This window comes from Castanea sativa, chromosome 8 (genome assembly GCF_040712315.1).
Source record: "Castanea sativa cultivar Marrone di Chiusa Pesio chromosome 8, ASM4071231v1".
In the NCBI taxonomy this organism is placed as follows: Eukaryota; Viridiplantae; Streptophyta; class Magnoliopsida; order Fagales; family Fagaceae; genus Castanea; species Castanea sativa.
In genome coordinates, this window is record NC_134020.1 from 21752893 (window position 1) to 21824981 (window position 72089).

The 72089-nt window shown below is 36.7% G+C and overlaps 2 protein-coding genes, 1 long non-coding RNA gene and 1 pseudogene across 4 annotated transcripts; 2 read left to right on the plus strand and 2 right to left on the minus strand.

Moving 5' to 3' along the window:
* Positions 1–5372: 5372 nt before the first annotated feature.
* Positions 5373–7378, plus strand: LOC142607126 (uncharacterized). The gene is made up of 2 exons (XR_012839242.1): positions 5373–5512; positions 7075–7378. It is a non-coding gene; the product is annotated as an uncharacterized LOC142607126 (long non-coding RNA).
* Positions 7379–7505: 127 nt separating this feature from the next.
* On the minus strand, positions 7506–11973 carry LOC142607125 (protein FAR1-RELATED SEQUENCE 5-like). 2 transcript variants are annotated; one of them, XM_075778548.1, is made up of 4 exons: positions 11928–11973; positions 10207–10714; positions 9560–9621; positions 7506–8244 (listed from the first exon to the last, which is right to left on the minus strand). In XM_075778548.1, exons 2-4 carry the CDS (start codon positions 10448–10450, stop codon positions 8182–8184), a joined length of 369 nt encoding a protein of 122 aa, XP_075634663.1. In that variant the 5' UTR covers positions 10451–10714; positions 11928–11973; the 3' UTR covers positions 7506–8181. The 2 variants fall into 2 exon arrangements, 1 of the variants encoding a protein (XP_075634663.1); XR_012839241.1 differs by lacking the exon at positions 9560–9621.
* Positions 11974–34023: 22050 nt separating this feature from the next.
* On the plus strand, positions 34024–37190 carry LOC142605998 (cation/H(+) antiporter 14-like). Its single transcript, XM_075777422.1, has 2 exons — positions 34024–35007; positions 36087–37190. Exons 1-2 carry the CDS (start codon positions 34024–34026, stop codon positions 37188–37190), a joined length of 2088 nt encoding a protein of 695 aa, XP_075633537.1.
* A 13256-nt stretch (positions 37191–50446) lies between these two features.
* Positions 50447–53449, minus strand: LOC142605668 (ATP synthase subunit d, mitochondrial-like; annotated as a pseudogene).
* Positions 53450–72089: the final 18640 nt, after the last annotated feature.

Here is a 72089-nt window from a genome sequence, read left to right on the forward strand (position 1 = left end):
GGTGTGGGGGACCTTGTTCTCAAAGGGTCTCCCTGGCGACTAGGAATCCAGCTCATGGAAAACTGGGACCTAATTGGGAAGGACCCTACAGGGTAATCAATTGCAAGAGGCAAGGGTCTTACTACCTGGAAGCCCTGGACGGGCGGAAGTTAGAGCATCCCTGGAATGTGGAACATCTGAGGAGGTACTATCGCTGATAAGCGAGGGATTTAGGGAAGTCACAAAGTTACAGCTATGATTTGTGTGTTTGCTTATATTTACTGCTGTGTTTTTACTACTATTATGGTGTGTTACGAATAAAAGTGCATTAGTTCTTAAACTTTGGCACTACTTACAGACTAGCTTACAAAAGACGAGGCTATGTACTTAAGTATCTTAATAAGGCACTAGCTTATAGGCATGTGCCACGTTTGTGAGCAATGTTCATGTAATAATATGGTTTGAATTTCTTATGTATTTGATGCATAGATTTAGTTTCCATAAATACCCACAGGAGGGACAAAAGCCTAAGACGAATTGAAAACCTCGGACGCAAAAACACTCGTCCAAAGCTTTCCTTTAAATAGGGATAAAGCAAAGAGAAATAAGCTAAGGAACACTCGTCCAAAGCTTTCCTTTAAATAAGGATAAAGCAAAGAGAAATAAGCTAAGGCACACTCGTCCAAAGCTTTCCTTTAAATAAGGATAAAGCGAAGAGAAATAAGCTAAGGCACACTCGTCCAAAGCTTTCCTTAAAAAAAATGCTCGTCTAAGACTTTCCTTCAAATAAGTATAAAGCAAAAGGAAAAAGGCCAAGTCCCATTCGTCTAAGAAGGAAGAGTAAGCATTAAGGTATAGCATTCCAAAGACGATCACTCGTCAAGACGAGAAAACATAAACACTATGAACTTCTTGCGAGAAGTCGAGTAATAATGGCCTAAAGGACAAGCACAAGTAATGCAGTCATCATCATCGTCTTAAGTGGGTCGTCCATAAAAAGATAGACGATCATCCAACACTTAGAGCGTTGTTTGAAAGACAATTGCATAAATAATAACATATAATCTCGTCCACACAATATATAACAAATAAAGAAGACATTCTTTGGCCTAAAGAGGGTAGACGGCAACCGTCTAAAAACCCTTATAAAATAAAGTATTAAAAGGCATTGTGCATAAATTCGTCCAGAACACTCTAGACGAGGTAATTGTACTTGAATACATTTCAAATTCTTAAATACATCTTAAATAAAAAAAAATAAAAAGAGAAAGGAAAAAGGAAGAAAGCTAAACAACAATAACAATTTCTTCAAGAGGAAGGGGCATCAACGTTGGGGTCGTCCTGAGCTGGTTTGGTGGAAGCGTCGTCCTCGATGTTGACATCGTCTGAGCCTGTGTGTACGAGGGAACTTGTAGCAGCAGCAAGGTTGAGTTTAATGGTGCTAAAGTCAACTTCAGGAAAGTTGTCCATAGCGTCCATTCTAAAGTCCTCAAACCCTGCTGCGTAGTTTGTATCCATCAGGTCAGTGAATTCTTTGGACGCTTTGAATTCCTCCACTGCCTCGTCTTTAGCTTTCTTCAGAAGTAGACTCAACTCGTCGTTCTCCTTTTGAAGAAGTTCAAGACACTCGTCCTTCTTGGCAGTGTCGGACTTCAGCTCCCCTACCAAAGCCTTGAACTCCTCAGCCTCGTCCTTGGCCTTGTTCACCACCTCTGCCCACGTCCTACAGTCGTTTCTGATCTCTTCTATTCTTTTCTCTAGAAGGATCCTCATCCTGTCCATCTCTGTGGCCTGCCTGGACGCAGCTATGAACTTGGACATTGCCTACATAGAAGAATAGGAAGTTCAGATGATAGAAATAATATTAGGCAAACATGGACAAATCAAGACGAGGCAATGATGGTCACCTTGAAGAGATCGTGGACGCCAGAGTGCTCGAACTCTTTCAAGGACATGTTGTAGCACGCGGCTACATCCTCGCCTTTCACAGCCTCTTGGAATCGCTCCCAAGCCCGATCCTCGTTCTCCAATAAGTTAGTAGAAATCCCTTGAGGAGGCTGGGACGAGTCAGGAGCAGGAGACTTGGACGGAGTGGCACTAAGGGGTGTGGACGAGTCAACATCAACGACCAGGACGGGCGGTTGGGAAGGAAGTTCAGGCCTAGCAGTTTCAGGCCTGGACGACCCAGACTTAGCCTTCTTCCCCCGACGACTTGGCAAGCTAGCCAAGTCCACATGCTTGGACAAGCTTTTCCTTTTTTCTCCAGAGGCAGGACGAGGCTGGGGCTGAGGTTCAGATCTCGCTGCCTCGTCGATCACTTCCTTCCCCTTGTTTCCCTTCATGGTTGCCATTCCTGGAAAAAAAAAATGAAAAAATGCGAACACATACATACAAATAAATAATAATAATAAAACAAAAATGGAAAAGACATATCTTAAAGAGGAACACTCACGTCTATGGGTAGTTAGCTCGTGTGCTAAGGCGTCGACGGACGGTTCAGGGCCGAGTCTCCACTTGTGTAGACGCTTAAGGGTCACTAACGAGTGAAAGTCTCGTTCAGAATGTAAACGGGCCCTGTGGACGCGATCACGGTGGAACTTGCTCAGAGAAGGTCGTCCAACGGCTGGAAAGGAAAGAAGGAAGTTAAGGTTAGACCATCGTCCAAAGAAAAAGTACAATAAAAAAGAAACAAAAAAGAAGAGCATAACATACCTTCTGGACGAAGGTTCCCTATGTCTCCAGTATAAGGAGCAAACGAGTCTCTACCAATCTCAACAGGATGCCCCGCCCAAACCGAGAGACGAAGAAAAATTCCGTCTTCCAGCTTTACGTCGACGAGGGCAAAGACTTAATCCGCCCAGTCATTGCTCCCGGGCCGTGAATCGATGGAAGCCTCGAGATTGATTTATCTCGGGGAGGGTTTATAGCGGTACAAGAACTCGTCCACGGTGATAGGACGGTCCCCGTCAAACACCTCCATCCATAAGACTTGCATGGAGACAATTAGTCTCCATGCGCGTTAAGCCGACACACTCCCAAGCCCAGCCTAGTGAGCAATTCCCTAGCAAAGGCATTCAAGGGAAGTCTAAGCCCCCTAACGAGATAAGCTTCATGGACACCTATCCCAAAACGAAATTTGGCAACACCATTCACCTCGAGCCTAACCTAGGGTTTAGATCATCGTAGAATTTGAAACCAACTCCTAAGGGAATCTAACCTTCTCTCGTCCGTCCTAGAAGGAACCTCAGAGCACAACTATATACGGTTTCCCGTTCGTCCAAAGGGGAGGACGGCGGGAGCTCGTCAAGGTGTCACCCCGAGACCGTCCTCGTCCTAATACACTCCCCGAAAGGTTTCTCGCGGGAATCCCAAACACTCGGATGTGTATTCCTCAGTTGTGTGACCACTACTACTACTACTGGCATTACTGGAAGTATGACAACTAGAGTCGTCGTGATACTCGTCTATGGCCTTGACCACACTGTCGCTAGACGAGCAGGAGGCCATTAACAACGTCCTAACACTTAAAACGGAAAGCTAGAATGTGTAGAGAGATTACCTGGCTCTAGACGAGGGACACTAAGGACGCTGAGGATATTCTTAGACGGAGCGACGGACGAGAGTGTCAAAGCAGAAAATTTGAAAAAGTGAAAGGGGCATGAGAGGGAAACCACTATTTATAGGCAGAAAAATCTCGATAACCGCAATGACGGAACCAATTAGAAGGCGACACGTGGCGCATGCCTCGAAGAAGTAAACTAGTTGACTAACCCCCTATGGATGTGCGACACGTAGCGCGTTTTGAAATCTGTCGATGCGTTGCATAACTCCTGGACGAGGGGCAACTGATGTGGGATGAAAACACTCAGACCGTCCCTGGACAGTCATCACCTCGGCAGCCGTCCAGGAGTTATCCTCAGGACGAGGGTAACAGACAAGGCCGTCCAGAGGATGATAGCTAAGCTACATCCTTCGTCTAGGGGATGCGCGCGGCCTGCCCCGAGAGGACTCGTCCACATAAAGCTTCGTGGACGAGTATGCTACACTTGGAGTTATCAGGCACACTCAACGAAGGAATTACAGGACGAGGAGATCATACTTAGAAGAATCTCCGAATATAATGTGACAATCCCTTATCCCACGCATAACCGTCATGTATCCGTTGTGAAGTAGAAGTGTAACTCCTAAACGGTTATGGCAGTTACGTTTAATCCTCCTTGAATCCAGGAGAGGTCTTAATTTCGATAACCGTTCATGAAGGCACTATATAAAGACTAATTCAGACAAGGCAAAGGTATGTGAATTTTACTCCAAAAAAGTTGGAACTCCAAAAATATAGAGAGAAAAACTAACTTTGCCATCGGAGGGTTTTTGGCCAGCACCCCCAGTCACCTTTGATTCGCTTTTCTTTTTTCTTCAGGCCGCAGAGAGAGCAAGTGGTCCTTTCAAGTCCGAAGCATCCAGCCTACTGATCTTCTTTGCATCATCAAATTTCAAACTTGATTTTATTTTTTTCTTTAAGAAACTTTTGGTTTGATGGATTCCATGTATAAGTTTTTTTTGCACATAAAAGTGCTAAAAAAATAAAATATAAAAAATAAAAAATAAAAAAGAAGAAAGAATGAATGAATGAAGAAAAAGACAAAAATTTTAAACATAATGTCTATATGACTCTAAATTGCTTTTACATAGGATAATCTTTTTTGTTGATAAATACATTATGCAGATACTATGTAGTGATGATATATTATATAAATACATAATTTTGAGTAATATTAAAGACTTCTGGTTGACCATAGTAAACAATTAGTGTACTAGCAAAAAGAGTAGATAATGAAAAGTTATTATTATTTTGTACTTATTAAAAATGTATTCCCCTGTCAATTTTATGTATATAGACAAATGGTTGATATATATGTGTGTGTGTGTGTGAATGTTCTTGTCCATACATATGAGCAAAATGAGTGGTAGAGATCATGAAAATTTGACAACTAATTTTTATTGTATCTATTGTCAAAATTTTAGTATGAAAACCAAATTCATTCTTAGTTTTTTTTAAAAAAAATATTGATTACATTAGTTGGTTTACATAATACGCATACTTTAAATTACACAAGAAATAAAAAAAAAAAAAATTTGCATACCAAACACCAGAAAACATTCTCAAGCCAATTTTTAAGATTGTTACCAAACACTGAAAAATGATATAATTTTCTAAAAAATATTTTTTGAAAAATGAACAATTTTTCAGAAAATGTTGATGCTGAAACAAACAGAACGGTTACAAACTGCTCTAATAAATTGATATGTGTAAAAAATGACACGTGCATTGCACATAATTACTTAAATAAACTTAACCCAATTAACTCTAGTTAACTACACCACCTGTTAAAAAAATAAAAAAATAAAAACTAAAACGCAGATATGTATTCTCTCTCTCTCTGGCTTCTCTGTAAACCAGAAACCTAATCCCTCTCTATTTCATCGACTTCTCACCACCAGTGACCCCCTAATCGCCATCTACACTTACCACGTGAGTCCCTCTCTCTCTCTCTCTCTCTCTCTCTTATTCCGTTCTGCATTTATTTTTCAATGCCCACCAACTGTTTTGAAAGAATGTCTAAATCAACATGCTTTCATTTTTCACCGTTGTTATTGATTGAAAACCTTTTCAAAGGTGATTATGACTTTGTTAGTATCATGGTGGGTTAACCACTGAATCTGTCTTATTAATCCTAATTTTATTTATATCTTTTCTTTGGTTTAGTAAATGAATGAATATTGGCATCGGTGGTGTTGTATCAATGCATATTTTTTTATTTTTATAGTGGAAACATATAAAAGGGATATGTTTAAAAATTAGTAATAAGCTAGGTTTTGATAATGTTACTCCAAATTATTCTAGCTCAGGTACAAATAATTGATATTGTGGATTAGGATATCAATTATTTTTCACCATTATTGATTGAACTTTTTTGTAGTTTAGAATACACATTGCAAATGTTTAAATAAGAAAAAAATCTCAAATAATCTATGATTAAGGAGGCATATATGTGATTGAATTTCAAATATTGGATAAGGTTTTGATTGGTTTAATGGATATTGTTGTAGAATGGGTCGTATAGTGGCTTCAAGGGTGCAAAAACTAAATTAATATCTGACTTTGGGAACAAACTAAATTCATGTACACTGAATATACACTGAAAAATGTGAATGAAAGGCTATTGGTGAGAATGGGGAAGACTCAGCCTCTAAGTTAAAGGTGAAAGGTTTTCCTTTCCAGAAATCCTACACTATCTACAGAGGCAATGATATTGTGGCTCAGGTACAAATAATTGATAAATGTTGCTAGCGTTGAAAACTGAAGCCTCAATGATTAAGATTTTCTTCGTGTTCTGTGGAATTTACTGAAAAAAATGCAACAAAGATATATTGCTTTAAGCCTGCTCAGTAACTTTGCGAAACCATATTTTGTTATTTACCAGAGGTTTAAGTACATGTTTGGCATGTGTGTTTTGTGTATAGACTAGAAATTATTGAAGATTTTTAACAACAACATACATTTGATGACTGGACAAAGAAATATGTACTTAGTACAAACTTGATAGCATTACTCAACAATCTTTTTTTTTTTTTTTTTGTTGAGAGCTCAATAAACTGCTTAGTTAGCTACTCTAAGATAAGATACATGACTTTTGCTTTATGTTATGAGCCTTTAAACCATGCTTTTCTTTTGTGGCCTTAATTTATCTTGTTGATCTCTCAACTTGAATGGTTGAACTAAATTACTTTTGCTGGGGAATTAGTTATATGTATAGGTTACAAAATGACATGATTTTCAGGTCTTGTTCGTCTCTCAATAAATTCATCTAATTTCTAATGCATGACTTTTTTATTTTCATATTTATCATGGATTATCTCATGCTTCGTCATCTTGTCATTCCTTAAAATTGTCTCATATATTTCTTAAGAGCCACTAGTTGCTGCAATGTAAATATTGTAGATTGGTTATATTTTTTTTCTCTTAATTTTATAATTACAATTTTATTCATTGCGGTTTTTAACATAAGGCCTCGCTCTAATGTGTTGATGCAGACTAGGCTCATGTACAAGTTGCGGCAGTTTATGCTAAAAGGAATAAATTTCTACTAATCATATATCCTGGATCTGATGATCATGCTTTGGTTGCGGGCATTGGTTGTAATATTTCTAGATTGAAGATAATAGAATGGTTGTAATATTTCTAGATTGAAGATAATAGAACGGTTGTAATATTTCTAGATTGAAGATAACACTTATGATAATGGACCCTCCATAGTGCTATGTTTCAAGAATTAGTCATGGTTGTATTTAAGCTACAACTTCAGTAATAAAAGGCAGCAAATATTTTCCATTTAAACTATTCTCTTCTCGTCTATTAACTTTTTAGAGGGTTGTCGCCTCAAATATGTCTAATTCCTTTCAAACTCACCGATTCACAACACATAGCCTCTGGGGTATAGAACTAGACCAATTCTGATTAATCTACAAACAAAAAATTGATAGATTCTAGAGGATTCATGCAGTTATATGATAAAATAAACAAAATAAATTAAATAAAAATCAAGCTTCCAATAATCTGCACCAAGTCATGTGCGCATAAAGACAGCATTGTAGTTTGTATGAAAATCAATAAACAAAAACAGGGTTTTCTTGGTTTCCTATCAAATGTAAACTAGGAATGCAGAAAAAGTGGTACCATTTTGAACTACAAACTTTATCTCTCAAAATAGCTCAAATAATTCAGCCTAAACTGTAAATATAAATAACTTTTTTCTCTATAAAGTTTATATCAAACAATAACTTAATGCATTTCAAATGGTCCAACAATAAGAAACAGTGATCAATCTGCCAATGGTTTGATAATAAAAAAGCCAACTTTAATCTGTCAATGGTCTAACAATAAAAAATATTAAAAAGTAAACAGCTTGCCAATGGTTCTGCCAATGGTCTAACAATAAAATAAAAAAAACCAGCTTCAATCTGCCAATGGTCTAATGATAAAAAAATACTAAAAAGTAAACAATTTGCCAATGGTCTAACAATAAAAAATTGTCTTCAATTTGCCAATGGTCTAACAAAAATAAATAGTCTTCAATCTCTAACAAATAAATTTGCATAGTCTTCAATCTCCATCCATAATTCTTGCACCCTAACTCCAATCTATTTAGTGGTTTTGCCAATATGATGCTTTTCTTGGATAACATCAGAAGTAGCTATTGAAACCTGTAAATAATAGCAAAGAATAATTGTCACAGACTGTAAACAAATTTATGTGCCTACAAGATTGACATATTATAGTGGAATGTAACATATCTTACTTTATTTAGGCTTCCAAGTGATTCAACTTGTCTCGCCTCACAATCTTTTTTTTGTAAGCCACTACCATGTTTTTTAGCATGTGTTGTTTTGCTTCGAGATTTACCATTTTTCTTCTCTAATGCAGATTTCAACCTTCTCTTTGGATGCTTAATAGTAGGTTTTGTTTTAATCTTGCATATGCTATCACCTTGTAAAACATCCGTAGTAACATCACCATGGACCTCTATGCAACTTTCCATATTATTCGAATGACATTTTTTTCTAATCTCTTGCAATTCCTTCATTAATTTTTCAAAACATTCTTTGGCATGTTCATACATTATCTCATTCTCTGCTGCAAGTGTAGAAATTTCATGAGCATTGTGACTCAAATAAGAGTAGCGTTTTCCTATTGACTCTTGAGCCTTACCTTTACTATCAATGCCATGATAGTCCTTGATAGAACCGGCATTTGCATCTTGTGTCCGTCTTTTCAATACATATTGGACGGGAAGTATCTTAACATTTTTATGTTCAAGAAGTTTCAAAGCATGGGCATACAGAATTCCTACAAAGCTGAACTTCTTGCAATTGCATTCCACTGAAGTAGTTGAGGCTCATATTTAACTAGGTGCTCATGAATTCTTTGATTATATTTGACCTTGTATTCTGTGATAGTATCAGATTTATTAGCCTTGTAAATAGTACAATCAACAATTTTCATATATTCATCTTGAAACATTTGAAACATTTTTGGGGAGTACAGCTCTACAACATGTCTCAACATCTTTACATTAGATTGTAAAATCAGTTTTGTTTGGCTCATTTTGAACTCTGCTTGTAGTTCTTGATGTCTCTTATCAGCCAAAACTCTAGAGTAATGTCCTAAAAAGCACACAAAATCATGTTTTGGTTTCAAGTATTTCTTCAACACATTGTTTATTGACTCACTACGTTGGGTGCTTTTCATATCGGCAGTGAACATATGTCGACCATATACAATAGCCCATTTTTCTTTCACATCAAATATACTACACAACCATTTATCATCCGTAAGACCATATTCCTTAAGCATATAATCCCATGAAACAAGCTATTCATCTTCATCTTCATACTTATATAAACAATCACTAAAATCATTTGCAAATTGCTTAGATGAATGAAATACATGATGCAGATTCTTAGCAGCATTCTGATAAAAATGCCATACACACAAACGATGATTAGATTTAGGAAATACCTCTGCTATTGCTTTAGCCATTACAACAGATTGATCTGTAAGTATAGTTCTTGGTTGCTTTCCTGACATTGCAGTTAAAAAAATTTCAAACAACCACTTAAATGACTCTATAGTCTCATCATAAAGTAAAGTTGCACCAAAGATAATTGATTGTTTGTGGTGATTAACCCCAACGAATGGAGCAAAGGGACGATCATATCTATTTGTTGGATAAGTTGTATCAAAACAAATAACATCTCCAAAGTTCCCGTAATCAACTATTGATCTAGCATCAGCCCAAAAAATGTTCATGATTTGACCATCATCATCAACTTGTATTGAATAAAAATAAGATGGATCTGCCAATTGCATCTTATGAAAGTATTCCATCATAGCAAGTCCATCTCCTTTCCTCAAAGCCATCCTCGTCTCATTATGCACATGATTCTTATAGTCAACATCCATAAACCTAAGATTTTCACGATCCCCAGCTTGCATGTTCAATAATTCAATGGTTTGTTTTATTGATATTCTAGACCTCTCTGCATCATTTGCAATGGCTTTTTGAGCAAGTGAAAATTTTCTCTTCGCTCTTAACATATGTTTCATTGGTGAAGGAGCAAACTTATGATTATGTTGGCTGTGAAAAGAAACAACATGTAACATACCATCCTTTTGAAGATGACAGGTCATCTGTGCTAAACAACCTGTTTGTGAAATTGGGCAACGATAAGATGCATTTTCGCGACGTTTGTCAAAAACTCGTTCACCCTCTTTTGAGCAGCTAAATGTTCTCCTTATAATTTGCCCCACGTTTTCTCGCTTTACAGAATGTTTCCGTACACTAAAGCCGATTCGGTGAGCATATTCTTTGTAAAATTCATATGCACTATCATCACAATCAAATTTCATGCCAATTGCTGGAGTATTTGATTTATTTGGACTTCTAGGAGTAAAAACTACTTTAGCCTCCTCTTGTTGATCAACTATCGAACCAATAAATTCATCTTCCAACACAATTTCTGGTACTTATACAATTTCCTTGCTATATCTACTTGGAGTATTTGATTTGTTTGGGCTTCCATGAGTAGGTTCTACTTGAGCATTCTCTTGTTGATCAGCTATGCAACCATTCAATTCATCTTCCAATAAAATGATTTGACTAGAATCCATCATCTATAGTCAAGATACACATTCAAAATCAAATTAGAAAAAAGGAAAATTTTTATAAACAGTATTAAAAAAATAGTATTCCAATATTTAGAACCCATCAAAGAATACTCTCAATTAATTACTTAAAAACACAACATTTTTAGAATGTCTAAGTCTAGAAGCCTATATAAAGTTTACTTACGCTTAGTTGCTTATATATTTGAAAATCAAGTCAATATGAACAAGACAGCAAATAAAACCACAGTAAAACCACAAATTCAATATGAAAAAGGAATACAATTTCTACAACTCAGCTAAATTTAGTATCACAAAAACTACAATAAAACCACAGTACAAGACAGCAAATAGCAGCACTATTACATACTAGAGAAGAAGAAATACACAAATTCATTTTTTTTTTATACGTAAATTAAGCAAGATTTGGTCACTTATAAACTATAGCTAGCAAATCCTCTTCATTTTTGTAAGGAATCAAGGTTATCAATGAACAATCAAACTAAAAGGCTACTCCATGTATAAAGGATCAAGAAAATTATTGAACTGTGTCAAACACATGATAATAAACAGGTCAGCACCAATTTTTCAAAACCTAATGGATAATTTCAAATTTAGCTTGCAAAGAAAGAGCATTCACTGACCATATACCAGATTTGCAAAATGTTCTAACCTAACATCAAGTTCTTCCTAATAGTTGAATAATTTAATCCTCACAAGTAATAAGATGTCAAATTGCAATTAATACTTCCTCGTTATGTATACAAAATAACAAATCATCATTGAGGTTTCAGTTTTCAATGCTAGCAACGTTTATCAATTAAAAGTTCAGTGAGCCACAATATCAATTATTTGTACCTGAGCCAGAATAATTTGGAGTATATATTATCAAAACCTATCTTATTACTAATTTTTAAACATATCCCTTTTATATGTTTCCACTATAAAAATAAAAAATCTACATTGATACAATGCCCTCGATACCAATATTCATTCATTTACTAAACCAAAGAAAAGGTATAAATAAAATTATGATTAATAAAGACAGATTCAGTGGTTAACCCACCATGATACTAACAAAGTCATAATCACCTTTGAAAAGGTTTTCAATCAATAACAATGGTGAGAAATAGAAGCATGTTGATTTAGACATTCTTTCAAAACAGTTGGTGGGCATTGAAAAATAAATGCAGAACAGAGAGAGAGAGAGAGAGAGACTCACGTGGTAAGTGTAGATGGCGATTAAGGGGTGACCGGTGGTGAGAAGTCGATGAAATAGAGAGGGATTGGGTTTTTGGGTTTACAGAGAAGCCGGAGAGAGAGAGAGAATACGTATCTATATTTTAGTTTTTCAATTTTTATTTTTTATTTTTTTAATAAGTGGTGTAGTTACCTAGGGTTAGTTGGATTAAGTTTACTTAAGTAAGTAATCATGTGTAATGCATATGCCATTTTTTACACATGTCAGTTTATTAGCAAAGTATAGAAAACGCGGCTATAAAGTAACAAAAAAAAAAAAAAAAACTGAATGATAATTATAACCTGCATCTCCAGTTTCCCACCTACCCCTTGCTTTCATCTTCTCTTTCTTTGCTCATTCATTTTTTTGCTCCTTTCTTCTGCAACTCACAGCAGGTTTTTTTTTTCTTTCTTTCTTCCTTCCTCACTCCAACACAACTTTTTTTTTTTCTTTGCAGCTACTTCTTCTTCTTTTTTTCTTCATTCTCAAGCACACTGATTTGTCTATAGATCTGGTTTTTTTTTTTTGTTATTTTATGTTTATTTAGTAAGAAAATGGAGGAAATGCTGAAAATTTTGAATGAAGTGCATATTCTAGCAATATTTGTGTCTGTCTTGATTTGGACTTGAGTTTTGATTTTGAATTTTTTGGATCTGTACTTAAATTTGTGCTATTGTGTTGTTGATATTGTGCTTATGTTTAATTGGGTTGGTGTTCTTGAGTTTGTTCTTTTGTGTTTTTGAACTTGTGTTTTTGTGTTCCTTGAATGGATTTAGTGTTAGATTTGGGTTGGTTTTGTTGAATGAGAGAAGATTTATGGGTTTGTGTTCTTATATTTTGGAGCACGTTGTGCTTGTATTGTGAATATGTTGAGTTTGATTTTGAATTTTTTGGAAAAAAAAAACCCAGAATTTTTTTTTTTTTTTTTTTTTGTTTTAAAGAAAACCTATAGCCACATTTCAAAATTGCAGCTGTAGGAGGCTTTAGCTGCGTTAAAAACGCAGCCCAAACATGGTCTATAGCCGCGGTTAAGAAAACGCGGCTATAGCCCTCGTTTCTTGTAGTGAAAACATACTGAAAATGCCTAAAATACTCTCCCTCTAATTAAGGGGAGAAATCGATTGATGTCATTCAAATAACCCACAAGATGCATTTTATTTATATTTATTACAACTGAAAAAAAAAAACCATCTTCCAAAATTCTCAACACTTTTTTGATGGCTTATATTACTGTTACCTGAATATGATTTTTTTTTTTACATCTACAAAATAAACCATTACGAGCGGAGTCTGCATAACAAATAGTGGTGCATCAGCGGGTTTGGAATTTGGTATCATGGGATCAATGCAATGTAGTACTTGTACATCGCTATTGTTGTTGGTATGCAATGCAGCGGTCTGAAAAGCACTAACACCGTCCAAAATCTAAATGCAAGGGAAAAGAGAATTCGTAAATTTGCATTAGAAAGGGGGACCACGGAGAAAGCCCCAGTGTGGAGCACATCATATGACTCTTCTTTTAGCTTTTGGCATTAGGAAAAGGAGAGTGGTCCTTCTCCTTCAACAATCACATAATCGATGGTAGACATCAGAGTTGGAAGAATCATACCAAACCATTTTCTCCAACTCATCTCAGTAGAGCTTATTATTATTTGGTTTTCTATCCTATGGTTTTTATCCCAGCCTGAGGGAGAGAGTCAGAGTTCCTCTCTCTAATCATCATCAACTTGTATCCAATATTCTTTTTTATTATTCCATTTGTCTAACCTAAAGCTAGAGCTTTTTATTCTCTATGAACTTCTTCTGTTGCATTATTTTCACTTAAATATTCAGTGAGAGAAGGAGAAGCCTTGATCCCATGAAGATTCTCATGCGGCCATAAACGTCTCAATAAGTCAAAAATCAATATTGTGATATATGTAGTTAACATTTTGTCTTTATGCCGGAATTATAGCAGTCGAGCTGAAAGAGGTGGCCAATGGCCCAAAGTTGAGTTTCCTTTTTATTTTATTGGTTTGTGTATTTTGAGATTATATATATATATATATATATATCATTTTCATGCGAACAAAAGGAATTAAGAACATAATTTCATAAATGAATTTAACGTTGGGCTTCAGACTAGTTTGATACATATGGCTCATTCCATAACAGCCATCTGTCTTTTTATGAAGTCGGAAACCAGATCTATGGTACATGTTTAAACGACGTGACAATCCTTACACTATTAGATCTAGAGAATAAAATTTAAACAATAAAATGAATGAAATAAACAAGACTTGAAATGGAGATAATCCTTTCCACACAAGTATATTGATCAAAACTTTCACAATTTCCCAAGAACAAGCTTACAAGTTACAAAAAGAACAATTTGCTTAATTTTATTCTAATGGAATATTACAAATTGGGGATCAAGGCATAGAACTTGAAATGCAAAAGATGCTTAATAACTTAAAAGTGATAAGCAGAGATGACTTCAGTAACACCAATAATCACTTTGGATTTCATCATCAAACTTCTTCTTTAGCTTTGGATGCTTCTCAAATTTGCAGTCATGGTATTGATCTTTTTCTGTTAAGTTGGCACACAAACCAATACAAATCAAAATGGTGAGAGAGACATGGAAAATGGGTGATTTTTTTTTTTAATAACTAAATCAATGTTTACCTTCATCTCTTTAAGTTCTGCAACCTCCTTTCCTAATCTTTCAGACTCCTTTAGAGATTTCTCTTCAGCTTCTTTCAGCTCCACCAACTGCAATTCAAAATATATTGAACTTCATTAGATGTTCCCCAAAATATAAGATTTTTCCCCCTTCCTTTTACAGTAGCTGGATAGTTTCTATGTAGTAAGAACACTAACATCAAGAATTTCCTGCAATCATTGAAGTCCCTAATGGAAAAGTTTACCCTAGTTAGACATGACCAGAAGCAGTGTCATCAGATTCAAAGACATTTAGACCTTTTTTAACCCCTGTTGATGTTGATTTTTCATGCTTCCTAGCAGAAGATAAACAACATCAGAATCTTTCTTACAAGAATTTGTCAATTAAGGTGTTCCAGATAGAAAAGATTTTCTTGATTTCAGTTTCTCACAAGATATGACTGGAAGTCATCTTGTCATATCCATGGACATTTGGATATTCTTCATGCCCTCTTGGATGTTTCATTTTCAATTTTGCAAATCAAAAAAAGTAGGAGCAGTTCCAGACATTTGTCGAAACAAAGCACAGAGAAAGAGAAAAAAAAGGATCCTTTAGCTTTAACAGGAGAATAAGAGGAGTAATGAGAACCAATAAAAAAAAATGATTGCGGCCCTTACCAAGACATCAAACTTGGTTCGTAATGAGGAGTGATGGCATCTACATACTTTGGGATCTGAATGTCTGCAGATTAACATATGTAGTGCCAAAATCAAGCTAATATAGAGTTAACAAACTAAAGGAAATAAATAAGTGCAGAAAGCAGATTGATCAACCCATCTACCACCATAAACCGTTTAATTATACTTGTTTAATTCCAATGAAGCAATTATTGGACAAGGCTGGGCAATTCCCAAAAATCTTTTCTCTACTGCCATTATCTTGGTCTTTTCTTTTTATGTAACTAAATAAAGTTTAATTAAAAAAATGTGAAAAAGATGGGTGCAATCCTAGTACATAGGATGTATACATGAGAAATTACCCAAAAAAATAAAACAAAATGTAACTTTAAATATTCTGATATGAAGCTTTTCCATATGTGCAAGATTCACCCATTGAGCAGAGATGAAGTTAGCCTTATCAACACCTCAAATCAACACAACAGTGAGTTTTATTATTTGGCACCTAAACTATTAAAGGAATGTTTTCAATAGAAATTATTTGTTCTTGCATTACTCCACTGTTTTTCCAAAAATAATCCTGCAGGTACATACAATCTAGAAGAAAAATATGAGTGACTTGACTAGAGCATGTCTTTCTTTTATCAATTGATATGTTTTCAAAAACAACTAAAATTCAATAAAAAAAGCTAACTCTTATAACCACAGGCTCCCCCTTCCCCCCCCCCCCCCCTCCCAAGAAAAAGACCTAGCACAGAAGAGAAGGAATGGAATTATCTCTGAAAAAGAAAATCTTGTTCTCTTTTACAAGTATATTCCGCACTTCTGCAGATAAAATTTTATCGTTAATCTAGAAGTAGTTCTTTTCTTTTTGAGAGGGGAGTTAAAAAATATTTTCAAGAAAAAGAAGTTATTGAGATGCTGAATTTTAAAGAAAACCTTACCAAACTATCAATACTGAATTCAATTTTTGAAGAGCTCTATATGTTCCCTACAGTCACACATAGACATAGTGCATGCAGATAAGTTCTAGAAGGTTCACTATTTTATGATCTATGACCTGAAATTTCTTGTGCTTTAGGAAGATGCAAGAAAAATAAACAAGGATTGGATGCATTCATTCTTCTAGAAGACTACAGCTTGGAAGTAGTTTCCTACTACAGAGAAAAGAACCTAAGTATGAAGACTTTCGCTCAAACAGACTCACCCATCTCATGCTAGACGATAATGAAAAACGTTATATGAAGAATATGTTGGAAATAAAACAAAATATTGATGGACCTTTCCTCAGTTACTCTCACAAATATCCACACACTACTTAGTGTGTAGAAGAGACTCACACTAACAAATTAAATAAAGAGAGAGAGTGGAGAGGGAAGAGTTAGAACTCTTTAAGGTTTTGTATTTCTCTTCAACTCTTGCTCAGAACTTGACGGATGAATGGGTTTATATAGTACACCATCCAACCTTTAACTCTCACTACATTTATTTTCTAACTCTTACATTCATAAATCTCACACATAACTTAAATAAACTTCCCACTACATTAACTTATGAAACTCACTTATTTATGAAGGATTAATTACAAACAAGTTTAACTTCTAACAGAATAAATATAATTGGCACATAGGTAATGTATAATGCAAACTATCATAATTCCCACGAGAGAGAGAGTTTTTTGAGGGCCACACCAAGTGTTGGGATGGGCAGGATGTTGGTTGAAGCACCAGTGTCTACCAAGGGTCTCTTGATCTAAGAAGCTCCCCAAAAGACAATAACATATAGTGGTCTTTTACCATCAACTGTTCGATTGGCTAAGTCTCTTAACGAAAAGGTCACAAAATCTCTAGTCTCTAGATAAGACACCTGCAATAAACTTCCTTTAGAAGTAGCAACTCTCTAGCTTCTTTCCACTACTCGGGTTAAGGCCTGTGCTGCTTCCTTGTAGCCAACGACCTAAGATCTATCCCTTCCAGAAAGGAATGAACTTTATCATCTTGCTGTATTCTCAACACCATTTCTTCATCTTACATGGTGGGGGTGTGGAGCTGCTACTAGCCACACTCCCAGCCTTTTCCCTCATAGGATCTTCACATTCCATAAAGAAAGTCATGGCAACCTCAAGCATGTGCATCCTTTGGTTTGCATGCTTTCCATTCTTGATTACCAAATCTCCCTTGGCCACCATCTTATGGAAGATATTCCCTAAAGCATAGCAATACATGGTGTGATGGCCACTCCTACGGTGATACCTACAGTAAAGCTCACCTTGCTTTTCTTCTTCTATTGACTCACGTTTACAAGCAAGTAGAACCACCACTCAATCCTTCACCCAGGCATTTAGGATGCTATACAACTCTTCAGCTGACACAAAAAGGGGGAAGGAATACAACTTTTCTCCCTATTTCTGCCCTTGGTAGCCTTTTTCGTCTCGTACACCACAACTGCTTCTATTTTTTTGCTCTCCTGCTTCCAAGAATGTCTAGACGCACGGGCGATTTGTGAAGTCGAATTCTTGGAAGGCTTCCTTACTGACATGCTAGTCCTTCTAGCGAATTCCACTAGTTTAGTGAAACTAGGGATCTGCAAATTCTCCAAATAAGGGCGGTATTCATATAACCCACCAGCAATACAAATGTCTACCAGTCTTTCTTCCTCCACAGGGCAAAGAGAGGTATCTGAATCTACGAATGTAGTCCAATAAGCCCTTAGAAACCCTCTGCTTCTCCTGTTGCAGATCTGAAAATGCGAGCTTCTCATCCAAAGCAAAGAATTTTTTCATGAACTGGGTGGCCATGCCATTCTAGATTAAGACTGATCTTAGTGAAAGGCTACTATACCAAGTAAAAGCTTGACCTTTAGGGACTTAGAAAACTCCCTGAGTCTCAACTCATGGTCACGAGAATAGGCAGTTAGAGCATCTACATACCTCTTGATATGCTCTCTAGCGTTCCTATCTGTGCCATCATATTTGCGAAAGATGGGAGGTGTGTAGTTGGCAAGATAGGGATTTCTAGCCATCTCCTCAAGATAAGGAGGTCTTGTGTCAATGTAAACAAAACTCTTCGCCTTTTTGGCCTCAAGCAGAATGACTGCAATATCCTCCCTAGTCAAATAGGGAGATGCTTGAGGCTCATTGGACTGTTGTGGTGCTCTCTGCTCTTGAATTGGAGGTAGACCAGATTTGACCTTTTAGTCTCTCCCTGAGGTGGTTGGCCTTCTTGTGGGGTTTGAGGAGTATATGTCTTCTGACGCAAAGATTGAACTTCTACCCACATGGTGGCTTGAGAACGTTGAGGGTCCTCTATGGCCGCAACAAGCTCTCAGTTTCTGGGCTACCTGACCTATTCAAAGGACTCAGTGCCTTTAGTGTGCATGGAGACATGATCCACGCTTGCTTCGACTTGTTGTTCTTCACTTGAACCTGTTTGAGCTGTTAGGATTAGTGCCCTTAAATCCTATTGTATGAGGCTATGTATGATATTATGTATGACATTATGTAAGCCATGATGTATGACTTAATATTGTGGTTAATAAAGTCATTTTATTATTATCTAAAATAATGGTAACATGAATATGGGACATTATCATATAGTCCATGAGATGCATTGTATGTGATTTATGTGAAAAGTCACAGAAGATGTAAATCACAAGTTCTTTGTAAACTCAGAATTTATAGTTCGTAGTCGGTGATGAAATTGGGCATTTCATCTGCGAAAACTATAACGTGTCAACTAAGATGATTTGTCTTGATCATGGAAGTGGAAACTTCTAGTTGATATGTTGGTATGTTTTAAGAGTTAAAACATATTGAACAGGACCAGATTCTGAGATTTATTATTCTCCTAACAACCTCAAATGAATAATAAATCTCACGACTTCTATTTGCATGAACTCTTAATCCTGAGAGAATAATGGACCTGATCATGAAGTGTAGGTTGCTTTGATATATCAAGGAGTGAGACCTCGAAGTGACGGTCAAAACCTCGCATGTTGACCAGCCACATTTAGTGTTGATGGAACATATATTCTCAAGATGGAATTCATAGTCTCTTGATGGAGATATAAAATATTTCTTGAGATAAGTTTAATGGGTTCGCTTATTCAGAGTTAGGCCTAACCACTTTAGTAAGAAATTACTAAAGTATATATTTATGAAATTCAATTTCATAAATATATAATGAATAACTTTAAAGAATTAAACCAGTAAGTCTTTAAGGATAAGATGTAGTAATTTACAAAGCGATGCTACGTTTATGACTTTGTGTTACTACGAATATTTTATGAAGGGGTTACGTGTTTAATAAAGTCTTGGGATATAATTTATTAATAAGGCCTAGAGTGCAATTATATTTATATAGTGGTATTAAATATAATTAATGGTAACTTTGGACTTGTCAAGAGTTGACGGAAAAGCCCAGGCGTTGGGTAGTGTGCTTATTGGTCCTTTTGGTCCCCACTCCACACACTAAAGCTGGGTGGAAAGGCCCGATAGGCCAGATTAGATAATCCGTTAGTTATAAAGGGAGAAACATACAGAATTTTTTATTAGAAGAAATTAGAAAAGAAAAGAAACGGTGTGTGAGAGATGTGACACACTTTCATTCTCCTTTGAAAAGGCGATTGAGAGGCCGTACATCTTGGGCGTAAAGTGGAATTGGAGTGAAGATTAAAAGTGTTCAAGTGCTTCTAATCTTTGTTTTGAATTTCTCCACAAAGGTACGCTTATCTTGTTCTTAAATTCTGAAATTTATGTAGCGACGTTATCAATCATGAATGAATGAAATCTACTCAATTCTTAGCTGTGGGTTTTGCATGAGATGCAAAACCAGAATTTTTCCTTCAATTGGTATCAGAGCCAGGTTTTCATATCATGATTGTATAGCGTGTGATTGAATTTTGGAATTTAAGAAAACCGTTATCTTTGTGTTTTATAAATTTCTGCATAAAGATATTGTTGCATAAATTTTGTGTGTATTGATAAATATATGTGATATATTGTTATGCTTGTGCACGAATGGGTCATTGATTCTATAACCATTAATGAAAAAATATTCATGGAATGCGTGTATATATATCACCAAGTGAGATTGGTTGTGCGGTCATTGATTAATGCCAAGGAAACAGTTATTGAATTTCAATAACTGTACGTGCGTTTCCTTTTGTTAACGCACGGCAAACAGTTATTGAATTTCAATAACTGTATGTGCGTTTCCTTTTTGTGAAATTCACTGCCTGGGTTCTTAATTCCACGGTTGAATGGTTTTTTGTCTATTGCATGGTTTGACCAATTTCCTTGCATGGTTGATGATGGCCCACGGTTGATGCATCTAGTTTAATGGCTTGACATCATGCATCCACTTTCATTTATAATAAGACAAATGAATTGTTGATGGCCCACCGTTTCTTTCATTTAAAATGGGAATTGTATCTACTTTCATTTAATGAATCAAAGCCTTCTTTCCTGGATTGTTTATATACATATATTAATTTTTATTCATATTATATTATATATATATATATATATAATATAATATAAAAATTAATATGTAATATATAATTATTACATCTTTTATATATATAGTTATATACGTTAATGCTAGTTTAATGAAATTTATTCCTAATTAGATTAGGATTATTTTTTTTTCACGTGTCTAGCATTATTATGGTTCTTGACCTTAAAAACCTTTATTTTAAAATATCTAGTGGGAGAGAGATACAAGGGTTGAATCTCACGGCCTCCATTGTTGATTCATTGTAGTGTGAAATATATACTTTGTCTTTGCCTCGAGCTTAGCATTCCATGCGGAGAGTATTTATTTCATGGTCCTACAAGATTGAATTTCTTGGTTTATAGTGGTTTGATAAACACCTTGTCTTAGCTTCGAGCTTTGCATTCCATGCGGAGGGTGTTTTATCATGGTACTACAAAATAAGCCTGTTAAAGGGATGAGATGTGGTTACACATGATTCTAGACAATGGTATACACTAGACTAAGTATTTTAGTATCCTCTATGCTGAGTTCTTACTATTATTACTTAGATGCTAAATGTAAAACGGCATATTATTAGTGTTTGATAAGAGTTGTCATGATAACACTAATAATGAGAATAATTCTCAATCAATCATAGTATTTTATGTTCACTCTATGCTGAGGGATATTGAATATGAGATTGGATTGTCGTTGCATATATTATTTTATGGTTTTATTAAGGTTCCATATTATATGCTTTTATGCTAAATTGATAATGTCCAATTTACTTATTATATTCATGTTTATTATTTTCAGATTTTGTCATGACATCATTTAGCCCACTTGTTTCCATTCTTAACCAAAACAAACTGACTGGATCCAACTATGTTGATTGGAAAAGAAATTTGGACATTGTTCTTACTGCTGAAGAGCACAAGTATGTGCTTACTCAACCATGTCCTAACTTTCCTTCATTAGATGCTCCTCTTGAGGAAAAACAACGATATGATCGTTGGCAGAAATCTAATGAGATGGCCAAGTGTTACATCCTAGCATCTATCTCAAATGTTCTACAGCATCAAATGCAGGATGTAGAACTTGCTTCGGACATAATGCATAGTCTGAAGGAGATGTTTGGTGAGTAAGGCCGTTCTGCAAGGCAAGAAACCATGAGGCAAATTTATAATACCAAAATGGCTGCAAGAAGTTCAGTGAGAGAGCATTGTCTTAGGATGATTGCTAATCTGAACACATTAGAAGTTTTAGGTGCCGACATTGATGGAGAGTCCCAAGTGGATATGATACTAGATCACTACCAGAATCATTCAAGGAATTCAGACTCAATTATAATATGAACAAAAAGATTTATTCTTTGTCTGAATTGATGAATGAGTTAGTGGCGGCGGAAGGCATCCTTGGTACTTCTAGTGTTGAAGCCAATGTGGGTGAAGCTTCTACTTCTCAACCTAAGTCGAAAGGCAAGGGTAAGAAGAAGAAGAAGAAGGACTTCACTAAGAAAGATGGTAAACAAATTGCCTTAGGGGTTGCCAAAAAGGGAAAGAAAACCAAAGGAAAGTGTTTCCATTGTGGTGAGAAAGGACATTGGAAGAGGAATTGTCCAACATTCAAGGCTGCCAAGAATAAAGGTATGAAAAGTTCATTTCTTCTTGAAATATGTTTGGTACAGAATCATCAGATTCTGGTGTGTGGATTCAGGTTGTACTAATCATATTTGCAATTCTTTGTGGGGTTCCAGGAGACCGAAGTTGAATGAGGGAGAACTATTTCTTACTTTGGGCCGATGGGAGCAAGAGTCCGGTTGAAACTGTTGGAGTGTTTAATTTGTGTTTTAAGTATAGAGTTTTAATATTGGAAGACTGTTTGTATGTACCTAATGTTCGTAGGAACTTAATTTCTGCAACTTATTTAGGTAAACATGGATATTGTATTATCCTGTAAGACCATGTTTTAATAAAGAAGGATAAAGTGTTTATGCAATTCGGCAATATTGTGGATGGTCTTTATATTTTAACTCCTGATAAGCATGAATTATACAATTCTGAATTAGATAGTAACTCTCATGTGAAATCATCAAAGAGAAAGTTTCCTTTTACTAGTGATGCATATCTATGGCACTTGCGTTTAGGTCATATTAATTCAAGTAGGATTCAAAGACTAATCAAAGATGGACTTTTACAGCCCATGGACTTTGATGATTTTCCAGTTTGCGAATCTTGTTTGGAAGGTAAGATGACCAAACGACTTTTTAATGCAAAGGGTAGAAGAGTCCAAGATTTGCTAGAACTAGTACATTCAGATGTATGTGGTCCTATGTCAATCCAAGCAAGAGGTGGCTATGAGTATTTCATTACTTTCATAGATGATTACTCTAGATTTGGTTATGTGTACCTAATGAAACGGAAGTCCGAAGCCTTTGAAAAGTTCAAAGAGTTTAGGGCTGAAGTTGAAAATCAATTGGGTAAACACATAAAGGCCATTCGATCTGATCGAGGTGGCGAATACCTTCTTGGTGATTTTAAGGATTACTTGACTGAAAATGGGATTATATCCCAATTAACTGCACTTGGAACTCCACAACAAAATGGTGTAGCAGAAAGAAGGAATAGGACTCTTTTAGATATGGTTAGGTCCATGTTGAGTTATTCGACTCTACCAATTTCTTTTTGGGGATATGCCTTAAATACTGCAATGTATCTTCTGAATTTAGTACCTTCGAAGTCTATTCCTAAAACACCTATAGAGTTGTGGAATGGGCGTAAGCCTAGCATGAGACATCTCCACATTTGGGGTTGTCCAGCACATGTGTTGAAAGGAAAGTCCGACAAGTTACAGTCTAAAACAGAAGTGGTATTTTTTGTAGGGTATCCAAAAGGAACAGTTGGAGGTTTATTCTATAGTCATAAGGATAATAAAGTGTTTGTTAGCACAAATGCCAAATTCTTGAAAAATGACTATATGAATAATTTTACTCCTAGAAGTAGAGTTGTCTTGGCTGAAATGAATGAACCTGTAGTTGAACAACCAATGGATGAAACTAGGGATGATGTGGCTGTATTAGATACACCACAAGATACTACTTATGAGATGTCTAGTACACAGGTGCCTCGTCGTAGTGGGAGAATTGTTCGGCCTCCTATAAGATTCATAGGTTTGGGAGAAACTTATGAGGCTATCTCAGAAGAGGCTGAATCGGATCCTTACACTTATGATGAAGCAATGAGTGATATAGATGCACATCATTGGGTCCAAGCTATGAAATCTGAATTGGATTCTATGGATTCCAATCATGTATGGGATCTTGTAAAGGCGCCTAACGGCATTAAACCTGTTGGTTGCAAATGGGTTTACAAGAGAAAGAGAGGGATAGATGGAAATGTTGAAACCTTTAAAGCAAGACTAGTGGCGAAAGGGTACACACAAAAAGAAGGTATTGATTATGATGAAACTTTTTCGCCAGTAGGCATGCTTAAATCTATTAGAATTCTCTTATCCATTGCTGCTCATTATGATTATGAGATTTGGCAAATGGATGTCAAGACTGCATTTCTTAATGGCAATCTTGAAGAAGAAATATACATGTTGCAACCAGAAGGTTTCATAGCAAAAAACCAAGAGCATATGGTATGCAAGTTGAATAGGTCCATTTATGGACTTAAACAAGCATCTAGGTCATGGAAAATTAGATTTGATCAAGCAATCAAGTCATTTGGTTTTGAACAAAATCTTGATGAACCATGTGTGTACAAAAGACATCGAGACAAAGTAGTAATGTTCCTAGTGCTTTATGTTGATGATATTCTACTTATTGGGAATGATGTAGGGGTAATGTCATCGGTTAAAGTTTGGTTGTCAAGCCAATTTGATATGAAGGACTTGGGTGAGGCTAACTTTATTCTAGGGATTAAGCTTTGGCGAGATCGCAAGAATAAGATGTTAGGCTTATCACAAGCTGGATATATAGATAAGGTTCTAGAACGGTTTAGCATGCAAAACTCCAAGAAAGGATTGCTTCCTTTTAGACATGGAGTTCCTCTATCTGATGACCAAAGGCCTAAGACTCAAGAGGAAGAAAATATGATGAGACAAGTTCCTTATGCTTCTGCAGCGGAAAGTCTCATGTATGCCATGCTTTGTACTAGACCAGATATTTGTTATTCGATTGGCATGGTCGATATCAATCAAATCCAGGGACCAAAACATTGGCAAGCTGTAAAGCATATTCTCAAGTATCTTAGGAGAACGAGAGATCATATGCTTGTTTACCATAGTGAGGATTTGATTCCCATTGGCTATACAGATTCGAACTTTCGCCGCATCTAGATTTCGAAAATCCACTTCGGGATGTGTTTTTACCTTGGGAGGTGGAGCCATAAGTTGGAGGAGCGTTAAGCAATCTTGTATTGCGGACTCCACCATGGAAGCGAGTATGTTGCTGCTTGTGAAGCGGCAAAGGAGGTCGTTTTGGCTCGAAATTCCTTTCTGATCTTGGTGTTGTAAGAATGGAGCAACTTCCCATCACATTGTTTTGTGACAATAGTGGAGCGGTTGCACAATCCAAAGATCCAAGGAATCACAAGAAAGGAAAGCACATTGAGAGGAAGTACCATATCATTCGAGACATTGTTGCTCGTGGAGATGTTGTGGTAGCAAAGATTGAAAGTGCAAATAATCTAGCAGATCCTTTTACCAAAGCCTTACCTCAAAGGACTTTCGAGTCACATTTGGAGGGAATGAGAGTTAGATTAGTGCACAATAGTGATGTAGGACACAATTTACTGTTTAATTATTGTAATTTATTATTTTTGGTATTTTTATGTAAAAACGTTATTTTAGGTTTAGGTGATTTAATTCCTTGTTTTTAGGTGCATTTAATGCTTTTTAGGTCAAATTTGATTCTAGATATGGTAAGGTATCAATTAGGAGTTATTTTAGAATATATTTTCTTGTCTATCAAGTTTTATGGAGCCCTTAAATAGGCCCTTAAGTCTGTAAACGTTTTTTATAGAAAATTATTGAATAAAATTCCGAAAAGGTGAGGCTTTGCTCTCTTTTGGTTCTTCAAGAACTGTGAACTTATCAAGGATTCTTCTTTGTGGCGTTCAAACTTTATACCTTTAGTTCGTGATTCTTTATAATCATTGGGTCAAGGTCAACTTATACCTTTGGTTCGCGTTTCGATTATAAACGTTGGGTCAGGGTTTCTATCAAAAATCTGAATTTTAGCTTTCTTGGGCAAGTATTCCAATATTTTTGTTGGGTCTCAAAGCATGTCGATTGAGGTTCGCATCATTTGGTATTAAAAATTCCAATATTTTTGTTGGGTCTCAAAGCGTGTCGATTGAGGTTCGCATCAAATAGTATTTAGGGCAAGTGGGAGATTGTTAGGATTAGTGCCCTTAAATCCTATTGTATGATGCTATGTATGATATTATGTATGACATTATGTAAGACATTATGTATGACTTAATATTGTGATTAATAAAGTCATTTTATTATTATCTAAAATAATGGTAACATGAATATGGGACATTATCATATAGTCCATGAGATGCATTGTATGTGATTTATGTGAAAAGTCACAGAAGATGTAAATTACAAGTTCTTTGTAAACTCAGAATTTATAGTTCGTAGTCGGTGATGAAATTGGGCATTTCATCTGCGAAGACTATAACGTGTCAACTAAGATGATTTGTCTTGATCATGGAAGTGGAAACTTCTAGTTGATATGTTGGTATGTTTTAAGAGTTAAAACATATTGAACAGGACCGCTGTGAGATTTATTATTCTCCTAACGACTGTCAAATGAATAATAAATCTCACGACTTCTATTTGCATGAACTCTTAATCCTGAGAGAATAATGAACCTGATCATGAAGTGTAGGTTGCTTTGATATATCAGGAGTGAGACCTGAAGTGACGGTCAAAACCTCAGTATGTTGGGCAGCCACATTTAGTGTTGATGGAACATATATTCTCAAGATGGAATTCATAGTCTCTTGATGGAGATATAAAATATTCCCTTGAGATAAGTTTAATGGGTTCAGTTATTCAGAGAGTTAGGCCTAACCACTTTAGTAAGAAATTACTAAAGTATATATTTATGAAATTGAATTTCATAAATATATAATGAATAACTTTAAAGAATTAAACCAGGTACTCAAGGATAAGATGTAGTAATTTACAAAGCGGCAGTCTACGTTTATGACTTTGTGTTACTACGAATATTTTATGAAGGGGTTACGTGTTCAATAAAGTCTTGGAATATAATTTATTAATAAGGCCTAGAGTGCAATTATATTTATATAGTGGTATTAAATATATTTAATGGTAACTTTGGACTTGTCAAGAGTTGACGGAAAAGCCCAAGGCCCATTGGAGCTAGTGTCTTATTGGTCCCTTTTGGTCCCACTCCAAGCCACACACTAAAGCCCAATTGGAAAGGCCCAATAGGCCAGCCCAATTAGATAATCAGTTAGTTATAAAGGGAGAAACATACAGAATTTTTTATTAGAAGAAATTAGAAAAGAAAAAGAAACGGTGTGTGAGAGAGTGTGAGACACACTTTCATTCTCCCTTTGAAAAACTGATTGAGAGACCACATATCTTGGGCGTAAAGTGGAATTGGAGTGAAGATTAAAAGTGTTCCCAAGTGCTTCTAATCTTTGTTTTGAATTTCTCCACACCAAGGTACGCTATCTTGTTCTTAAATTCTGAAATTTATGTAGTGCACGTTATCAATCATGAATGAAATAGACTCTTGTTCATTGCTTCCGCTGTGGGTTTTGCATGAGATGCAAAACCAGAATTTTTCCTTCATGAGCAGCCACATTCTTCTTTCTTAGAGGCATTGAATAACTAGAGATTCTCTCTAGCGAAGTTGCCAAAAATATACGTGCAAGTTAGATTGTCAAACGTGCAAAGAAGGTGAAGTAGAAATCTAACATTACATTTAAGTGTAAAAGCTCATGAACAATAAAAATGAAAACTTTAACACTTTAACATCTAAAGAAAGTAAAAGACAGAGAAAAGAAAGTAAAGAAGGCGTGTAACATACGTGGAAAACCCTTAGGAAGGGGTAAAAACCACAGTGAGTGAAGGATTGAATATTCTTCACTCTTTAAAGCTCTTTATTATGTGAAAGTTTAAGGTACTACATAAGGTGATGTTCTTCCCCAAAAGCCTCTCTTTTCCTCATTTTCCTACCCAGATTTTTGCCTCTTTATTTGTCTCTTCTATCTCTTGCCCTAATTTCTCAACAACATGTTCCTATTATAGTACGAGCAATGTTGTTAGGTACACAAAAACATGTGTCAAGCCCCCATTCTCCTATTCAAACGCTAATGTAGCTATTGTACTATGCCATGGCTGGAGGAGAGAGAAAATTCGCCGATGTCAGAATAGTGGGATGAAGGACGACTTTGCTACACCGTGAGGGACAAGCATTAGACAAGGAAAGGGAATCCAAGGGGGCTAGAAGTGATACTTATGTTCTCAGTAGTGGCCTAATTGAGCTTCAACCAATGAGAGGTGTTCTAATACTTCTAACCACAAGGGGTTGCTATCTCCCTTTTACGCTGGTGCTGGGTGTCTATGCCAGGGCACACATTTCACTCCCTCTAAGGGTGATCATGTCCTTGGCATGAGCCAAGGACACTCTTCCCTTTGCCAACATCCCATTTCCTTTCCTCACAGCTTGTCCACGTGTAGGGTTTAGATTCAGCCAATTTAGCACTCTTGTTTGCCTTGGCTAGTGAATAGAAATTATTAACCTTTAGAAAAAAAGAGACTTTCAGAGACTAGTAATTATCTAAACATTTTTACAAAAAATTATATAAGATTTACCATGGATTCTCTTTAATTTTTTAATTAATCCAAAGCAGGAAACCAAACTAGCTCCCAATCCGATCCAATTACAACATGACTCGACCAGATTTGCTCACTTTCTTTTTCGCACATTATTATTATTATTATTATTATTATTATTAGATAGATAGATAGATAGATAATGACAAAGGTTAGTAGTAGTAGTAGTCATACATATAGAGATTGATAGATAATGGCAAAGGTGATGTTTGAATTACATATATATAGGACATAGACATTATTACCAAGGGCAGAAATATGCATAACAAAGGGCGCTGCGCGGCCGGGGGGGGGGGGGGGGGGGATTTTATTTTTTATTTTTTTAAATTTAAGGCGAAAATGCACTTTTGGTCCCTATATTTTGGGCATATTCTCGTTTTGGTTCCTAACTTTTATTCGTGCCTACCTCAGTCCCTAAAAACGAAATATCACGTCCATTTTGGTTCGTGCCATCAACACACTAACAGAAAATTCATACGTAGTAGATGAAGTGCACTCTTTGCATAGTAAATACTGACGTGGCTAATAAAAAAAAAATAAAAAATTTTATTTGATTTAAAAAAAATGCCATGTTAGCTCCGCATATTTTTCTAAATTAAAACAAATATAATTTATCAATTTTAACCATATAAAAAAGAGAAAAACAAAACTAAAAACCAAAAAACACATTAATTGAGATTTGTGTTCATCTTGATCATGAGTACGCAAGAAAAAAAAACCTAGAATATTCAATCACAAGAACAAAAGAATAGAAACCCAAAATATTCCAAAATTTGTACAAAAATTCTTCCACGAAAATCAATTATACATTCAACCAAAAATTATTTTCCTAATACAATATTTCTCATAACATAGATTTTCAACCAAATACACTAAATGTCAATCAAACAAATTCTTTTATCAATTTCCCAGCAACTAGAAAATCCTTAACATCAAATCCATAACAATCCTGAGCTAAAAAATTCCAATCAATCTTAGACCCACCAATAGCATCATCGACACACAGCCTACAACCTAAATCTGACTAAAATATCAGAATAAGACAACATGATCTAAACAAAACTAGATCAAAGTGAGTGAGAGTAGATCCAAAACCATCTCTTTCTTTTCTTTCCAAGTCTTTTTACTATTGTCTCGCCTCTCTTCCATCTACGACTATTGCCCCTCTTTATAGTGGGCTAATTCCATGGGATTTCTCCCTTTTACCTCCCAGGGATTCACCAACTATTTTTGGTTTCTTTTGGGCATCCCTTCAGGACTGCCCATCAACCCATTGGTTGCCAAACCATTACCCCCGCTGGGTGAATCCAGTGCATTCTCTTTCTTCCATTACCCATGCAATGACAAAATCTTTCTTTGTTTGATCTTCCTCCCGCCTTTCCTCTCTTGCCTCAATGGATAAGGGTTTGGGTCTCTCACTACTATCTCTGTGGCATGCATCGGGTGGTCTCAGTCGTCTACTACCTCTTTTGAGCAAAATGCCATCCCAGCAAGGCATATTTCCCAAAAGAAGTTATGGTTGGAAACCCAAACTAGACTTTTTCTCCCCACTACCAAATCACACCCTTTGAATCCCTTGACCACATGCCCACCTCTCCTATATTGGCTGGGTACAAGTGGGGTGGTGCTTTGGCCCTTGTGTGCTCGTTCCATTATCCTCTACGTTTGTTTTCTTTCATTCCCATGTTGTTTCTGTCATGTCTCGTTTTGCCGTCTGTCTCTTCTGCTTATGCTTATCTTCCACGAAAAGGTGCATGGGCTTCTTGGTTTGCCTTATTTTTTCTCATTCCCTTATGCGCTTGTTTGCTTGCTTGGCATAAGTTCTTGCCAAACCAATTCGTTGGTCTTTTGTTCTTCTTTCTTATTTCCTCAGGTCCACTAGTCTCCCACTAGTCTCATTTTCTCTTCTTGCTGTGGTCATGGGCCTGTCGTCCCATTGGTTTTTTACTTCTTCCTTTGGGCTCTCATAACCCATTTACTTTACTTTTACCTTTATTGTGTCCATGGGCTTGCTAGCTGTTATTTCCTACCATGTTGGTTCATTAGGCGTTTACCTTTTTTATTGGACTTTCATAGCCCATTTACTTTACTTTTACCTCTTGTTATGTCCATGGGCCTGCTGGCTGTTATTTCCTGCCACGTTGGCCCATTGGGCATTTACCTCTTTTCTTGGACTTTTATAGTCCATTTACTTTACTTTTACCTCTCGTTGCGCCCATGAACCTACTGACTGTTATTTCTTGCCATGTTGGCCCATTAGGCATTTACCTCTGTCCTTGGGCTCCAATGTCCCTTTTGCTTCTATCATGTTTCTTTTAGTCTTTTCCTCCTTCATCTTTCATCACTATTGGGGTTTTTCTTCTATTGGGCTATTTGTCAAAAATGGGTATCAACACTTGTAAAATGACTTTGTTATCCTTAATTTGAAGGAACTCCATTTTAACTAAAAAAGAGGGGTTAGTGAGTTTTCATCTCTCTGCAATAATGATAAAAGTGATATAGATGTGGCAAAGACCTAGTATTTGAATTCAAATGGATTGTGAGGTGAATGTTTTTTTTTTTTTTTTTAATGTGTATTTGAAAGTGGTGTAGTGAGTTTTATTTTACGTATTTGTTCCTATGTTTTGTCCTTACTTAAACATTGTAGGGGTATATTTGAACCACATAAAATTCTAATTGAAGAGAGGGAATTTTATGAGGAATCCTATGATGTTATTGATCTTATTCCTAAAACTAGGAAAAGTTGTTAGTTATTAGATGAGGTAGTTTTGACATTGAGAAAAGTCCATTTTAAATGGGAGAATCTTGTTATAGATAGTATAGATTATCTTAGTCACAACTGTCAACAAAGGTAAAAATAACCCATTTTTATTTCTTTGCCAGAATAAATGTGATGCACATGCAAGCAACTAACCCCAACATTCAAACCAACAAGCATGACTTATGGCATGTACAAGTGCTCGTTTATTCCAACATATCAACATTATATTAATATTGAATATAATGAGTTAGAATTGGAAGATGGTGGAATTAATGGTTAATTGAATATAATGAGTTAGAAAATGTGTAAAGTTGCACCATTTATATATTAATATTGTTTTTAAAAAATGAGAAAAAATTAGTGACGTGATTGATGATGTGACTTAAAAAAATGATAGACTTCAAATTTTAGATATATATAAATATAGATTATAGATGCTTCTTTTTTTCCAAGTTAGGTTAGTTTGACCCCCTTGCCTTCAAAGTGGAGCTGCTTGTGTGTATACGGTTAAAAACAACATTCTTAAGAAATAAACATTCTCAACATCCCTTTCCTTACAGTGATCTTATAAATAAACAGCCTCAACAACCCTATCCTTTTCAAAGGCCAACTTCAACGGACAACATTTAAGTTTTGACTTGTTGGTCCTTTGAAACCCTCTTGGAACTTGCTTAGTTAGAAAAACCTTGAAACGTGCAAATATCCATTCACACTTCCAAATTTCTTGTCTATCTATCCTATTGACACTGGTCTCTCTATCTCTTCCTCGATTTCTACTCTTTTTCCATCATTCAATAAGTTTTTGATCTTCGTGTTGTTTTGTCGTGTAAGCTAATCATTATCCTTCTTGAATTTTTACAATTAACAAATTAAAACTGTTTCACAATTGTCGACAAAGGTAAAAAATAACCCTGTTTTTATCTCTTTGCCAAAATAAATGTGACGCACATGCAAGCAACTTACCCCCAAAATTCAAACTAATAAGCATGACTTATGGCATGTACAAGTGCTCATTTATTCTAACATATCAACATTATATTAATATTGAACATAGTGAGTTAGAATTGGAAGATGGTGGAATTAATGGTAAATTGAATATAATGAGTTAGAAAATGTGTAAAAGTTGCACCATTTATATATTAATATTGTTTTAAAAAATGGGAAAAAAATAGTGGCGTGATTGATGATGTGACTTAAAAGAAATGATAGACTTCAGTTTTTAGATATATATATAAATATAGATTATAGATACTTTTTTTTTTCCAAGTTAGGTTAGTTTGACTCCCTTGCGTTCAAAGTGGAGCTGCCTGTGTGTATGCACTAACAAGCAGTGCTCTTAAGAAATAAACATTCTCAACATCCCTTTCCTTACAGTGATTTTATAAAAAAACAACCTCAACAACCCTATCCTTTTCAAAGGTCAACTTCAATGGACAACATTTAAGTTTTGACTTGTTGGTCCTTTGAAACCCTCTTGGAACTTGGTTAGTTAGAAAAACCTTGAAACTTGCAAATGTCCATTCACACATCCAAATTTCTCGTCGATATATCCTATCAACACTAGTCTCTTTATCTCTTCCCCGATTTCTACTCTTTTTAAGGGCTTACCTTCTATTTTGTTTTCCATCATTCAATAAGTTTTTGATCTTGTTGTTGTCTTGTCGTGTAAGCTAATCATTATCCTTCTTGAATTTTTACAATTAACAAATTAAGACAATTTCAGCTTGTCATGAACAATTCAAAGGGGTTGACAAGGGCTAGAGGGACTGCCCTAGGTGAATTAATGGTGTGTCAATACACCCACATAAATAACTCCAGGGGTTTCTGGCATGGGGATCGTCTTTTGGACAACAACACTTCGATTCTATTGGCCGAGATCATTGTGATTTTTATCGTCTCTGGTTTCACTTTTGTTTTGTTGAGACCTCTTCACCAACTTGAGATCATCATACAAATTGTTGTAAGTCTGTTTCTTTACATAACTCATGTTCATATCAAGTCCTTTCCCATGTTTTAATTTGGAAGCTCCTATAGCTACCCCCTACCTCTTTTTTTATATAAAAAAAAAAATCACTATTATCTAATAGAAAATGTTTGGCTCAGTCATGTTTGGAGTTATCTTACTCAAATCTACATGATAATTGAAAAAACCATTCATGTGTAATTTTAGTAGCATGACATTTTCAAGAAGTCATGTGATTTGTTTAAATAATACACAAAAGTAGTCTATAATTTGTCACACAATGAGTTAGGAAAGATAGTTTCAAATTTGTTGAACCAAAACTTTGTCCATATTTTAAGTTTTGGAACAGTTGATAATTTATCATGATATCAGAGAAGAAGATCCTAAATTCAACTCATGTCTCAATTCTACCTTTCATCTAAAATATTAAAAATCCGATCGGTTGGGACCCTACTAATTAAGAGGGAATTTAGACTCACACACGAGGGAGTATTAGAATTATTGTTAAATAATTAAACATTTATCATTGGAATTTTTTAAAATTGATTTTGTAGCCTTTGGCCCTTCCAACTTATTGTCCACATTCAAAATGCATATAGCTGGATCAAAAATCAATTTTCTTATAGTATACATGTTGATACCTAAAAAAATCTGCTTTCCCAGGCCGGCATAATAATGGGTCCAACATTACTTGGTCAAAGCAAGGCGTATGTGGCAAAATTATTTCCTCCAGGAGGCAGATTGGTACTTCTAACATTTGCAGAGTTTGGCTTCATGTTTCACCTCTTTCTATTAGGATTACAGATTGATACATGCATAGTAAAGAGCATTGGAAGAAAAACGGTGGTAATCGCTCCAACGGGGACTATTATTCCCATGGTATTTGGAGTGGCAGCATACAAGATTCTAGAACATGCTCCCCCTTCAGAGCATGTAGTTGCACTTTTAGTCTTAATTATTGCAAATGCTTTGACTCCTTTTATTGACATCTCCGGCCTCCTTTATGAAATCAACATTCTTAATTCAGAAATTGGCCGATTTGCTTCCTCCATTTCCGTGGTAAGTGATGCATGTGCTTGGTTTCTTGCATTTGTTGTGAGAAATATTGGTGCAGCCCTGAAATACTCCTCAACCGAACCTTTATCAATGATAGCAATGGTGGTCGGTTATTACTGCTTCTTACTCTTCCTAATGAGACCACTAGTGATATGGATTGACAGTTTCACGCCAAAAGATAGACCTTTTGAGGAAAGTCATCTTATAGCCATCCTCTGTATAGTTTTGGTGAATGGATTTTTTGCAGAGTATATTGGCGAACATGCTCGCTTTGGTGCTTTTGTGCTTGGTTTGTCTTTGCCAAATGGGCCAACATTAGGCGCAATCATAATACAAAAGCTTGAGGTTCTTTGTACTATGTTGCTACTTCCAATCTACTGCACTACTAGTGGGTTCAGGACGCAACTCTCTTCCATAGCAAACGCGTCTGCAGCAAAAACAGAGCTCATCATTTTTGCTGGTTACTTTGGCAAGTTCATTGGCACCATTTTGCCATCAATCTACTTTAAGATCCCCTTTAAGGAATCTTTGACACTGACTCTCATCATGTGTTGCAAAGGTGTTATGGCAATCACTATATATAGTGTGTTGCGTGGCGGTCAGGTAATACAAGAAACAACTTAGTGTGAAGAATTTGTAGGATCAATATCAATTTTACTTAAATGCTCGCTTCAGTCTTCGCATTCAATACTTTCCAAAAACTATACTATAGTACTTTTCTTAAAGCTTTGTTTACTTAGGCTGCGTTTGGTTGGGTGTAAAATATTTTTCGGGTGTAAAATATTTTTCAGGTGTAAAATAATTTCAGGTGAAAATATTTTCAGGAAAGGAAAATATTTTTAGGTGTTTGGTGGCATTTTAAAAAATACATTGGAAAATATTTTCAGGTGTTTGGTTGTGATCTTGAAAATATTATAGAAAATACATTTTCTACTTGTTGTTCACATTTTCTCAGTTTCCAAACAAATATATAATATCATCTCTCTGTACACAAACACAAAAGAAACAAAACCCAAAAAAAAAAAACATCAAATCCGGTCAAAAAATTCATCAAATTTGGTGCGATCGGCGCGGTGCTGCGATCGATGAGACCGATGCCATGGGGTTAGTGGGTCATGGCACGATGCGTAGGTGCAAGATCGTGGTGCTGGGGTGCGACGGTGCGATCTGGGTCATTGCGCGATGCGATGCGATCTCATGGCGATGCGCAGGCGCAAGCTCGACGACGCAAGATTGCGGTGCTGGGGTGCGATGGCGCGATCTGGGTCATGACGCGATCTCGTGGTGGGCCATGGCGCGATCTCGCGCCATCGGTGGGCTGGTCTCTGGAGCATGGTGCGATCTGGGCTGGTCTCTCTCTCTCTCTCTCTCTTTGCGCGTTTGAGTCCGAAAATGGTTTGAAGTGAAAATTTTCACTTCAAACCATTTCCGGGTCAACCCCATTATTTTTACGGTCAAAGGAAATGATTTTCCGAAAAACTCTATTTTCCATGCGCAACCAAACACAAGGAAATGTGTAAAAGGATTTCCTGAAACCATTTGAAGCCAAAACAAAAGCAGTCTTAGTTACAAATCCTACGATTATCTTAGGACAAAACAAGAAGTAACGATTGAAGTTTTGCTTGCTATGTAAGATAATGTTGTTGGTGCATTAACTTTTTTTTTTGTTGGTTCATTGACAGATCATAACAACCCAAACATATACGCTTTTAATTCTCAGCATGATAATGGCAACAGGGTTGGCCACAATTTTTATCCGTCACCTTTATGACCCTTCCATAAGATACATGGCTGACACAAGGAGGACAATCAAAAACTCAGCACAAAACTCCTGTCTCCGAATGCTGGTCTGCATCCATTCAGAAGAGAATGTATCTTCATTTACTAACCTCATTGAAGTCTCCAACCCCACAAAAGAAAACCCTATTTTTGTATGTGTCCTTCAGCTCGTGGAGATCACAGGACGGGCAACATCTATCCTTGTAAAACTTGATAAGCAAAACAACTTATTAGCTTCTAATCTAGATTTTTCTAGACAAATTAGCAATGCCTTTGATCATTATGAGAATTATAGCCAAGGGAGTGTTAAAATACAAAACTTCAAAGCAATTGCACCATGTGCAAGCATGCATGATGATATATGTACTCTTGCAATGGATCAGGAAACAAGCATCATAATTGTTCCCTTTCACAAAATATGGGCAATTGATGGAATAGCCGAAGCGAACATTCCTTTCCTTAGGATCGTAAACAAAAATGTGCTTAAGAAGGCCCCTTGCTCTATAGGAGTTCTTGTTGACCGAGGTGAAATTGGTGGCAACTTGAGCATTTTGACAGGTAATTCATCATATTTGGTTGCTATGCTTTTCATAGGTGGTGTTGATGATCGAGAGGCACTTGTGTATAGCATTCGCATGGCTGGGCATCCTAATGTCAACCTAACAGTGGTTCAGCTTATAGCGTCGGGTTACAACACAAGCAATTATCAGAATAATCTAGACAAGGAGGCGATGGATGAATTATGGGCTAGTATAAATAGCAACCAGAAAATAAAGCATGAAGAGGAGACTATGAGACATGGGGCAGATACAACTCATGTTATACAGAAGATGGCGAACAATTTTGATCTAGTTATAGTGGGTAGATACCGTGAGCCACACTCTCCAGTTACATTAGGCCTTATAGAATGGAGCGAATGCCCTGAGCTTGGAATACTTGGGGACATGCTAGCCAATTCAAGTTTTCGGTTTTCAGTTTTGGTGGTGCAACATAAAAGCCCAGAGTAAGAGGGTGGGTAGACTACAAAAGGTAAACTTTGAATCTTAGCCAAGACATGATTAAGGTATATGATGATCATTTCAAGAACTAGTGCTAGGTTGCATAATATTTCATTTGTAATAGTTTCCATAGAAGAGGCAAAGTTAAATGCAAAGAACTGACCAATGGTCTTCCTCTTCTAGACGTTGTGGTTATGTTTGATAACTATTTTTGTTTTCTATTTTCAAAAGTTGGTTTGAAGAAAGAAAAGAAAAAATTCTTATGTTTTCAAAGTCAATTTGGTTATCTGCAAAAGCTAGCTCGATATATTTTGTGGCCTAAGGTAACGATAGTGTTTAATGGGCCATTTTTTATATCATTATAAAGTCAATTGGAGTAATTTTCATCTATTGTAATAATTTTTTTAAAAAAACTTGTTTTATCAATAAACCTAAACCATTAAACGATTAATATCATGTGTATTTTTTATATAATATTTTTAGCAAAAAGTGTCTGTACGTTTGACAAAAGCTCTGTCTTTTAATTTAGTTGTTTATGTAAAATTTTGTAATACCTAACTTATATATATATATATATATATATATATATATATATATCTCTCTCTCTCTCTCTCTCTCTCTCTCTCTCTGTATTTTAACCACTATCAATGACCCTGTAACAATAGAGTCTTGATTGGTGATGAAAGCTGTCTTCTCCTGGTCCTCTTTTGACATTTGGATTCGGTTGTAGCTTGAGAAAGCGTCCATGAAGGTGAGGAGTTTGTGCCCCACAGTTGAATCAACTAGCTGGTTGATTCTTGGTAGGGGAAAGCTAGCTTTGGGGCAAGCGCTGTTCAGGTTTGTAAAATCCACACACATTCTCCATTTCCCATTCGCATTCTTTACCATGACAATGTTGGTCAACCACTCTGGATAGTAGACTTCCCAGATGAAATTGGCAGCGAGCCACTTATTCACTTCATCCATTATTGCTTCCACTTAAGTATCCCACAACCCAAAACTTGTCATTGACACCAACAACATTTGCTAAGAGTAACATGTCTATAGTTGATGACTCAAGATTTCTTTTAGGATGGGGATCACTCTCACCAAAAGCTGGAAGATCATACGTTATCAAGCGAATGCCAAACTCTTCCAGCAGTGAAGCCTTAAGCTCAGGTATTCCTAATAAAAAAGACAATACAAAATCCAAAAAAAAAATATCAAAACATGTGGTTGATTATACACTAACACCAAATGTTACTCAAATCAACTGTCAAACTGTATTCTTTCATTGCTGCCATTGTACAACCTGCAAGCCTGGAGGAAAGGAAAGTATATGGAGCAATCATAGACTATCTAGCTCTTTCAGTTGAAACACCTTGCTCCTTGTATGCCAAGTATCTACCATCCGGAAGCACTATGAGGTTAGCACTAGTAGGATGTAGGTACACTTTCTTCATCAATGGGACGGGGGAGGTATCCTGTTCGGTATTAATTTTCAAGGCTGCAAATTAACTAACCATGTCAGAAATTACTAGAGTCTGGAAGACATATACAAAAACATACAAGCATCTCAGGAACATGCATAACAAAAGCTATACTCTAAATGAACTCACGATTACAAAGACTAATCATTAGGTTTTGTATCTTAATTAGGTTCCTCAATTAAATTCAATTCTGTGGCCTTGGAAGCTGTAACTAATTGACTATAAACAAGGAAGTGCATTGACCAATAAACCACATGGTTCAATTTCATTGGAGAACTTAAGGTGTAGCACCTAAGTAATTGTACCTAAGTTTGTCATATGTATAACATTTTTTCTATAAATTTGAGACAAAGAAGGAAAGGATTTGAGTTGCAATTAAAATCCCATACAACATACTAGGAAAGTATTATAACAAAACATCATGAAACTACAAATTACAAAATATGATAGGATTTGAAGCCAATCAAAATCAATCAATCATCAAACAAAAAATATATCCAAACATTCACTAAATCCCAATCAAAGATTAAACCCAAGTTCTTTTGTCCCAAAAAAAATTCCACTTTATAAGATCCAAAATTAAAACAAAAACAAAAGTATTAGAACCTGAAATACCTGAAAAAGCAATGAGAGAGACAAAGAAGATGACTAGCCAAGAGTGCAAGGGGTTCTTATCTTTAGGTAGGTACTGATTGAAGAACCTAAGATTGTGACCAAGTCTCTCACAAAAAGGCTCACCAACATTCCTCCACAAGTAAGAAACCTTTCCCAACTTTCTAGCAATGTAGGAGTCTTCTCTAACTACACTCTGTCTCACTATAATCTTGCACCCTTTTCCTAACACCACCGTAATCTTTGCCGCCGCCTTCATAAACTCTGTCACCTGATCCGTCAACCGCAAGTCCTTCGGCACCCTCACATTACTATAAGTGCCTGACATTTCTCTATTTTTTTTACATTATTAGTTTTTGTATGGGTGCTCAAAATGAATAGTAGTAAGAAAAAGAAGAAGAAGAAATGGAGTTTGGGAGTATTGATATTGGTTCATTTGGTGGAAATGTGGAGGAGAGTGGGTGTGGGTGTGGGGGCAAATTATAAAAAGGCTTCACTGGTACGCAAAGGTGGAAGAGAGTAGAGACGAGAGAGAGAGGGGGGGACCAAAAAAGTTTGACAATGAGAGAGAGAGAAAGAGAGGGCTAAATTTTGGTGAGAAAAATACATGTAGTGGTGGCTTTCTTTTGTGTTTGTGGGTTGGAAAATGTGGAAGGATTTAGCTGTTTCTTTTGGGGTATTTGCCCTTTCTATTTTCTTTTTGCTTACTTTGGTTTTTTTAGCTTTACAACATGTGAAAAGTTGAGGTATTCATTTCATTCCCAATCCTAAGTGGATAATCCCCTCAAAAAAAAAAAAAAAAAATCCTAAGTGGATATGATAAGATAAATAAATAAATAAATGTTAGAAGTTATTATCACTTTATTATTAAAAGTTTACAAAATTTTGATTAACTTTTTTGCCAATAACTTATTTGAAGTTGATTCTCAAAAAAAAAAAAAAAAAAAAACTTATTTGAAGTTATTATATTATCATTTATTTTTTAATTTCATAAAGTACTTAGGTAGTAGGTTCATTAGTTTGTGACATAAAATAAATTCGAAGGACAAAAGACTAAGACACCACTTTCTTATATTAATAAATAAGGTTATTATCATTTAAAAAAAAAAAACTGATATGATAAATGTAAGCGCACAATTGCACCTGGCCCCAAGAACAGTTATGGGCTCAGGCCCAATGAGCCTTAAACAATATGAATTTGTAGAGTGTGGGCTTGAAATCCAGGTTAGAAGTGTTTGAGGATTAAATGACAAGTCAAAGATTGCAAACACTTGGAGACAACAAGGAATATTGTAAAATCCACCTCCTCGGACGTAAGCCGAGGGTTGTTCTTATATTATTACTTTCTCTTTTTTTTTTCTTTTTTTCTTTTTAGATTACAAAAGTCCCCCTTAATTTCTGTTCTAGGTTGCTCCTTAAATACTCTTCTTTTTGATACTTTGTACACGTGTTGCCCCAATTCCCCCTTAACCTAGATATTTATTTTCTCAGTGCCTTTGAATAGTAACCAGAAGTTTCCCTTCCACTGTTCAGGTGTCACTTCCCCATTAATGCGGCCAGGGTGGCAGGTGCAGGGTCTTTAATGTGGAGGTGGCAGCCTTTATCTTTGGTATTTCTCTGACACCGGTGCTTCTAGGACATTCAAGAGTTCACCCCTTTTAATCATTGGTCGTGACCGTGTCATTCCCTAACCTTTACCATGAAGTCCCTAGTTCTCCAGTGTCCGTCCGAGGGGAAAATCACCCTCGGCTGGATCCTCGGATCCTCGGCGTATGGGCCGACCCGTAGTACTAACAAATTCTGAATCCAAAAGCAGGTCGGCCTTCTTTAGCACGGCCCAAAGGCCCACATCCCCATCAGGGTCTTTTTACCCCCCACAATAAATATGTGTAAGGACATTGAAAATAAGAGCTCAAGCCCACCTAGAACAGTGGTATCTTGTCCTTCAAATCAAGTCTAAACAATAAAATTTTTAAGAAAGTGGGTCTTTAATTCAAGTGCAATGCAAAAGTAAGTCCAAGTCTAAAATTGTGGAGTCCAAAATAACAAGCACTCGGAACAATAATTGAGGATAATACCCTCCTCGGGCAGGTCTGAGGATGAATTTGGTATATATAAGTTCAGTTTTGGTTCCTTACAAGGTAAGCCTTTGCTCTTCTTATTTAATTCTTTTTACTTTAAAATAGTTTTTTTTTTTCTAGAGGGTTCTCTTCCTTTTATAGTCCATTCCCTAGCATCCCAACCCTCCATTTGTACGCTTCAGGTGATTCCTTAGGATACTTGTCCAATCAGGACCATTCTAGCGGTAGTAGAGAGAGTTGTTAGCTGTGATTTTGTTGTTCAGGGGTCATTTTCGCACGATTCCTTAGGATACTTGTCCCATCAGGACCCTTCTAGTAGTAGTAGAGAGAGTTGTTAGCTGTGATATTACTGTTCATGGGTTATTTCCTCATTAATGCAGTTGATTAGATTGGTGTAGAGTATTAAATACAGAGGTGGGAGGTATCTTCCACAGGAAGCTTCCTCTTACCACCCTCACAAGTCTCATTCCATCCCTTGGTTGTCTTTTCCCTTATCCCCAAGCCTCATAAGGGGTACCAATCATCTTTTGGTTTTCTCGTTCTCCTCGGGTAGGTGCATTCCTTTGAGTTTGCCTATCTTTCTTTGCTTAGATCTGACAAATTCATCCCCGAATTGGGCTCCTTAGTCCTCGGTTCCCCCACAATATGTATATGAATTAACTCTTTGACTATATTCTTTTATTTTGTATAATAATTTTTAAAGCATTAAATTTTATGGATATATTTATACTTTTAGATGATTTTTAACAGATTAATAAAGGCCAATTTAAAGGCATGGATTTGGATTAAGTGATTAACCTTTTCTCTTAAATTATTTGATTCTTATTTTTTTCCTATATAACAATTAAATCTTTGTCAACTTTTAATGAGTAAGCTTTTCACTCATCCAAACACTTGCGAAATGTGATTTGTGCTACATTTAAAAATTAACCTATCAATTTGTAAGCTTATATAGCAATTTAAAAAAAAAATAATTATGACTATTTATTTTTATTTAAAAAAGTTCATATTGATCTTATTTTTGGGTATGGTACAAACTATACAGGCATAAGTGAAGAGTGAAGAGTGAAGAGTGAAGAGTGAGGAGTGAGGTATGAGGAAGGAGTGATTGACAGTGATTGTGTGAGAGGACGTGGGTGAAAATTAACGGTGTGGGTACATTCCACGTGGAGGAGAAGTAGTTACGTCGAAATCTATATATACATACATACATACTCACACACACACACACACACACACACACACACACACACACACACACATATATATATATATATATATATATCTAAAAGATAAAGCGTAACATTTATTGTTACTACGCTCCAGTTGAGGAGAAATTATTAGGTCTATCAATAGGATTGCTGACGTGGTACTCCCTGACTTCTCAACCAATAAAATGCTCTTATTTATGCAAATGATGGTAATTTTTATTTTTTATTCCTTATGTTGATTAGGAAGCTCACACATACATTTACATAGATGTCATCATCTCATTGGTTAGAGAGGACCACATCAGCAGTCCTCTTGGTGTAAATAATAATATCTCCCAGTTGAGCTACATCAACGTTCACGTCATTATTTTTTTTTTCTTTCCAATTTTCATATAATTGTTTTTAACATTTATGTTTTTAATATTTACACTTCTCCAAACTTTCTCTCTCCCTTACCTTTTCATCTCTCCACTACTTCTTTAACCTTTCTCACCCCCTTACCTTTTCATCTCCCCACTACCCTCTACATTAATACCACTCTTTCTATTCTCCTTTATCTTCCTTTATTTTTGTCTCTTTTTATTCACACCCTCTTACTATAAATTTGTCACTATCTCTTCCATCCTATGCATAGATTTTTCCCTCACAAAAAAGGTTCTCTCTCTCTCTCTCTCTCTCTCTCTCTCTCAATATTTTGGTGGATTTTTAAAATTCTTCTTGCATCTTTATTTTATGTTGATAATTTTTTATATCCTTTAAAACTCTACTTTGGGTTAATGCAATTTAGTTTTGTTTTTTTAAATTGTTTTTTTTTTTTTTGGTTGGTTCTCTTTGATTGTTAAATGTTATCCTATTGTGTTCTAAGGAATTAAATATAGCACATAAAAATATAATATTATTCTATTACATAGCATGATTTGGATAATTTGGTATTTATTCAATTACATAGCATGATTTTTTGTAGTGCTCAATTTAGATGTTAAACTATGAGACTTTACTAATTTTTATTTATTTATTGATCATTTGTGGTGGATAAAATATTCTTAATAGTTGTATTAGAAGTACTCTATAATGCCATTTATTTAGAAAAAAAAGTAAAGGTTAGCCAAACAAAAATAATCGGATGGGTGACAAATTTTAACTTTTGCAATTTTATTTTAATTATCATTATTATTTTATAACAATGCATATATAGAAATTTAATTCTTAGATTTTGCTAATAATTTTTTATTTGATAATATGTTTTGGGTGGAGAGAATTAAAGTTTTGTAAAGAAAATAACTTTAATAGATTATTAACAACAAATTTTTATCCTAATTGGTCCAATTAATTATTGTTAAGTTTTATTAATTTTTTTATTTACGTTTTTTGGTGTTTTGGATTGTAGGCAGAAAAAATAAAGTTTGAGAAAATTTGTTTAAAACCAAAGAATAATTTCCAAATTTTATATTGTTTTTAATGATTCAAAAAATGTTATAAATAACTTTTATTAAAAAATGAATATTTTCGTTGTAAGAGCTAGAAAATTGGCGGCCCAAGCCCACTGAGAATAGTGAAGCCCTGGCCCTCGAATCAAGCCTAAAACAATAAAATTTGTTAGAAAGTGGGAAGAAGTTTCAAAGGTAAGTTTAATTAAGTTTAGGTCTAAGGTCAAATATCCAAGCAAGAATGGAAAAGAATGATGTAAAGAGTAGTTTATATTAATGTTACCCTCGGGTCAGTCCGAGGATGAGTTCTTATCCAAGAGTTCTACACAAGTCCTAAGCTATCTGCTTTATTGCTATTCCAGTCCTTATCTTTTAATAATGCTTTCTTAGAAAAATCCAAGGAAAAAAAAAAAGCCCCTTAACTGGGGAGTTCCCCTCTTTCATAGACTCTCTTTTCTTGGCATCCTAAACCTCCATTTGTATACTCTAAGGCTTTCCTTACGACACTTGTCCTTTCAAAGTTTTGTTGAAGGTGGTAGAAGGGGCTGCTTAGCTGTGAATTTACTGTTCAGGTGTCATTTCCTCATTAATGAAGCTGATAAGGTTGTTGCTATGCATTCAATGCAGAGGTAGTAGGTAAGCTTTTACAGGAAACTTCTCCTAGCTGCCTTGGCCTTCTCCGATAAGGTCACTTCTTCCACTCGGGCACTCATTAAATATTGTACACCTTCCTATCCTCTTCTCGGGTAAACCAATTTCTAGGGTTTAAGATGCTTCACAGATGAACTGATGAAGGTCATATCAAACCTAGTCTTCTTCGGTCCTCGGACCCCCACATTCGTTAACTTGCCTTTTGAATTTCTGAGAAAAATTGTATTATTTTCATTTTGGTTTGACAAAATTTATATTTATATTTATGATTATTCCTATATTACATTTATGATTGTTCTTATAATAAATAAAAATATGATTGTGAAATACATTACTCATTATTAAATTAGTTTAAATTGAAAATTTGTTTTTCAGAAACCACTACATAAATAATTATCATGCGTAACATGCGGTTCCGAGGCTAGTTATAGTAATAGTAGTGGGAGGGATGTGGCGATTGCTTATGCTAGCAGGAAAAAAGTTGGAAATAACAGCCGTGTTCGATTTTTTGTCCTATCCTATTTCCTTTTTTCTACTCTTGTTGATTTGCGCGTGCTTTGCCCACCTCATAGAGAAATTATTAGGTCCACTAGAAGGACTGCTGATGTGGTCTTCCCAACCAATTAGATAATGTTATTTATGCAAATGTGTGAGTTAAATTCCTAATCAGTATAAGGAATAAAAAATAAAAATTACCAGATAATGTCACATTTGCATAAATGAAAACATTTTATTGGTTTGGAGGTCAAGGAGAACCACGTCAGCAGTCCTCCTAGTGGACCTAATAATTTCTCCACCTCACACGTTACAAACACAATGCCATTAATCCATACATTATCAATACATAAAAATATTAGCTTCTATAATAAGAGTATGTTGAAATTTGGAAGGACTGTTTTTATTGAGCTGCTTACCTTTCTTTTTTCTTTCTGATGAGACCTTTCTTTTTTCTTTAATCAATTAATTTGTTTTTTATGCATTGGTTAATTCAATAGCATACGGCTACAATTATTATCAAGGCCATACACCTGTACCTGTAAAGGTTACATCAACAACATAGGAAATGCCCTTCTCAAAAAAAAAAAAAAAAAAAAAAACAACAACAACAACAACAAAAATGTGTGGAAGACCTTGTTTGTTAGCTCGCTCCTGCAATTGTTTATTGATTTTTTTTTTTTTTGTTGCTAAAGCAATTGTTTATTGCATTTAGAAAATTGGACTGCGTTGACTATTATTAAGTACATGGTTATGGTTTTTTTTTTTTTTTTTTTGGGGCTAAAAGTACATGGTTATGTTAAATAAATTTGAGGAGATGATATGTATACTCATAACCTCACTTAGGCTAAGGAATGAGATTAAATATTCTTTAACTATTTTGAGATTATTTATCTGCGACTATGTCCATCAAGAATGTTGTAATTCAATAGTATTACATTTTTTTTTCCTTTTTTATGAAGAGACAAATTATGAATGGGCAATTTGAGAAGCCTCGAAAACAATTCGCATACGAATCTCCTAAGAGTTTTACTATGATTGCTTTGTGGTTCCCATAGAGAAGCCTCTCGAAAAGATGGATTGGAAATTGAGGCAATGATATAAGCGGTAGAAGAGCAGACCAATACGGGAGGAAACTAGGATTTAAGGATTTTGCCAACATCTGTAGCTCTGCTGAAAGGATTCAAGATATCGAAGTTTATTAAATAGAATAGGGATGGTGATCCATATCATCACTTGTTGTCCTTCTATGGGGATCTTCGAGGCCTTGATTCCCAGTCTGGGTTATTGATCCACCTTTACCATAAGCCATTAGAAGGGGAGGCACTCAAGTGGAACTCATCTCTCCCCCTTGATGCTCTACATAGTTTTGATGCTGTGATTGACGAATTCACCGGCCAGTAGTTGCACTAGGTGGAGCATCCCCCACATAATTAGATGATAAAAATGACTTTTACTCCACTGGTGAATTATGGAAAATCTAGTTACAATATATATTTTTTCAAAAGAAAAATAAAAATTATTCAAAAACAGTTATTTTGTATCTTTTCTTTTATTGATTATCCAAAGAAATTTATTTAGAACAAATTGATGTATCAATCTTTAAAACACAATAAAAAATAATTAAAAATTTATTTATTATATTGTTGAAATTGTGCCAATCATATTTATTGTTACGTTAATTTGTAAATATATATATTTTTTTTAGTAAAATTGGTAATAGTTTTGGTGTTTTTTTATTTAGGTTGATTATAGCTTTCCATCCTTAACTATTGGGTCATTCACAATTTTTCCCCTAGACTATAAAATTGAACAATGTACCTTCTTTCATCAAACTAAGATATCAATTGATTTTTGGTGGAAGTGGGATTTGAATTTCAAAATCTTTTATTTAAAGACAAGAGATTTTATCAGTTAAGCTCACTAAACCCATCCCTCTTCAACTATTGAAAACAAGCAAATAGCCTCATGTCATCCACTTTGCTATTAACACCTTACGAAATATTTTAATTCCCTTTATAAAACATACTGAAATGCCTAAAATACTCTCCCTCTAATTAAGGGGGGGATTGTAAATGAACAATAGTTAAGGGGAGAAAACGATTGATGTCATTCAAATAACGCACAAGATGCATTTTATTTATATTTACTACAACTGAAACAAACCTTCTTCCAAAATTCTCAACACTTTTTTGATGGCTTATAGTCGTGGTTGTCAAAATCTAGATTTGGATCTTACGATCCTACGATTTTACGATCTCACCTGCCCAAAACGATCTGGATCTTTCAAAGATTTTTACAATCGTTTAGAATTGGTAGGATCGTACGATTCTGATGATCCCAAACGACCTTGGTTTCTTGTAATCTTCTTTAACTTGACAAAAAGCTCAGTTGGACCTAAATGAAAGATAAAATCTCAATAGATCAAGTTTTTCCACTTTAATATAGAGAGAGTGTCAGTTGGATCCAAATAAAAAAAATCCCAATAGTATCACATTTTGAGATTTTTGGTCTCTTTAAATTATGCTTATAAATGGATATAGTGATATATGATAATTATATCAATGAATGTATAATTTATGTGATTATTTAACATACCAATTGTTGAAAAAATGCATGGAAAATACGTATTTGTATCTCATGCAAACGTGTGCAGCGGAAAAATTAACAGATCTACTTCACTCGCAATTGATAACATGTACTATGTAAGTTACAAAATTAAAGAACAAGAAAGCATACCTTAAAGATGTGAAATTCAAAACCGAAGATCAGAAACACTTGGGAACACTTTTAATCTTCACTCCAATTCTACTTAATGCTCAAGATGTGTGGTCTCTCAATCAGTTTCCAAGGAGAGAATAGGAAAGTGTCCAACACTCACATACTCACCATTTCAGAATGATGTCTCACATCACTTGAAAATTTAAAATTGAAATTCTGTATGTTTCTCTCCTTATATATATATAACTGATTATCTAATTGGGCTTGCCTTTTGGGCCATTCCAATTGGGCTCTTGTGTGTGGCTTGGAGTAAGACCAAAAGGGACCAATAAGATACTAGCTCCAATGGGCCTTAAGCTTTTTTGTCAACTCTTGACAAGTTCAAAGTTACCATTAACTATATTTAATACCACTATATAAATATAGCACTCTAGGCCTTATCTATAAATTATATCCCAAGACTTTATTGTACATGCAACCCCTTCATTAAAATATTCGTAGTAATACAAAGTCATGGATGTAGACTGCCACTTTGTAAATCACTACATCTTAATCCTTGAGTACCCGGTTTAATCCTTTATGTTATTCATTATATATTTATGAAATCCAATTTTGTAAATATATACTTTAGTAACTTCTTACTAAAGTGGTTGGGCCCAACACTCTGAATAACCAAATCCATTAAACTTATCTCAAGGGAATATTTTATATCTCCGTTAAGAGATTATGAATTCTATCTTGAAAATATATGTTCCATCAACACTAAATGTGGCTACCCAACATACAGAGGTTTTGACCGTAACTAATAGATTTCACTCCTGATATATCAAAGCAACCTACTTCTCATGATCAGGTCCATTATTCTCTCAGGATTTAGAGTTGATGTAAATAGAAGTCGTGAGATTTATTATTCATTTGACAGTCGTTAAGAGAATAATAAATCTCACAGCGGTCCAGTTCAATATGTCTTAACTCTTAAAACATATCAACATACCAACTAGAAATTTCAATTTCCATGATCAAGACAAATCGCCTTAGTTGATATGTTATAGTTTTCGCAGATGAAACACCCAATTTCATCACCAACTACGAACTAAACTTCTGAATTTACAAAGAACTTGTGATTTATATCTTCTGTGACTTTTCACATAAATCACATACTATGCATCTCCTGGACTAAGATAATGTTCCATTAGTTCATTTATAGATAGTCTCATATAATTAAACAATTTAATTATTTATGACATCAATAAATTGGATTTTGGGGCATAAACCCCAACACCAATGTGTATTTTTTGTTTTTTTCTCAAATAATGTAAGATCTTACGATCCACAATCCGATCCTACAATCTACGATCCCACCTACCTCTCATGATCCTGCGTAGATCCCAATTTTGATAATCTTGCTTATAGTTATATTACTGTTAACTTGAATATGATTTTTTTTTTACATCTACAAAATAAACCATTACGAGTGGAGTCCACATAGCAAATAGTGGTGCATCAGCGGCTTTGGAATTTGGTATCATGGGATCCATGCAATGCATTACTTGTACGTCGCCATTGTTGTTGGTATGCAATGCAGCAGTCTGAAAACCACTAACACCGTCCAAAATCTATATGCAAGGGAAACGAGAATTTATAAATTTGCATTAGAAAGGGGGACCACAGAGAAATCCCCAGTGTGGAGCACATCACATGACTCTTCTTTTAGCTTTTGGCATTAGGAGAAGGAGAGTGGTCCTTCTCCTTCAACAATCACATAATTGATGGTAGACATCAGAGTTGGAAGAATCATACCAAACCATTTTCTCCAACTCATCTTAGTAGAGATTATTAGTTGGTTTTCTATCCTATGGTTTTTATCCCAGCCTGAGGGAGAGTCAGAGTTCCTCTCTCTAATCATCATCAACTTGTATCCAATATTCTTTTATTATTCCATTTGTCTAACCTAAAGCTAGAGCTTTTTATTCTCTATGAACTTCTTCTATTGCATTATTCTGTGAGAGAAGGAGAAGCCTTGGTCCCAAGAAGATTCGGTCCCAAGAAGATTCTCTTGCGGCCATAAATGCCTCAATAAGTCAATTATCAATATTGTGATATATGTAGTAGTTTACATTTTGACTTTATGCTGGATTGTAGCAATCGAGCTCAAAGAGGTGGCCAATGGCCCAGAGTTGAGTTTGGATGGAGTTTCCTTTTTATTTTATTGTTTTGTGTACTTTGGGATTATATATCTCATTGTCATGCAAACAAAAGGAATTAAGAACAGAATTTCATAAATGAATTTAACTTTGGACTTCAGACTAGTTTGATACATAAGGCTCATTCCATAACAGTCATCTATCTTTTTTATGAAGTCGGAACCCAGATCTATGGTACATGTTTAAATGACATGACAATTCTTACACTATTAGATCCAGTGAATAAAATTTGAACAATAAAATGAACGAAATAAACAGGACTTGAAATGGTGATAATCCTTTCCACGCAAGTATAATGATCAAAACTTTCAAAATTTCCCAAGAACAAGCTTACAAGTTACAAAGAGAACAATTAGCTTAATTTTATTCTAATGGAATATGACAAATTGGGGATCAAGGCATAGAACTTGAATGCAATAGATGCTTAAAAACTGAAAAGTGATAAGTAGAGATGACTTCAGTACGACCAATAATCATTTCGGATTTCATCATCAAACTTCTTCTTTAGCTCTGGATGCTTCTCAAATTTGCAGTCATGGTACTGATCTTTTTCTGTTAAGTTGGCACACAAACCAATACAAACCAAAATGGTGAGAGAGACATGGAAAATGGGTGATTTTTTTTTTTAAAAATAACTAAATCAATGTTTAGCTTCATCTCTTTAAGTTCTGCAACCTCCTTTCCTAATATTTCAGACTCCTTCAGAGATTTCTCTTCAGCTTCTTTCAGCTCCACCAACTAAAATTCAAAATATATTGAACTCCATTAGATGTTCCCAAAAATATAAGATTTTTTTTCCCTGCCATATTTACAGTACCTGGATAGAGCCTATGCAGTAAGAACACTAAAATCAAGAATTTCCTGCAATCACTGAAGCTCCTAATGAAAAAGTTTACCCTGGTTAGACATGACCAGGAGCAATTTCATCAGATTCAAAGACATTTGGACCTTTTTTAACCCTTGTTGATGTTGATTTTTCATGTTTCCTAGCAGAAGATAAACAACATCAGAACCTTTCTTACATGAATTTGTCAATTCAGGTATTCCCGATAGAAAAGATTTTCTTGATTTCAGTTTCTCACAAGATATGACCAGAAGTCATCCTGTCATATCCATGGACATTTGGATATTCTTCATGCCCTCTTGGATGTTACATTTTCAATTTTGCAAATCAAAACAAGTATGAGCAGTTCCAGACATTTGTTGAAACAAAGCACGGAGAAAGAGAAAAAAAAAATAAAAACGGATCCTTTAGAATAGGAGAATAGGAGGAGTAATGAGAACCAATAAAAAAAAAAAAATGATTGCGGCCCTTACCAAGACATCAAACTTGGGTTTGTAATGAGGAGTGATGGTATCTACATACTTTGGGATCAGAATGTCTGCAGATTAGCATATATAGTGCCAAAATCAAGCTAATATTAAGTTAACAGACTAAAGGAAATAAATAAGTGCAGAAAGCAGATCGATCAACCAATTCTACCACCATAAACCATTTAATTATTCTTGTTTGATTCCAATGAAGTAATAATTGGACAAGGCTGGGCAAATTCCCAAAAACCTTTTCTCTACTGCCATTATCTTAGTCTTTTCTTTTTATGTAACTAAATAAAGTTTAATTAAAAAAATGTGAAAAAGAGGGGTGCAATCCTAGTACATAGGATGTATACATGAGAAATCACCCACAAAAATAAAACAAAATGTAACTTTAAAGATTCTGATATGAAGCTTTTCCATATGTGCAAGATTCACCCATTGAGCAGAGATGAAGTCAGCCTTATCAACACCTCAAATCAACACAACAGTGGGTTCTATTATTTGACACGTAAACTATTAAAGGAATGTTTCCAATAGAAATTATTTGCTCTTGCATTACTCCACTGTTTTTCCAAAATAATCTTGCAGGTACATACAATCTAGAAGAAAAATATGAGTGATTTGAATACAGCATGTCTTTCTTTTATCAATTGATATGTTTGCAAAAACAACTGAAATTCAATAAAAAAGCTAACTCCTATAACCACAGGCTCCACATACCCCACCCCCCCAAAGAAAAGGACCTAGCACAGAAGATAAGGAATGGAATTATCTCTGAAAAAGAAAATCTTGTTCTCTTTTACAAGTATACCCTGCACTTCTGAAAATAAAATTATATCGTTAATCTAGAAGTAGTACTTTTCTTTTTGGGAGGGGGAGTTAAAAAATATTTTCAATACTCTCTATAGAATAGACAACTTATGGCCATCTGTACTCACTTATCCACAACTTTCTAAGGGAATTATCAAGGAGGCATCTCAATAACTTCTTTTTCTGAATTCAGCTACACAAAAAGTTCAATTTTTAAATAGCTCTATATGCTCCCTACAGTCACACATAGACATAGTGCATGCAGATAAGTTCTAGAAGGTTCACTTTTTTATGAAGAATAAATATAAATGGCACATAGGTAATGTACATTACATACTATTATATGCTTCCCTGTAAATATCAACTATGTGAGAGTGAGACCCGATTCCTTTCTTGTAATATTCTCAGTCAATCGGGTCAGGTTCCTGCATCATTCAAAAAATAAATTAACAAAATGGATTATCAGGTTATAGATAAATATAAACAAGGCCCAGAAATTTCATGTGGTGCCTTTGTTGTTAGTGTCACCATGCTTTTTGTACAAATTTGTAACTCGAATTTCAAAAATACGAAACCGACAAAAGAATAAACAAGGATTCCAAAAAATAAAAGAAAAATGCAGGCTTTTTTATTCATTAGAACAAAACAACAACGTATAAAAGGAGTAAAATAAATAAAGATTACCAATTCCAAGTCTCATAATTTGAAAATGAGTTCATAAAATTCATAAGCTCTAGCAAGTTCTATAAACAAAATGAGAGTCAAAGATCAATGCCATGTAAACCTGAACATAGCCATGGAATTGCAATGACCCAATCCAAACACGCCCACACTGATTTGTAAGACACAATAACAAGCCAAATAGTTTAAAATTCTGAAAAATTCAAAAAGAAAAAAACTTGGAAGAAATTGCTTCTGGTTTATTACATAAAGAAAAACAATCTCAACCACTGACTTGGATCAATTAATTTCATATCATTAATTAAGCTTAAAATGTAGAACACAAATAAACCAAAAGCCAGAAGCAATGAAGCACGAATGAACTCGGTGTCAATGTAATTAGCTAAAAGGAAGATCGGTGAGAGAGGAGGTACCGTACCTAACCGAACTTGGTTCGGAGGGTGATGTTGACCTCGTCGAAGGCACGGCGAAGAGTGGAGAACTCTTAGCGAGCCTTGTCGGAGACGAGATACTTAGCCATCGCATCCCAATCTATGCTCTTCGATGCCTCAAATGCCGCCTCAGTTATCTTCTTCCCTGCTCCACTCATCTCTCTCTCCCCGGAAACTATCACTCTCTGACTGTGTGATATGTGTAATATGTAACGCGTTTTTTTTTTTTTTTTTGTAAGAAGCGGGAATTGGATAAATCTTTTTTTTTTTGTTGAAAAGACGTAACCTTATTCATATAAGATAAATTCAATACATGAGCTAAAACTGACTCGACGAATACTGAATTTTTCTCTGCTCAAGTTACATAAGAATTTAGATTTCTAGCATGCTGGTTTAGAAGTTTAGATTTCTAGCATGCTGGTTTAGAAGTTTGATAGTAATAAGAGAACAAATGTAATCCGTAATGTACATGATATTGGAATATAATATGATATTGGAATATAGTATGGTATTATCAAGCTTCATTTTAGATTTGTATGAACATTCTTGTATTGATGTGATCAATGGTTTGCATTTTACATAAATCGATATTATTCAACCCATTTGTGCATTACTTAATGGATTTAGCATTTTCGGGTCCTTTTTTAAGGGATTGGGATTTTCTGCACACAAGCTTTATGACTGCTCCCTCATCTTCCTCATCCCTCCCTAGCACGGTGGTGTGGGAATGAAGGATAATGTTCTCTCATTCAGGCTCAAATTCCTGGTACGGGGTTGTCTTAGCGAAATAAAGTTCCACCCTGTCGTAAGGCATCCTAGTGGCCTCAATAATTACAGGCCTACCTCGCTAAACAATTTTCACACACTGATGATAAGTAGAGGTCACGACTTTATGAGCACGGAGCCAAGGGCTGCCCAAGATGATATTGTTAGGATGTGTGCCCCTAAAAATTTATTGTATGATGCTATGTATGACATTATGTATGACTTAATGTTGTGATTAATAAAGTTGTTTTATTATTATCTAAAAATAATGGTAACATGAATATTGAGACATTATCATATAGTCCATGAGATGCATAGTATGTGATTTATGTGAAAAGTCACAGAAGATATAAATCACAAGTTCTTTGTAAACTCAGAATTTTAGTTCGTAGTCGGTGATGAAATTGAGCATTTCTTCTACAAAGACTATAACATATCAACTAAGATGATTTGTCTTGATCATGGAAATTGTGATTTTTTAGTTGGTATGTTGAAATGTTTTAAAAGTTAAGACATATTGAACTGGATTGCTGTGAGATTTATTATTCTCCTAATGACTATCAAGTGAATAATAAATCTCACGACTTCTATTTACATGAACTCTTAATTCTGAGAGAATAATGGACTTGATCATGAAGTGTAGGTTGCTTTGATATATCAGAAGTGAGATCTAAAATCATGATCAAAACCTTAGTATGTTGGGCAGACACATTTAGTGTTGATGGAACATATATTCTCATGATGGAATTCATAGTCTCTTAACGGAAATATAAAATGTTCCCTTGAGATAAGTTTAATAGGTTTGATTATTCAGAGAGTTAGGCCAAACCACTTTAGTAAGGAGTTACTAAAGTATATATTTATGGAATTAGATTCCATAAATATATAATGAATAACTTAAAGGATTAAACCAGGTACTTAAGGAATTAAGATGTAGTAATCTTCAAAGCAGCAGACTACTTTCATGACTTTGTATTTCTACGAATATTTTGTGAAGGGGTTGCATGTACAATAAAGTCTTGGGATATAATTTATAAATAAGGCCTAGAGTACAACTATATTTATATAGTGGTATTAGATATAGTTAATGGTAATTTTGGACTTGTCAAGAGTTGACAGAAAAGCCCAAGGCTCATTGGAGCTAGTGTCTTATTGGTCCCACTCCAAGCCACATACTTAATCCCAATTGGAAAGGCCCAAAAGGCTAGCCCAATTAGATAATCAGTTAGATACAAAGGGAAAAACATATAGAATTAAGTTAGAGAGACACAATTGTGAAATAATGTGTATATAAGTGAGAGATACACTCTTATTCTCACTTGAACTGATTGAGAGACCACACTTCTTGGGCATTACTGGAATTGGAGTGAAAATTAAAAGTGTTCCTAAGTTCTTCTAATCTTTGTTTTGAAATTTACCGCTTCAAGGTACGCTCTCTTGTTTTTAAATTCTGAAATTTACATGGTGCATGTTATCAATCGCGAATGAAGTAGACCCGATCCGTTTATTTTTCGCTGTGTATGTTTTGTATGCGATATAAACATGTATTTTTCCAACATATATGGTATGAAGTATCACCATCCATTACATGTATAAGAGTACGTGCTCCGATAGGCCCTACCCTTAAATCCAAGGACACATGCCCCAAAGTGCACTGCTACAATGTTCCTATTCCAGACACTTGGAGTGGCTCTTGGATGATTCTCTTTCGTGGTATACCCAAGGCATCTAGTGTTGGGTGGGGCAGGATATTGGTTGAAGCACCAATGTCTACCAAGGGTCTCTTGATCTAAGAAGCTCCCAAAAAGGCAATAACATATAGTGGTCTTTTGCCATCAACTGTTCGATTGGCTAAGTCTCTTGAGGAGAAGGTCACAAAATCTTTGGTCTCCTAATAAGGCACCTGCAATAAACTTCCTTTAGAAGCAGCAACTCTCTAGCTTCTTTCCGCTACTCAGGTTAAGGCTTGTGTTGCTTCCCTTCTAGCCAACGGCCTAAGATCTATCCCTTCTAGAAAGGAATGGACTTTATCATCTTGCTGGATTCTCAATGTCATTTCTTCATCGTGCATAGATGGAGGTGTGGAGCTGCTACTAGCCACACTTCTAGCCCCTTTCCCCATAGGATCTTCACATTCCATAAAGAAAGTTATGGCCTCAAGCATATGCATCCTTTGGTCTGCACGCTTTCCATTCTTGATTACCAAATCTCCCTTAGCCACCAGCTCATGAAAGATATTCCTTAAAGCAGAGCAATTCATGGTGTGATGGTCACTCCTACGGTGATGCCTACAATAAAGCTCACCTCGCTTTTCTTCTTCTGTTGATTTTATTGGGGATATTATACAAAGTAATAATGGAAGAACAAGGTTAACACAAAAGACAAACAGAAAATAGATGACTTGGAGGCACAATATCATTTTCCTTAGACAAAATTTGCCCCCCACACTATTGTTGCTAAAGGGTTATCACAAATTTGTCCCCAAGATATAACTAAGATGTTGGGTTCTACAGATAACAATTCTGGAGAATGACCACAAAATTTCTTGTGTTTTTCTCTAACCATAGGGTTATATTTCATCAAAAGGCACGTATGGAGAGTTAAAATGTTTCATAAAACCATTCGCAAGGCTTGAAACCTCTTCAAACACACTGAAAAGTCACTAGAAAATTCTGCAAAAAAATCCTGATTTTCGACTTTCAATCGGTCGAAAATTACTTTCGATCTATCGAGTGCTCTTTTCGATGGTTGAACAAGAATCGAGCAGCGATTGAGTTATCCAGAAACTCCATGATTTTTTTTTTTTACCATTTTGATCGATCTAGCCAAAACTTCGACCGATCGAAAATGCTTAACTTCGAATTTTCATTTAGAAAATTCAAGAACTTGAATTTTCACTTTAACAACTTTATGGAACAATATTTTCCAAACTCAAACATCATCACTATTACAACCTATCCTTGTATATACCTATATATACAACAGGCTCACGTTTACAAACAAGTAGAGCGACCACTCCATCCTTCACCCGGGCATTTAGGATGCTATACAACTCTTCAGCTAACACAGAAAAGGGGGGAGGAATACAACTTCTCTCCCTTTTTCTGCCCTTGGTAGCCTTCTTCATCTCCTCCACCACAACTGCTTCTATCTTTTTGCTCTCCCACTTCTAAGAATGTTTAGAAGCATGGTTGATTTGTGAAGTAGAATTCTTGGAAGGCTTCCTTACTGACATGCTGGTCCTTTTAGCGGATTCCACTAGTCTAGTGAAACTAGGGATCTGCAAGTTCTCCAAATAAGGGTGCAATTCATACAACTTACTAGCAATACAAATCTCCCCCAGTCTTTCTTCCTCCACGGAGTCATAGCATATCAAAGAGGGGTCTCTGAATCTACGAATGTAGTCCAGTAACCCCTTAGAAACCCTTTGCCTTTCTTGTTGTAGATCTGATAAAGCGAGCTTCTTATTCAAAGCAAAGAACTTTTTCATGAATTGGGTGGCCATACCATTCCAGCTTAAGACTGATCCTGGTGAAAAGCTAGTGTACCAAGTAGAAGGCCGACCTTCGGTGACTTAGAAAACTCCATGAGTCTCAACTTATGGTCATGAGAATGGGTAGTCAGAGCATCTACATACCTCTTGATATGCTCTCTAGCATTCCCAACCATGCCATCATATTTGCAAAAGGTGGGAGGTGTGTAGTTGGTAGGATTGGGCTTTTTAGCCATCTCCTCAAGATAAGGAGGTCTTGTGTCAATTTAAACAGAACTCTCTGCCTTTCTGGCCTCAAGCCCTAGTCAAATAGGGAGATGCTTGAGGCTCATTGGGCTGTTGTGGTGCTCTCTGCTCTTGAATTAGAGGTGGAACTCAATTTGACCTTTTAGTCTCTCCTTGAGGAGGTTGGCCTCCTTGTGGGGTCTGAGGAGTAGATGTCTTCTGATGCAAAGATTGAACTTCTACCCACATGGTGGCTTGAGAACGTTAAGGATCCTCTATGGTCGCAACAAGCTCTCAGTTTCTGGGCTGCCTGACCTATTCAAAGGACTATGTACCTTCAGTGTGCATGGAGACATGATCCACGCTTGCTTTGACTTGTTGTTCTTCACCTGAACCTATCTGAACAGCCGTGTTCTTCTTTCTCAGAGGAATTGAACAGCAAAAAGTGAGAATAACTAGAGATTCTCTCTAGTGGAGTCACCAAAAATGTACGCACAAGTTAGATTGTCAAACGTGCAAAGAAGGTGAAGTAGAAATCTAACATTACATTTAAGTGCAAAAGCTCATGAACGATTAAAATGAAAACTTTAACACTTTAACATCTAAAGAAAGTAAAAGACAGAGCAAAAAAAGTAAAGAAGACGTGTAAAATATGTGGAAAACCTTTAGGAAGGGGTGAAAAACCAGGGTTAGTGAAGGATGGAATATCCTTCACTCTTTGAAGCTCTCTATTTTGTGAAAGTTTAAGGTACTACATAAGGTGATGTTCTTCCCCAAAAGCCTCTCTTTTCCTCACTTTCCTACCCATATTTCTTTCTCTCTTTCTATCTCTTTTGTCTCTTGCCCTAATTTCTCAGCAACATGTTCCTCTTAGAGTATGAGGAATGTTGTTAGGTACAAAAAAACATGTGTCAAGCCCCCATTCTCCCATTCAAACCTTAATATAGCTATTGTACTATGCCATGGATGTAGGAAAGAGAGAAAATTCGCCGATGTCAGGATAGTGGGATGAACGACGACTCTGCTACACCGTGAGGGACAAGCATTAGACAAGGAAAGGGAAACCAAGGGGGCTAGAAGTGATACACGTGTTCTCAGTAGTGGCCCAATCTAGCTTCAGCCAATGAGAGGTGTTCTAATACCTCTGAGTATAAAGGGTTACTATCTCCTTTTTACGCTGGTGCTGGGTGTCTATGCCAAGGGACGCATTTCACTCCCTCCAAGGGTGATCATGTCGTTGGCACGAGCCAAGGATACTCTTCCCTCTACCAACATCCCATTTCCTTTCCTCACAGCTTGTCTACGTGTAGGGTTTGGTTTCAGCCAAGTTAGCACTCTTGTTTGCCTTGGCTAGTGTACTCTACAATGATAAATAGAAATTATTAACCTTTAGAAAAAAAGAAAAGAAAAAAAAGAACCTTTTAGAGACTAGTAATTATCTAAACATTTTTATAATAAAAATATATAGGATTTACCATGGATTCTCTTTAGTTTTTTAGTTCATCCAAAGCAGGAAACCAGATTAGCTCCCAATCCGATACAAGTACAACATGACTCAACTAGATTTGCTCACTTTGTGATGTAAAAACTAGAAACTATCACTCTTTTTCGCACATTATTATTATTATTATTATTATTATTATTATTATTATTATTATTATTATTATTCAAATACGGTCACACGAGTACATTCAAATACGGGCAGACCCCTTCTCAGTCTCATCAAAACCTTTCATATGGGTGGGTCTACTCTTCAAAATTTCTTCATCCTGCTAAAAGCTCCACCACCTTCAGCTATTTCACTAGAAGAGTCAAGTATAAAAAGGAATCCACTTTCTTTCAAGACTCATTCATTCACCACACTCTAAAAACTGTGTGCATGAACGAGTCTCGAGGGGGCATTAGTAGAGAGGGAAAATTCCCGACCTATCACAAGCTGACACATCATACTACCAAGTCCACAAAATACAACCAATTACAAAGCGCCACGTATTGCTGTTAGGTTTTGCCATCACTATTCAGAAACCAATAGAAATTTGCCAAGTGTCATTGAAATAAAGGCATGAAACTACATCAGCAGGTGTAAGCGATGACACAGGCAGCCTCGCACGTGTAAGCAGTGACACAAGCACTCAGCACGTGTAAGCGATAACATAAGCGGACCAATCAAGCTGTGACAAGTGTCACCAATCAGACTCCGCCACGTGTCGCTCACCTACCCCTAAACTCCTATAAATAGAAGCCTTCCTAAGACATTTAGGAGGACACACAGAACAGAGAGAAGGAAGAAGATATCTTGAGTTCAGAAACCCAGAAGCTCTGCCAGGATCAAACCTCAAAGCCTCCAAGAAATTCAAGAACTTCAACCTCGAATACAAACAACATTCGAAGCAAAATCATCCAAACTACTCGTCCAGATCTCAAAGTTCACTGGAATCAAGCTCAAAAGCCTCCAGAAACCTCAACAAACCATAAATCAACGAAGCTCTACGGAATCAAGCCTCTAAAGCACCGAAGAACTTCCACCACAAACCTTCAAACACGAAGAACACATGAAGAACACGAAGAACACACGAAGAACACGAAGAACACGAAGAACAAAGAATTTCTAACAAGCTCATAGCCAGAGATTCATTGTAATTCCGTTTCAAAGATCTTCGATCCATTCCTCAGCCAAATTGAAGAATATCTTATGTTCAAATCAAAATCACATTACCACAATTCCAATCAAAAATCTTTCAAGGAGATTGAATTAGAGGATCACTCTTTTGTAATTACAGAGAATTGTACCACACATTTATCAATACAAATTCGTATTTGTGAAACTATTTTACTTGTTTGATTTATTTCGAACTAAGAAATTTAGTCGTCTACAAATTCTGGCACGCCTGGTGGGACCTCTCTGCCTCTCATCTCTTTCTCCTTCAAAAGAAAAGAAATTCGATCTGCTACTAGCTTCGATGGCTTCTAACAAGAATGCTCAAAAATCGGTGATGGATGCTTCCGTTACGGATGATTATGTCGGCCCAATCACTCGTAGTCGATCCAAAGCTCTTGATCAACCGCAACCCTAATCAACCAAAGAAAGCAAGCTTCATAATATCATCTCTCTAGACTTTCTTGCAAAAAGGAAAGCCACCACTAAGAATTCATCTATCTCAACGGATCTTGAGATCAATGATGAATCATCCTCAACAAAGACCTTTTCTATCAACTCTTCACCCGTGATGAGAAGCCTAAGGAATAAAATGCCTTTGACTCATCCTGTCTCATCGTTTTCTCCATCATATCTAGAGGTCATGCCAGTAATGATGACCAACACCTCTACTATGGAAGAAAAGATGGCTGAAATGGAACAAAGGGTCACCCTTCTCACAAAAGCACTTGAAGATAAGGACGTCCAAATTGCAACCTTGATGAACAAACTGGAAGTCCAAGATTCGGGTGAATCAAATCCAGACCTTGAGCACCCTCCTGGCTTTACCTTGAAGGGAGAAAACGCTAAGGGTGATAAGGGAAAAGGAGGTGAAGGCACTTCTCAACAAGGACATTCCACCTCAATAGCCTCGATATCTGTCCAACAACTGCAGGACATGATAACAAACACCATACGAGCACAATATGGAGGTTCTTCTACACATTCTCTCATATATTCAAAACCTTATACGAAGCGCATTGACGATATGAGAATGCCAAATGGGTATCAACCCCCCAAGTTCTTGCAATTCGATGGCAAGGGAAACCCTAAGCAACACGTTGCGCACTTTGTAGAAACCTGTGAGAACGCAGGGACTCGAGGAGGCCTCTTTGTAAAGCAGTTTGTTCGTTCACTGAAAGGGAATGCCTTTGATTGGTATACAGACTTGGAACCTGAGTCAATTGATAGTTGGGATCAGTTGGAAAGGGAGTTCCTTAACCGGTTTTACAGCACGCGCCGCACGGTAAGCATGATGGAGCTTACCAATACTAAGCAGTGGAAAGACGAACCCGTTGTTGACTACATCAGTCGGTGGCGTTCTTTGAGTTTAGATTGTAAGGATAGATTGTCTGAAATATCTGCTGTAGAAATGTGCATCCAAGGCATGCATTGGGGACTTCTGTACATCCTACAAGGGGTAAAACCCCGAACATTCGAAGAATTGGCAACTCGTGCGCACGACATGGAATTGAGTATCTCTTGCCATGAAAATGTGAAACCTCCCGTACCTGAAGAAAAGAAAGAAAGGCGAGAAATAAGGAGAAATGACAAGAATACAAAAAGTAATGTCAAACACTTTATGAATGTCAACCCTGCCCCAGTCAAAATTTCAACAGGAAATGTAAAGGCTAACGAGAAGAGGCCCGAGGGAGGTCAACGACGTGAGACGCGTCGCTCATCACTCAAGGAATGGGAACAAAAGGTGTATCCTTTCCTTGACGCTGATATACCCGAAATGCTAGAACAACTGCTCAACTTGAAATTAATTGAATTGCCAGAATGCAAACGACCAGAAGAAGCAGGAAAGGTTGATGACCCGAACTATTGTAAGTATCATCGCATCATAAGTCATCCGATCCAAAAATGCTTTGTTCTTAAAGAACTCATCATGAAGCTAGCCAAGGAAAGGAAAATCGACTTAGATGTTGGTGATGTTGCTCAGTCAAACCTTGTAACATTTGCTTGCGAGTCGCCTAGTTGCATGTCTCCAACTACTAAGCAGAGGGTGAATACCACGTTCATCCGATTTGGTTCTTTGGAACCTGTTCAAGTTCAACTCTCACAAAAAGCATCTGATTATAATTCAAATGATGATAAAAAGTCAACAATGGATGAGGAAGAGGGTTGGACGTTGGTTACTCGTAAGAGATGGAAGAAGAGACGAGTATTCCCTCTTCATTTGATCACCCAAGAGTCCAGAAAAGCACAAAACCAAATTCAGCCTCAGTCAAGAAGAAAGAATGATAAAAGGAAAGAAAGACTAAGAACGGAAATGTGCGATGATTCGGCACAAACCCAAAAATTTCGAAGTCTTGTCACATTGGAAGAATTTTTCCCCATAAAATTCTTTCAAAACAAGTTAGCGGAGGCTGTTCACACGGTCTCTCGTTGTGAGGTTGATGAAAAACAGAAAGGTGTTAACCATGGTAGTTCAAATGAGACTTTGTCGCCTTTAGAACAACTCAAAACTCAAGTTGATAAAGTGGAACCCTCGCAATCCTCCACCTCACCGAAAGAAGGGATCATCCAAGCTCTTGAAAAGCCAAAGATTTACACTCCTTGTACCAATACACTTCAACAAACACAGGAATGTTTCGCGTGCTCCCCAGACTTGACTTTCACTGACGAAGATCTATTGTTAGGCCCTAAGCCTCACAATCGTCCACTTTATGTCTCTGGTTATGTTCGTGAACAAAAAATTGATCGCATTCTCATTGATGGAGGCTCAGCTATTAATATACTGCCGAAAATGACAATGAGACGACTTGGTCTTGCTATGGAGGAATTATCACACAGTCGCTTGGTCATACAAGGTTTTAACCAAGGAGGACAACGCGCCATCGGCATGATACACTTGGAGTTAATTATTGGAGAATTGACAAGTAATATTTTGTTCCATGTCATTGATGCCAAGACAACCTACAACATGTTGTTAGGACGTCCATGGATCCATGGGAACGGAATAGTGCCGTCAACTTTGCATCAATGTTTCAAGTATCTTCAAGGTGGAATAAAGAAAGTAGATGCCGACTTGAAGCCTTTTTCTGAAACTGAAGCTCACTTTGCTGATGCGAAGTTTTATGTAGAAGATGATATCCCTAGTGAAGTTCTCCCAGTTGAAGTCCCGTTCACGAAAAGCAAGCAGGGTGAAAAGAAGCATGTTAAATTCATCACTAGAAAGGATATTCCTTCCCCAAAGGAAGATCCAAGATATGGGAATAACCGGTCTAGTGAGTCTACTAGCAATTCAAAGAGAGCAGGTGAAAGTTCTGCAACTTCCAATAACCCTCCATTCCTCCGTTATGTACCATTGTCACGCCGCAGAAACGGACAATCACCATTCACGGAATGCCTTCAATCTACAATGGATATGCGAAGACCTCCTACAAAGCTCACGATGAAGGATGTAGCCATGTTGAAAGAAAATCATGTAATGCCTTTAACCTCATCCACAAATCCTTTGCCCTCAAGGCCACTAAATGGATTCGTGAAGTCTTCACAAAGTACGACGAGCATGGTATTCTACCAAGTGAGCGGACGAAAGAATGGTTTGACCCAAAGGCATATAGGCTATTAGCCAAAGCGAGGCTATGATTTCTCAAAACAAAGCGGCCTAGGGAAACTAATTCCGAAGCCACCGGAGAAAAGATGCACGGCCTTAGTAAAACGCAAGGAAAAATGCGACATGAAGGGCATGAAATTCCTATCCCGAAGACCGGAATAGGTTATACTCCGGAACCACCGGCTCAAATATGGATCAATAAAAGAAACAATGCTTCAAGTTCCCAATACATAACAGCAGAGGTTGATGAAAGTCCGAATCAGAGAAAAGATCACTCTTCATCACGCATCTCAGTATTCGATCGCATTAAGGCTTCATCGTCACGAGTTACAGTGTTCGACAGGTTGAATACGGCTTGTTTAACGCAAAGTCGGGACACTTTTGCGTGTGGATCAGTCTTTAATCGATTGGGGGCAACAAAAAGGCCCATTGATACTTGCTCTGAAAGTTTAATAAACTCTGAGGACCAAAAGGAGGAGAAAGCTAATGAGGAGATACGTAGTAGTATTCCTTCACGCATGAAGCGTAACTTTATCTTGGATATCAGCACTGAAGGAGCTCTCAAAGTCAAAAGGCGAACGATTGTACACACAAGTCAGTCACTCGTCCACAATGAGCAAAATGAAGAAGTATCATCCTCGTTTCACATTACAGTAGAAGAAGATACACTGTCAGATGATCAAGCCTCAAAGAATGAGGTCGATGAAGCTCCCCTAGCCTTGGAAGATGGAGTACAGGCTACAGTTGATGAACTTAAAGAGGTCAATTTAGGAACTACTGAAGAACCTCGACCAACTTTCATCAGTGCCCTTCTCACTCCTGCAGAAGAAGAAGGATACCTCCAGCTCCTGGTAGAATATAAAGATGTGTTTGCTTGGACTTACAAAGAAATGTCTGGGCTCAATCCAAGTATTGCTTTACACCATTTGGCAGTAAAGAAGGGCGTGCATCCGGTAAAACAAGCTCAAAGACGCTTTCGGCCTGAGCTTATCCCTCAAATAGAAACTGAGGTCAATAAGCTAATTGAGGCAGGCTTCATCCGTGAAGTACAGTATCCGGAGTGGATCGCTAATATCGTCCCTGTCAAAAAGAAGAATGGACAAATCCGGGTGTGCGTTGACTTCCGTGATCTGAACAATGCATGTCCCAAGGATGATTTTTCGTTGCCTATCACTGAGATCATGGTTGACGCTACTACTGGTCATGAAGCCTTATCTTTCATGGATGGCTCTTCTGGTTACAACCAAATTCGAATGAATCCTAAGGATGAAGAGTTCACAGCTTTTCATACCCCTAAAGGTATTTACTGTTACAAAGTGATGCCTTTTGGATTAAAGAACGCTGGTGCTACTTATCAACGAGCCATGCAAAAGATCTTTGATAATGTACTTCATAAGTACGTGGAGTGTTATGTCGATGATCTGGTGGTTAAATCAAAAAGGAGGGAAGACCATCTGGTAGATTTGCGATCCGTGTTCAACCGCTTAAGAAAGTATCAGCTTAAAATGAACCCTCGCAAATGCGCTTTCGGTGTAACATCCGGGAAATTTCTTGGTTTCATTGTGAGGCACCGTGGTACTGAAGTTGACCAGTCCAAAATTGAAGCTATCCAGAAAATGCCAGAGCCTAAGAACCTGCGAGAACTTAGAGGCTTGCAAGGAAAACTAGCTTACATACGACGATTCATTTCAAACTTGGCAGGTCGATGTCAACCTTTCAATAGATTAATGAAGAAGGATGCACACTTTCAATGGGATGAGGCTTGCAACAATGCTTTTGCGCGCATCAAAAGATACTTGCTTAATCCTCCAGTTTTAGGTGCTCCTATCCCGGGAAAGCCTCTGGTGTTGTACATCGCGGCACAAGAAAGGTCTCTAGGTGCTCTTATGGCACAAGAAAATAAAGAAGGGAAAGAAAGAGCCCTTTATTATTTAAGTCGGACTCTCAATGGAGCTGAATTAAATTATTCTCCTATTGAAAAGATGTGCCTCGCTCTTTTCTTTGCCGTAGACAAACTGGAGCACTACATGCAAGCACATACGGTCCGTTTGATAGCAAAGGTGGACTCGATTAAATATGTCCTCTCCAGGCCGGTGGTTTCGGGTCGCATAGCTCGATGGGCAGTCTTGCTGCAACAATACGACCTTGCATATGTTCCGCAAAAAGCTATCAAAGGACAAGTATTGGCAAATTTCTTAGCTGATCACCCAGTTCCATCTGATTGGGAGTTCTCTGATGATTTCCCAGACGAGGATGTGTTTTACATTGAAGTAATGCCACCATGGATGATGTTTTTCGATGGGGCTGCACGTCAAGAAGGAGTGGGGGCAGGTGTAGTGTTTGTTTCTCCACAACGACAAATACTTCTATATTCGTTCTCATTAAGTGAACTTTGCTCCAACAATGTAGCCGAATATCAAGCATTGATCATTGGTCTACAAATGGCCATTGAAATTGGCATATCGCATCTCGAAGTCTTTGGGGATTCCAAATTAATTATCAACCAAACCTTGGAGCAGTATGATGTCAAGAAAGAGGACCTTGTCCCTTATTGCAAATATGCGAAGAAGTTGCTCGCAAATTTTGAGGCAATTACATTGGAGCATATACCGAGAAAGGAGAATAGACAGGCCGATGCTTTAGCCAATTTGGCTACCACCTTAGCATTATCTCAAGAAGAGACAGCCAAAGTTGCTGTTTCCCAAAGGTGGGTGGTGCCTTCCGTGGTTGAAGAAGAAAAAGAAGAAAAGCAGGCCAACGTCATTTCTGTATGCCTTGTCGAAAAGGAAGATTGGCGACAAACGCTCATTGAATACCTTCAACATGGAAGACTCCCAGATGATGTACGCCATAAGACCGAAGTTCGGCGAAGGGCTGCTCGATTCATCTATTATAAAGAAACTCTCTTCCGCCGTTCATTTGATGGTTTGTTTCTCCGTTGCTTAGGAGAGGAAGAGGCTAAACAAGCCTTAGAAGAAGCTCATTCTAGAATATGTGGTGCACACCAATCAGGTCCTAAGTTACACTACAGGATCAAGCGAATGGGTTACTATTGGCCTACGATGGTGCAAGATTCCATGGAGTATGCTAAGAAGTGCGAAGCTTGTCAATATCATGCAAACTTCATCCATCAACCACCAGAACCTCTACACTCAACTGTAGCTTCTTGGCCTTTTGATGCATGGGGGCTTGACGCAATAGGACCATTACCAAAATCATCTGGCGGCCATTTGTACATCTTGGCTGCAACTGATTACTTCTCGAAATGGGCAGAAGCTGTGCCTCTTAGGGAAGTAAAGAAAGAGACGGTGGTCAATTTTATCCGAACTCACTTGATCTATCGGTATGGTGTCCCTCGATATATCATAACCGATAATGGCAAACCGTTTCAGAATAGGTTGATGACAGAGTTGTGCGAGAAATTTGCATTCAAACAGTACAATTCTTCTATGTACAATGCCCCAGCGAATGGATTAGCCGAAGCCTTTAACAAAACTCTTGGTAGTTTGTTAAAGAAAGTGGTATCCAAAACTAAGCGAGACTGGCATGAAAGAATTGGAGAAGCATTATGGGCATATCGAACAACATTTCGAACGCCTACTCAAGCAACCCCGTATTCTCTCGTTTATGGAGTAGAAGCTATCCTTCCCTTAGAACGCCAGATCCCATCACTACGGATTGTCATTCAAGAAGGATTAACTGAAGAGGAAAATGCCAAGCTTAGGTTGCAAGAGTTAGAGGCACTGGATGAGAAAAGGCTCGAGGCCCAACAACGCCTTGAGTGCTATCAAGCTCGTTTGTCAAGCGCATTCAATAAAAAAGTTAAACCACGATCATTCCAAGTTGGTGACTTAGTCCTCGCTGTTCGAAGACCTATCATCATGACTCATCGTACAGGCGGTAAGTTCACCTCGAAATGGGATGGACCTTATGTTGTACAAGAAGTCTACACTAATGGAGCTTACAAGTTGATTGACCAAGAGGGTGTAAGGATCGGCCCCATCAATGGGAAGTTCCTCAAACGCTTTTATGCTTGAAAATCAAGAATTGCTCCTCGGTACGAGTTTAAACTACCCACTGCAGCACTACAAGGGTACATGATGTTTTCCCATTACCTTTGAAAGTGCACAAATAAGGAGAAATTAATCCCACTCTATGTCACCAATTGTGAGTGTGGCGTAGTGGTTGGATGTCCATGTCACCCTTGAGGCCAAGGTCTCGGGTTCGATTAGAGATGATACCCACTATTGCACAATTGGTACCCATGAAATGCCGTGGGGTGTAGGGCAAGGATTACACACGTGAGCCCTCCCTTTTTGTAAAAAAAAAAAGAAACAAAAAAAAAAACAAAAAAAAAAAAAAAGCAAAAGAAAAAAACAAAACAAAAGAAAAAAAATAATCAAAAACAAAACAAAAGAAAAAAAAATCATCAAAAACAAAGCAAAAGAAAAATTAAAAAAAAAAAAAAAAATTTGGTTGAACTACGTAAATGACTTGATCCCTCTCCAGGGTACGTAGGCAGCTTAGTACTTTTCACTAAGTTCAGTCACATAAAAAGAAGAAGGATTGTCAGTCTAGCTTGAAGAGTTTGTCCAAAGGTCGTCAACATGCTTTCAAGAACCCTTTGATTGGCAAGGCGTCGCTTAAGATCAATCAATTGCTCACTATATGATGTTCAAAGATCATTGTGGTAGAAAGTGATAGCTGCAAAGAATTGGTGTTACGTAACTTTCCTTGAAATAATGATAACTTGATTCTCGGTTGTGGAGTAAAATAAAATCTTCAACCTCTGTTGCAAGGAATGGAGTCTGCATGGCATTGCTCATCTTTTGTGGACATATTCTCACGTCTCTGAAGTATACTTTGCATCATTTATCTCCTGGGGGCATCTTTTTTGTACCTTTCAAGTCTAGGCTATATTGTCTCTCTTCTAGGATGTGTCACTTCACAACTCTGAAATTCGAACCACATCATCTCCCTTCTGAGTGGTGTTGTTTCACATCAAGTCTCTAAAATCTGGACAATGTCACCTTCCTCCAACATCTGAAGTTGATGTTGCATCATCTCTCCTCTAAGGGCATGTTCGTGCAATGTCAAAATCATGGCGGCATTCTTCTCACATCTTCAAGGTTTTATTGGCATCTCTTTGCATCCTCAAAGTCTTGATGGGAGCTTCTTGAAACTTCAAGCTTCATTATAAAGGTCAATATTAGTGCAGCTTTTGTGCAAATGGAGTGTTGACGTAGCTTCATGGCAAAGATGAATGTTGGCATAGCTTTTGTGCAAATGGAGTGTTGACACGACTTCATGGCAAAGATGAATGTTGGCATAGCTTCTGTGCAAATGAAGTGTTGACACGACTTCATGGCAAAGATGAATGTTGGCATAGCTTCTGTGCAAATAAAGTGTTGACGTAGCTTCATGGCAAAGATGAATGTTGGCATAGCTTCTGTGCAAATGAAGTGTTGACGTAGCTTCATGGCAAAGATGAATGTTGGCATAGCTTCTGTGCAAATGGAGTGTTGACACGACTTCATAGCAAAGATGAATGTTGGCATGGCTTTTGTGCAAATGAAGTGTTGACGTAGCTTCATGGAAAAAATAAATGTTGGCATGGCTTCTGTGCAAATGGAGTGTTGACACGACTGCATGACAAAAATGGATGTCGGCACGACTTCAATATAGATGAACTATTGGCCCAGCTTCGATGCAAATGAAGTGTTGACGTAGCTTCATAGCAAAGATGAATGTTGGCATGGCTTTTGTGCAAATGAAGTGTTGACGTAGCTTCATAGCAAAGATGAATGTTGGCATGACTTCTGTGCAAATAAAGTGTTGACATAGCTTCATGGCAAAGATGAATGTTGGCATAGCTTTTGTGCAAATGAAGTGTTGACGTAGCTTTATGGGTGATAGCATTATTGTCTAGCTGAATATCCTTATGGAAACGTCGTTGCAAAGACGAATATCACTAAAAGATTGTTGATGCAAGAAAAGAATGTAACAACATGAAGGCATACGTTCTTGCAACGTTGCTATCAATGAAATACAAAGCCACCAAATGAAGGCAAACACTTCTATGAGAACGTCAGCGTGAAGTTTGATATCAAAACCCAAAGATCAAGGAAACTGAGCTGCAAAACAAAAACAAGCAACAACAAAAAAACAAAGTCAGAAGAAAATCTCATTGCATAAATAAAAAATGAATTAAAAAAAAAAAAAAAAGATCTCTACACTTTTATTCAGAAGATTACACTTTGAATAAATGTATGTATGCCCGTATGGCTTTATATAGAAAAATTTCTGGGATAAACAGACAAAAAAAGAGAGGAGGAGTCCAACAATGCTGCTTCTCTTCCAAATTTTCAAAGTTCTCTGACAAAGATGACCCAAAGAATCAACATTCGGCAGCCACCATAATGTCTTCATCCTGTTAGGGCAGCCACCATAATGTCTTCATCCTGTCAGGGCCGCCACCAGAATTTCTGCATCCTGTCAGGGCGGCCACCACAAAATTAGACCAGAGAAAAAGAAAGCCATAAGTCCAACAAAGACCTACGACTTTCTCGTCCAAGTTTGTGAAAATCCAGACCTTATTTCACAAATCTGACACCACAGGAGTCTTCTACAGCCTTCGATCCGCCAAACCTGAAAGTTACAGGCCCAGATACCCGGCCACGCGCCACCACGCGCCGCCACAAATTCTCAGTGACCCGCGGGTTTCTCATTCAAAACTGTGCAAATATATGCACAATTTCACAAAATCAAACATATAGCAGTCTTCTACGGCCTTATAACTGCAATATGTGAAAATTTCAAGCCCAAACGATGAGCCACGCGCCGCCAGAAGGTCCGGCAAGCCCAGCGTCAGTTGCACGCGCTCCCACGCGCCGCTAGATGATCCCACGCGATCCCACGCGCCGGCAGTCTCTCACGCGCTTGCACGCGCCACGTGTGACACGCGCCCCATGTCGCTGACGTCATGGATGACATCATCATACCGACCCGGACCGGACCGCCTGAAAAAAAAAAAAAAAAATCAGTGACAAATTAAGACTTTGACTTTGACCAAAAAGTCAAAATTTTCAAAACGGACCTGTCCCACTCAATTTTTCGCGTACTTTCCAATTTTGGGGTCTGTTTCTTCAATCGAGGCTCGAAAATTGCACAACAGTCCAATTTCTAAAAAAATTGACTTTTGCACAAATTTTGACCAAAAGTCAAAATTTTTAAGATTGACCTGTGTTGCTCAATTTTTCGCGTACTTTTCAATTTTAGGGTCTATTTATTCATTTGAGAATCCAAAATTGCTCAAATAGTGTGAGTCTACAACTATTGGCTTTGGTGTAAAATTTGACCGAAGATCAAGATATTCAAGCAAAACTTGTCCTATCAGGTTTTCGCAAAGATTTTGATTTTGAAATCTAGGTATTTGTTTTGGACTTAAAAACTACACCCGCTTCTCCAAAGTACTAGCGGTGTCCAAAATTTAAGCTCTCAAGATCAAAATTTGAGGTCCATCCATTTGGTCTGGATTCCCTCAAAATTATCCCCCAGACTTGATCAAGGCTCCCCTTTCAAAAAACAGACGAACTCTCACAAGTATGTCTCAAAATTGAAATTACATTGGGTCACTGCTTCAATCTATTATTTTCGTCGGTGCCTACCAGTCTCCAACCTAACGTTCCCATTCGGCGCCTACCATTCTCATCCACCGTTCCCATTCGGCGTCTACCATTCTCATCCACCATTCCGACCGAGAAGTCTCATCCGCCATTCTTAACTACCCAGCTACCATTCTTCATCTCTTCGCTATAAATAGAAGGGCCAGATTCGCTAAGTCCATCAAGAAAAAAAAAACACATACACTGAGTACACTGAGTTATGAAATGAAAATTTACTTCTTTCAAATTTTCAAATCCTCCTTCTCACAGCCAGTTCTCACTATGGTCTCGTCATTCTCAATACCGAGCAACCAAGATCTCTTTAGTTTTTTAGTTCATCCAAAGCAGGAAACCAGATTAGCTCCCAATCCGATACAAGTACAACATGACT

Coding starts and splice junctions, on each gene's coding strand:
- LOC142607125 (XM_075778548.1), bottom strand. CDS start 10,450: ATGAAATTTGATTGTGATGATAGTGCATATGAATTTTACAAAGAATAT. Junction 9,622..10,206: donor CTGTCATCTTCAAAAGGATG/GTATGTTACATG, acceptor CTGCAATGTCAG/GAAAGCAACCAAGAACTATA. Junction 8,245..9,559: donor TGGCTAAAGCAATAGCAGAG/GTATTTCCTAAA, acceptor TATTATTTACAG/GTTTCAATAGCTACTTCTGA.
- LOC142605998 (XM_075777422.1), top strand. CDS start 34,024: ATGGGTCCAACATTACTTGGTCAAAGCAAGGCGTATGTGGCAAAATTA. Junction 35,008..36,086: donor GTGTGTTGCGTGGCGGTCAG/GTAATACAAGAA, acceptor GTTCATTGACAG/ATCATAACAACCCAAACATA.